This window comes from Triticum dicoccoides, chromosome 7B, assembly GCF_002162155.2.
Source record: "Triticum dicoccoides isolate Atlit2015 ecotype Zavitan chromosome 7B, WEW_v2.0, whole genome shotgun sequence".
In the NCBI taxonomy this organism is placed as follows: Eukaryota; Viridiplantae; Streptophyta; class Magnoliopsida; order Poales; family Poaceae; genus Triticum; species Triticum dicoccoides.
Window position 1 is genome coordinate 453,360,166 of NC_041393.1, and position 72,089 is coordinate 453,432,254.

Here is a 72,089-nt window from a genome sequence, read left to right on the forward strand (position 1 = left end):
CGGATGTGTCTTTTTTTTTTGTAGTGCGGCGCTGAGAGGTAGCGCTCAACGGCGGCGTCCCATGGTGCTGAGGGGGTCGCGTGCACGGGCATGGGCATGGTTGGTGCAACCAAACGCACGAGGACCGACACCATGGTGGGTGGAGCGGTGCGCACGGGCACGGGCGCTGGCGCTGGCATGTACACAAGCTCGCGCGGGTCCGCGGAGACCTTGCTAATGCCCGCGGCTTCCAGCTCTGCGATAGTGCTCAGCAACCATCCCGTCAATGCTACGGGGATGGTCGCTGGCGCGGGCGCGGGGATGGGAGCTGGGACTGGAGTGGGGGCAGCAACCGCTGCGGCCAGCTCGTTCAGGGCCATGTCCATGAGGACCCATTCCTCCTTATTCTCTATCTCCTCCGGCTCGGGGTCGACTTCATCAAACTTGAAGACTAGTGGCAGATGATCCTTCTGCACCATGGAGTTGGTGGAGATCTGCGGGAGGGAAGGGAATGGGAGGCAAACAGTAAGGCCGCCCGTATTAAGCAGCGGCTCGGGCGCCATTAATGGAGAGGAAGGCGGGAGGCCATGGAAGTCAAAGGGCTCGCTTCCCAGTGAGCCTGCGTAGTATACAACTCGCGCGCTTCCCGCTGAGCCTGCACATTAGAGGACAACTTGCACTCCTTTTGGTCATCCTGTGCACCGGTCTGCGCTCGCACACCTCCCGTTCAGTCAAGCAGTTGTCCGCATGGCACCTCCTATAGCCATGAAAACCAAGGCACGAGGTGTCACGTGAATGGTTAACATAACGCACATGATTCGAATTATAGAGTGGCAGCTATTTGTTTAAAAATGCCTTTGTTGGTTGTTATTCGAGTGCGCCTTCTCTCAAATTGGACACAAAAAATACCACAGCATCTCAGGTGCCATTCCATGATAGCGTGCCATGTTTCATGAATTTCAGACGAGTTTTGGATTTGCTAGAATTTAAAAATAAAGTATATCAACATTTTTCCGGCAATCAACAGTGCACTGGTGTTTGAAATTCATTCCCATTTCTTGCATGGGACTTAAGCATGCACCCAAAAACAAAGATTTGATTTTTTTTCACCAATTTATATGCATTGGAGCATGTGCATGTAGTTCAAATTTGAATTGTGCACATAAAATGCCTTGAAAACCCAGTTAATGTATAAAAATGTCCAAACGAACCCCGAAAAATTCCAAAATTTAACACAACACTCCTATTGTTCTATGTTGACACTAGAAAAATTTTGAAAGCAATAAGAGGTAGCGGATATCGTTTCGTCCCCAAAGGTGGCACGGTCCCTACCGAAACCATCAGGCTTGTTGTGAGAAGCTCTGGTTTGTGAGAAGCTTATACCCAAACCTGCCCCAAATGGGACCAAAAATTTGCCACGGCATGTTGATGTCGCTCCATGATAGCATGCCAAGTTTCATGAATTTCAGACGAGTTTTGGATTTACTAAAATTTAAAAACCAGGTATCTCAATGTTTGCGGCCGAGTGACGGTGGCAGGGTGTTTGACATTCATTCCCATTTCTTTGCATGGGACCTAAGCATGCAACCAAGGACACAGATTTGAATTTTCAACCAATTTATATGCATTAGAGCAGGAGCCTGTAGGTCAAACTTCAATTATGCACATAAATGCATTGAAAACTCAATTAATGCATAAAAATGTCCAAACGAACCCCAAAAACTTCCAAAATTTAACACAACACTCATGTTGTTCTATGTTGACGCTACAAAAATTTTGAAAGAAATAAAAGGCAATGGATATCATTTTGTCCCCAAAGGTTGGACGTTGCCTACCGAAACCATCAGGCTTGTTGTGAGAAGCTCTGGTTTGTGAGAAGCTTATACCCAAACCTACCCCAAATGGGACAAAAAATTTACCACGGCATGTTGATGCTGCTCCATGATAGCATGCCAAGTTTCATGAATTTCAGACGAGTTTTGGATTTACTAAAATTTAAAAACCAGGTATCTCAATGTTTGTGGTCGAGTGACGGTGGCAAGGTGTTTGACATTGATTCCCATTTTCTTGCATGGGACGTAAGCATGCAACCAAGGACACGGATTTGAATTTTCAACCAATCTATATGCATTATAGCATGTGCATGTAGTTCGAATTTGAATTATGCACATAAATGCATTGAAAACTCAATTAATGCATAAAAATGTCCAAACGAACCCCGAAAAATCCCAAAAATTGACACAACACTCTTGTTGTTCTATGTTGACACGAGAAATTTTTTGAAAGCAATAAGAGTCGATGGATATCATTTCGTCCCCAAAGGTGGGACGTTCCCTACTGAAACCATCAGGCTTGTTGTGAGAAGCTCTGGTCTGTGAGAAGCATATCCCCAAACCTGCCCCAAATGGGCCAAAAAAATTACCACAGCATGTTGATGCCGCTCCATGATAGCATGCCAAGTTTCATGAATTTCAGACGAGTTTTGGATTTACTAGAATTTAAAAACCAGGTATCTCAATGTTTGCGGCCTAGTGATGGTGGCGGGGTGTTGGACATTCATTCCGATTTCTTGCATGGGACCTAAGCATGCAACCAAGGACACGGATTTTAATTTTCAACTAATTTATATGGACTAGAACATGTGCCTGTAGTTCAAATTTGAATTATGCACATGACTGCATAGAAAACTCAGTTAATGTATAAAAATGTCCAAGCGAACCCCGAAAAATCCCAAAAATTGACACAACACTCGTGTTGTTCTATCTTGACACGAGAAAAAATTTGAAAGTAAGAAGAGGCAACATATATCATTTCGTCCCCCAAGGTGGCACGTACCCTACCGAAACCATCAGGCTTGTTGTGAGAAAAGCTCTGGTTTGCGAGAAGCTTATACCCACACCTGCCCCAAATGGGACAATATTTTTACCACGGCATGTCAATGCCGTTCCATGATATCATGTCAAGTTTCATGAATTTCAGACGAGTTTTCGATTTACTAGAATTTTAAAACCATGTATCTCAATGTTAGCGGCCGAGCGACAGTGTCAAGGTGTTTGACATTCATTCTCATTTCTTGCATGTGACCTAAGCTCGCAACCAAGGACCAACATTTGATTTTGCAACCCGTTTTTATGGACTAGACCATGTGCATGCAGTTCAATTTTGAATTATGCACATAAATGCCTAGAAAACTCAATTAACATATAAAAATGTCCAAACGATCCCCAAAAAATCCAAAATTTAACACGACACTGTTGTTTTCCTATGTTGACACCAGGAAAAAATTGAAAGGAAGAAGAGGCGACGAATATCGTTTTGTCCACAAAGGTGACACGTTTCCCTAACGGAACCATGAGGCTTCTTGTGAGAATCTTTGGGTTGTGAGAAGCTTATACCATAACCTACCCCAAATGGGACAATATTTTTTACCCCAGCATGTTGACGCCATTCCATGATAGCATGCCAAGGTTCATGAATTTCAGGCGGGTTTTGGATTTACTAGAATTACCAAAGCAAGTACCTCAACATTTGCCAGAGAGCCATGGTGCCGTGGTGTATGAAATTCATCCCCATTTCTTGCATGGGAGATAAGCATAAACCCATGGACACATTATATGATTTCACTACCCATGTTGGTGCACCGGAGCATGTGCATGTAGTTTAATTTTGAATTGTGCACCTGAAATGGCTAGAAAACCAATTTAATGTATAAAATATCCAAACAAACCCTGAATAATTCCAATTTTTTTACGACACAATATAGTTGCATATTCACTGCAGATAAAAGGTCTAGCAATTCAAACACCGTCCATTGCCGTTGTGACCCCATTATGTAATTCAAATCAAGATGAAAAATCAAGTAGATCCCACACAGTTTATTATCACCAACCATGTGAGATGCAGTACAAAATATGCTGGAGCACCGTTGGTGTATAGTATGCCTATGGCTTACGTGAGAAGGTGTGTCGGCCATAGTCTACAGTCGGCGCGTCAAGCACACAAGCTCGCTCCCCAAATATCATTTCACTGTTCAATCATCACCGGTGAAAGATGGGGACGTGGACCCGCATCGTGAGGGCAACTTCGGCGGCCCACTCCGGCAAGAGTGCGGCCGCAGCCGCCATGCGCGTGCTAACAAGGTGCCTGAGCGCGGCCACAATCTGCGACCGGGTGGACAAGGCAGCCCAAACAGCTGTTGTTGCTTCTCAAGTGGAGGCAGCAACATCTGCCTCGAGGATAGCAACTGGCGAGAGCGGCACAGCAGTTGTCCATTCTGCAGCGGTGGCCTTAGCCCTAATGGAGGCCGCCCACGACCATGTCGAGGCCGCCCATGCCCAGCTCATGGCGGTCACTGCACAAATCGAACGAAGCTTCTCCGAGAACGGTCGGCAACCCACGGCCGAAGAGTTGGCAATCGCCGAGAGCGTTCGAGCAGCCGTCTGTTCCTCCGCCGCATACCTTGCAACGATGAAGCCCGTCCAAGCCCAGATCGCGACCGCCCACGCCCAGCTCGTGGCGGCCTTTTCCAAAGAGATGGCGGACGCGGATGGCGAGATGCTTGCTGAGTATGGTGCGATGGATGCCATGGAGCCCCTTCCCCAGGAGACCGTCGGGCGCGAGCTGGACATGGAGGAGGCGATGGAGATTGATGAGCACCAACCGTAGTAGTACTCTTTGTTTTGTTTAATTAAGAGCGTCGGTCTTTAATTTGTTAGAGTAATGTTTAGGCCAGCTAGCTCTGTTTAATTGCTAAACTTGCTCGATTATGAAGTGTGGGTGTGTTGTAGTCTCCTTTGTGTACCCAAATTAGGTAATGACATGGATGACCACTGTAACCAGGGAAATTGGAACCAAAAAATTTTATGTTCAAACTCATCACACACGGGTTAAGCTATCTGAATTGTTTGTGATGTTCACATATCGTACACAGTTCTGAATAAGGGACCGTGTCTGATGACACTTTGCGCGCCAGTTTTTCCGCTGAATCGATTCAAAATTTTTGGCTTCCACGAAAATATCTACCTCCCCGCCCCCTCCCTCTTACCAAAAATCACATTTCCCCTGTTTCCGCCTTCCTTTACAAGTTGAAACTTCACTCCTTGCTTGCAGCGCTGCCTCCTCGTCGGTGACCCTCCTTCACGCTGCTCGGCCTCGTCTATTCAGGCAGGTAATCCACACCCGACCCCCATCCTCCTCCTCCTTCCACATCCCACATGCCCCAACCACTGGCCCAACACCTTCCACCCAAATCACCGACCCCTCCACCAAATAAGCGCCGTCCTAAGCCATGGTGCACGCAGTATAGCCAGGAGCTCAAGGAGCATTTGGCAGCGGAGAAGCAAATCATGGCCGCAAGCGCGGATGAGGTCACGATGGCTGCCATTCGTGTCAACCCCCAGATCTTGGAGGAGCACTTTGCCATTTGCTAGCTACGCCGGTTAAGCATGCTCGGTTTACCCGTTGCGTCTGCTGCTCCTGCCTTTCCTTAACAAATTCTAGTGGATTGTGCTATCTAATTTTACCATGCAATCTACTGCTCTAGTGTATATGTTCTATATGTCGTGCAGTGTGATGGTCCCTTATTAACTGTTTGGTTAATTAGTTTCTGTCTTCAGTTAACTGTTTGGTTCAATTCTGCAAATGTGATGTTCAATTCTTCAGGCTGCAATTTTGTATTGTCTTCCATGTGAGAAATAAATTGAATTTATCTTTACAAAATACATGAGAAACGATTACAATTGCTATATTTCCAAGTTGTCACGCATGCTTGGTTTGGTTATACATTGTGCAATGTGGTGATAGGTTAACGTTTGCTTCATTTTTTGTGGTGTTTATTTAACTGTTTGGTTCAATTCTGCAATGCGATGTTCAATAATTGTGGGTGCATTCTGTTATTGTATACCATGTGAGAAGTAAATCGAATTTGGATGTACTAAATACATGAGAAACAAATACAATTGCTATATTTCCAAGTTGTTAAGCATGCTTGGTTTGGTTAACTATCTGATCTTCTATTAGGAGTATGTTACATTGCGCAATGTCGCGCTCAGTTAACGTTTGGTTCATTTGTTGTGGTGTTTAGTTAACTATTTGGTTCAATTCTGCAATGCGATGTTCAATTATTGTGGCTGCATTCTGTTATTGTATACCATGTGATGAATAAATTGAATTTGGCTATAGGAAATACATGAGAAAAAAATACAATTGTTATAGTTCCAAGTTGTTAAGCATGTTTGGTTTGGTTAACTGTCTGATCTTCTATTAGGAATATGTTATATTGTGCAATGTGGTGCTCAATTAACGTTTGGTTCATTTGTTGTGGTGTTTAGTTAACTGTTTGGTTCAATTCTGCAATGCGATGTTCAATTGTTGTGGGTGCATTCCGTTATTGTGTACCATGTGAGGAATAAATTGAATTTGGCTGTAGTAAATACATGAGAAAAAAATACAATTGCTATATTTCCAAGTTGTTAAGCATGCTTGGTTTGGTTAACTGTCTGATCTTCTATTAGGAGTATGTTATATTGTCCAATGTGGTGCTCAGTTAATGTTTGGTTCATTTGTTGTGGTGTTTAGTTAACTGCTTGGTTCAATTCTGCAATGCGATGTCCAATTGTCGTGGGTAGAATTTTGTATTGTTGTGCATGTGAGGAATAAATCGAATTTGGCTGCACTTAATACATGAGAAACATATACAAGTGCTATATTTCCTAGTTCTTAATCATGCTTGGTTTGGATAAATGGGTTTTCCATGTGGCTTGAATTAATCTGAAGAATCTGCAATGTGCTTATTTTTCATCAACAAATTTTACTCATAGCGTGCGAACCCTTGCTTAACCTGATGGCTAACTACCTTATATGTGTTGCGGGGAAACAATGGGAAGCACTGAGGTTTACAATCGAGGTTAGCACGTGCATGATCCGTTGTCTAATAGCACATTATTGTGCAATTGCAGGAACCATTCTAATAATTAGGTTTTTAACAATTTGGTCTTGCACATGTAGGTCCTGCTGTCATAGGTTTTGACCCACTATTCGACCCTTTTTGCATATGGGGAAATGAGTTGTCCATGAATATCAGTCAAGTCAAGAAACTTAGAAAGGTTGTTAGGATAAAGAAATTAGCAACAAAAAAATAAGATATTTGTCTGCACAATGAAGAAGACATCAGTTCACTACAAGATGGTACTAACTATTACACCTTGCCTTTTTTATTCCTTTGCCCCATTTCCAATATAGAGAAGATATTTATGCATATCCTTGTTTTTCATGCCTTTCCAAAGCAGTTCACTTATGATTACCTCTCAAACAACCTCTATGGTCAGGAGGCGAGGAAGGTTTTCATACAACACCCACGGTTCAATATTGAAGTGTTCCTGAAGAGGATGAAGGATGGACGGTCAATCATCCAGAGGCACTGGCCTAAAGTTGCAAAGACCTTCAACATGAATGAAGGCTCAATATTCGCCTTCCACTTCAGCAGTTTTCCAGATGAGATGCATCTGTCTATGTACCTGATACGTCTCCAACGTATCTATAATTTTTTATTGTTCCATGCTATTATATTATCTGTTCTGGATGTTTAATGGGCTTTAATATGCTGTTTTACATTATTTTTGGGACTAACCTATTAACCGGAGGCCCAATGCCATTTTTTATTTTGCCTATTTTAGTGTTTTACAGAAAAGGAATACCAATCAGAGTCCAAACGGAATGAAACCTTAACGAGGATCTTTCTTGGACCAAAGCAATCCAAAAGACTTGGAGTTGAAGTTTGGGACTCTACGAGGAGGCCATGAGGCAGGAGGGGCGCTCAGGGGGTAGGTGAGGGAGTCCTGGATTAGGGGGTCCTCGGACAGACGGACTATATACTTTGGCCGGACTGTTGGACTATGAAGATACAAGATTGAAGACTTTGTCCCATGTCCGAGTAGGACTCTCCTTTGCGTGGAAGGCAAGCTTGGCAATCCGGAGATGTAGATCTCCTTCTTTGTAACCGACTCTGTGTAACCCTAGCCCCCTTCGGTGTCTATATAAACTGGAGGGTTTAGTCTGTAGGACAACAACAATCATAATCATAGGCTAGCTTCTAGGGTTTAGCCTCTACGATCTCGTGGTAGATCAACTCTTGTAATACTCATATCATCAAGATCAATCAAGCAGGAAGTAGGGTATTACATCCATTGAGAGGGACCGAACCTGGGTAAACATCGTGTCCCCCGCCTCATGTTACCATTAGCCTTAGACGCACAGTTCGGGACCCCCTACCCGAGATCCACCGGTTTTGACACCGACATTGGTGCTTTCATTGAGAGTTCCATTGTGCCGTCACGATAAGGTTTGATGGCTCGCCTTGTTGTCAAGGACAACATCACCTCTGGGGGAGCCCTGGCTGTAGGCCAGACTCTCTGGCTGGGCGGCTTTGTCATGATCGCCCGCTCGGCCGCCGCGCCGACGATGACTTCTCAGGTCATCAAGAACCACCTCCACGTCAGCTTAGAATTAACCGAGCAAATGGATCCAATGGAGCTATCTCAGAATGAGCTCTTGGATCGCATCGCCGCCCTGGGAGTCGCTACAGACTATGATCGAATCGGGCTTAAACCCGACCAAAGGGAGATTAACTCTCCGCCGGTCACCCATCAGATAGCGGTGGTGGAGGAACAATGTAGCGATTCTTCCTCTACTTTGAGGATGAACTATGTCCGGATTCCCGAGCTCTCCAAGCCGGATACTGATGTCTACTACACAACCTTCTTCTTGTAGACGTTGTTGGGCCTGCAAGTGCACAGGTTTGTAGGACAGTAGCAAATTTCCCTCAAGTGGATGACCTAACGTTTATCAATCCGTAGGAGGCGTAGGATGAAGATGGTCTCTCTCAAACAACCCTACAACCAAAATAACAAAGAGTCTCTTGTGTCCCCAACACACCCAATACAATGGAAAATTGTATAGGTGCACTAGTTCGGCGAAGAGATGGTGATACAAGTGCAAAATAGATGGTAGATAAAGGTATTTGTAATCTGAAATAATAAAAGCAGCAAGGTAACAAGTGGTAGAAGTGAGCGTAAACGGTATTGCAATGATAGGAAACAAGGCCTAGGGTTCATACTTTCACTAGTGCAAGTTCTCTCAACAATAATAACATAGATAGATCAAATAACAAGCCCTCAACATGCAACAAAGAGTCACTCCGAAGCCACTAATAGCGGAGAACAAACGTAGAGATTATGGTAGGGTACGAAACCACCTCAAAGTTATTCTTTTGGATCAATCTATAAAAGAGTTCGTACTAGAATAACACCTTAAGATACAAATCAACCAAAACCCTAATGTCACCTAGATACTCCATTGTAACCTCAAGTATCCGTGGGCATAATTATACGATATGCATCACACAATCTCAGATTCATCCAACCAACATAAAAGTACTTCAAAGAGTGCCCCAAAGTTTCTATCGGAGAGTCAAGAACGTGTGCCAACCCCTATGCATAGGTTCCCAATGTCACGAAACCCGCAAGTTGATCACCAAAACATACATCAAGTGGCACATGATATCCCGTTGTCACCATAGATAATCACGACAAGACATACATCAAGTGTTCTCATAAAAGACTCAATCCAATAAGATAACTTCAAAGGGGAAACTCAATTCATGACACGAGAGTAGAGGGGGAGAAATATCATAAGATCCAACTACAATAGCAAAGCTCGGGATACATCAAGATCGTGCCATAGAGGGAACACGAGAGAGAACACAAGAGAGAGAGAGAGAGAGAGAGAGAGAGATCAAACACATAGCTACTGGTACATACCCTCAGCCCCGAGGGTGAACTACTCCCTCCTCGTCATGGATAGCGCCGGGATGATGAAGATGGCCTCCGGTGATGGGATCCCCCTCCGGCAGGGTGCCGGAACAGGGTCCCGATTGATTTTTGGTGGCTACAGAGGCTTGCGGTGGCAGAACTCCCGATCTATCTTATGTTTTGGAAGTTTTAGGGTATATTGGTATATATAGGAGGAAGAAATATGTCAGGGGAGCCACGAGGGCCCCATGAGGGTGGAGGGCGCGCCCAGGGGGGTGGGCACTCCACCCTACCTCGTGCCTTCCTCGTTTCTTTCTTGACGTGGACTCCAAGTCTCCCGGGTTGCTTTCCTTCCAAAAAAACTTCTCCAGTTGATTTTGTTCCGTTTTGACTCCGTCTAATATTCCTTTTCCTCGAAACACTGAAATAGGCATAAAACAGCAAATCTGGGTTGGGCCTCCGATTAATAGGTTAGTCCCAAAAATAATATAAAAGTGGATAATAAAGCCCAATATTGCCTAAAACAGTAGATAAGGTAGCATGGAGCAATCAAAAATTATAGATACGTTGGAGACGTATCAAGCATCCCCAAGCATAATTCCTGCTCGTCCTCGAGTAGGTAAATGATAAAAAAGAATTTTTGATGCGAAGTGATACTTTGGCATAATTTCAATATAAATCTTTTTAATTGTGGCATGAATATTCAGATCCGAAAGATTCAAGACAAAAGTTCATATTGACACAAAAATAATAATACTTCAAGCATACTAATCAAAGGAATCATGTCTTCTCAAAATAACATGGCAAAAGATAGTTCATCCCTACAAAATCATATAGTTAGGCTATGCTTCATTTTCTTCACACAAAGATGTTCCCAACTTCTATACCCCCGATGACAAGCCAAGAAATTGTTTCATACTTAAATAATCTCAAACTTTTTCAACCTTCGCGCAATACATGAGTGTGAGCCATGGATATAGCACTATGGGTGGAATAGAATATGATGATGGGGATTGTGTGGAGAAGACAAAAAAGGAGAAAGTCTCACATTGACGAGGCTAATCAACAGGCTATGGATATGCCCATCAATTGATGTCAACATGAGGAGTAGGGATTGCCATGCAACAGATGCACTAGAGCTATGAATGCTCAACAAAAGAAAACTAGTGGGTGTGCATCCAACTCGCTTGCTCATGAAGACCTAGGGCATTTGAGGAAGCCCATCGTAGGAATATACAAGCCAAGTTCAATAATGAAAAATTCCCACTAGTATGAAGAGGATAACTTTATGAGACTCACTACATGAGGAACAAGGTGCTACTTTGAAGCACAATATATGAGACTCACTACGTGAAGAACAAGGTGCCACTTTGAAGCACAAGTGTGGAAAAAGAGATAGTAGCATTGCCCTTTTTATTTTTTTTATTTTTTATTTTCTTTTTTTTGGGCCTTTTTTTGGCCTTTCTTTTTTTTGGGCAATGCTCTAATAATGATGATCATCACACTTTCATTTATTACAACACATGAATTACAACTCGAAACTAGAACAAGATATGACTCTATATGAATGCCTCTGGCGGTGTACCGGGATGGTGCAATGAATCAAGAGTGACATGTATGAAAAGTAATGCATGGTGGTTTTGACACAAATACGATGTTAACTACATGATCATGCAATGGCAATATGACAAAAGTAATGTATGTCATGATGATGACGGTGGAAGTTGCATGGCAATATATCTCGGAATGGCTATGGAAATGCCATGATAGGTAGGTATGGTGGCTGTTTTGAGGAAGATATAAGGAGGTTTATGTGTGATAGAGCGTATCGTATCACGGGGTTTGGATGCACCGGCGAAGTTTGCACCAACTCTCAAGGTGAGAAAGGGCAATGCACGGTACCGAAGAGGCTAGCAAAGGCGGAAAGGTGAGAATGTGTATAATCCATGGACTCAACATTAGTCAAAAGAACTCATATACTTATTGCAAAAAAATTAGAAGTCATCAAAAATCAAGTACTGCGCGCATGCTCCTAGGGGGATAGATTGGTAGGAAAAGACCATCGCTCGTCCCCGACCGCCACTCATAAGGATGCACAAGCCAGGTACACTTCAGTTTCAAATTTGTTACACAACTTTAACCATACGTGCATGCTACGGGACTTGCTAACTTCAACACAAGCATTCTTTGAATTCATAATCACCCAACTAGCATGACTTTAATATCACTACCTCCATATCTCAAAACAATTATCAAGTATCAAACTTTTCTTACCATTCAACACACTCATAAGAAAGTTTCACATATCTTGAATACCAAGTATATTAACATTAAGCAAATTACCATACTATTTAAGACTCTCAAAATAATATAAGTGAAGCATGAGAGTTCATCTATTTCTTAAAAATAAAACTACCACCATGCTCTAAAAGATATAAGTGAAGCACTAGAGCAAATGACAAATTACTCCGAAAGATATAAGTGAAGATAAATGAGTAGTCGAATAATTATGCAACTATGCGAAGAATCTCTCTCATTTAATAATTTCAGATCTTGATACTTTGTTCAAACAGCAAGCAAAGCTAAAGAAAACTACATTGCAAGGATAGCACAACTCATGTGAAGAAGCAAAAACTTAGGCTCAACAGATACTAACCGATAGTTGTTGAAGAAGAAAGGTAGGATGCCTACCGGGGCATCCTCAAGCTTGAACTTTTGTGTCTCCTTAATTCCTCTCATATCATGGTTTCTCTCTTTATCAAAAGCTTCATTCACAACAAACTCAACAAGAACTCGTGAGATAGGTTAGTATAAACCAATGCAAAACCTTATCATTTTCTACTGTAACAAATCACTAAAATTATTATTCAACATTGAATACTAAATGCATCTGCATATTTAATACTCCTATCCTCAAATAGAATCATTAAACAAACAAACATATGCAAACAATGCAAACATAACAGCAATCTGCCAAAACAGTACAGTCTGTAAACAAGGCAAGAGTATCAATACTTCCCTAACTCCAAAAATTATGAACTAAAATTCCCACTGTAGGAACTTTATCAGATCTCAATATGCAAAAATATTCAACATTATACCACTCTCTGAATTTTCTAGGGAATTTTTGCAACAGCGGTAAACTTTCTGTTTTCAAACAGCAACATGTATACTAGCAAAATAAGCATGACAAAGGCTATCCTTGGCTTCTTTATTGAAACTAAAGATGCAAAACATTATTATAACTAACATCAAGCAAAAACTAACAAAAGGAAATGACGCTCCAAGCAAAACACATATCATGTGGTGAATAAAAATATAGCTCCAAGTAAAGTTACCGATAGACGGAGACGAAAGAGGGGATGCCTTCCGAGGCATCCCCAAGCTTAGGCTCTTGGTTATCCTTGAATATCTTTGGGTGCCATGGGAATCCCCAAGCTTAGGCTCTTGCCACTCCTTATTCCGTAGTCCATCGAATCTTTACCCAAAACTTGAAAACTCCACAACACAAAACTCAATAGAAAACTCGTGAGCTCCGTTAGCGAAAGAAAACAAAAGACCACTTCAAGGTATTGTAATGAACTCATTATAAATTCATATTAGTGTAATATCTACTGTACTCCAACTTATCTATGGTTCATATCCTCCGATACTACTCATAGATTCATCAAAATAAGCAAACAACACATAGAAAACAGAATCTGTCAAAAACAGAACAGTCTGTAGTAATCTGTATCAAACGTATACTTCTGAACCCCAAAATCCCTACCAAATTAGGAAGTCCTAAGAAAATTGTGTACCGATCCATAGCAAAAAGAATCAGAACATAAGAACGTTTCTGTGAATTAACAAAACTAATCTATCGGGTGCAAAAGTTTCTGATTTTCAGCAGGATCAATACAACTATCACCGTAAGCCATCCTAAAGGTCTTACTTGGCACTTTATTGAAACAAAAGCTATAAAACATGATCACTACAGTAGCATAATCATGTGAACACACAAAAACAGTAAGGATAAGTATTGGGTTGTCTCCCAACAAGCACTTTTCTTTAATGCCTTTTAGCTAGGCATGATGATGACAATGATGCTCACATAAAAGATAAGAATTGAAACATAACGGCAGCATCATGAAGCATATGACTAGCACATTTAAGTCTAACCCACTTCCTATGCATAGGGATTTTGTGAGCAAACAACTTATGGGAACAATAATCAACAAGCATAGGAAGGTAAAACAAGCATAGCTTCAAAAATTTAAGCACATAGAGAGGAAACTTGACGTTATTGCAATTCCTACAAGCATATGTTCCTCCCTCATAATAATTTGCAGTAGCATCATGAATCAATTCAACAATATAACCAGCACCTAAAGCATTCTTTTCATGATCTACTTGCATAGAAAATTCACTACTCTCCGCATAAGCAAAATTCTTCTCATCAATAGTAGTGGGAGCAAACTCAACAAAATAACTATCATATGATTGAAAGTTAAGATCAAGATGACAAGTTTCATGGTTATCATTATTCTTTAAAGCATACGTGTCATCACAATAATCATCATAGATAGGAGGCATGCTTTCATCATAGTAAATTTGCTCATCAAAGCTTGGGGGACAAAAAATATCAATTTCATCAAACATAGCTTCCCCAAGCTTGTGGCTTTGCATATCATTAGCATCATGGATATTCAAGGAATTCATACTAACAACATTGCAATCATGCTCATCATTCACATATTTTATGCCAAGAATTCTATGTAATTCTTATTCTAGCACTTGAGCACAATTTTCCTTTCCATCATTCTCACGAAAGATATTGAAAAGACGTAACGTATGAGACAAACTTAACTCCATTTTTTTGTAATTTTATTTTATAAACTAAACTAGTGATAAAACAAGAAACAAAAAGATTCAATTGCAAGATCTAAAGATATGTCTTCAAGCACTCACCTCCCCGGCAACGGCGCCAAAAACTGCTTGATGTCTACTACACAACCTTCTTCTTGTAGACGTTGTTGGGCCTGCAAGTGCACAGGTTTGTAGGACAGTAGCAAATTTCCCTCAAGTGGATGAACTAAGGTTTATCAATCCGTAGGAGGCGTAGGATGAAGATGGTCTCTCTCAAACAACCCTGCAACCAAATAACAAAGAGTCTCTTGTGTCCCCAACACACCCAATACAATGGCAAATTGTATAGGTGCACTAGTTCGGCGAAGAGATGGTGATACAAGTGCAAAATAGATGGTAGATAAAGGTATTTGTAATCTGAAATAATAAAAACAGCAAGGTAACAAGTGGTAAAAGTGAGCGTAAACGGTATTGCAATGATAGGAAACAAGGCCTAGGGTTCATACTTTCACTAGTGCAAGTTCTCTCAACAATAATAACATAGATAGATCAAATAACAAGCCCTCAACATGCAACAAAGAGTCACTCCGAAGCTACTAATAGCAGAGAACAAACGTAGAGATTATGGTAGGGTACGAAACCACCTCAAAGTTATTCTTTCGGATCAATCTATAAAAGAGTTCATACTAGAATAACACCTTAAGATACAAATCAGCCAAAACCCTAATGTCACCTAGATACTCCATTATCACCTCAAGTATCCGTGGGCATGATTATACGATATGCATCACACAATCTCAGATTCATCCAACCAACATAAAAGTACTTCAAAGAGTGCCCCAAAGTTTCTATCGGAGAGTCAAGAACGTGTGCCAACCCCTATGCATAGGTTCCCAATGTCACGAAACCCACAAGTTGATCACCAAAACATACATCAAGTGGCACATGATATCCCATTGTCACCACAGATAATCACTGCAAGACATACATCAAGTGTTCTCATAAAAGACTCAATCCGATAAGATAACTTCAAAGGGAAACTCAATTCATCACACGAGAGTAGAGGGGGAGAAACATCATAAGATCCAACTACAATAGCAAAGCTCGGGATACATCAAGATCGTGCCATAGAGGGAACACGAGAGAGAACACGAGAGAGAGAGAGAGAGAGATCAAACACATAGCTACTGGTACATACCCTCAGCCCCGAGGGTGAACTACTCCCTCCTCGTCATGGATAGTGCCGAGATGATGAAGATGGCCTTCGGTGATGGGATCCCCCTCCGGCAGGGTGCCGGAACAGGGTCCCGATTGGTTTTTGGTGGCTACAGAGGCTTGCGGCGGCGGAACTCCAGATCTATCTTCTGTTCTGGAAGTTTTAGGGTATATTGGTATATATAGGAGGAAGAAATACGTCAGGGGAGCCATGAGGGCCCCACGAGGGTGGAGGGAGCGCCCCCCTACCTCGTGCCTTCCTCGTTTCTTTCTTGACGTGGACTCCAAGTCTCCCGGGTTACTTTCCTTCCAAAAATAACTTCTCCAGTTGATTTTGTTCCATTTTGACTCCGTCTGATATTCCTTTTCCTCGAAACACTGAAATAGGCATAAAATAGCAAATCTGGGCTAGGCCTCCAGTTAATAGGTTAGTCCCAAAAATAATATAAAAGTGGATAATAAAGCCCAATATTGCCTAAAATAGTAGATAAGGTAGCATGGATCAATCAAAAATTATAGATACGTTGGAGACGTATCAGATACCCGTCTATGGGAGGACATGGCCCAGGCTCTGAACCTAGAATTGGACGGTGGGCCAGGAAAATTAGGCAGCATCCGGGAGTCCGAGCCGCCAAGCTCGGAAGCTCCTCTGCCCCTGGGTCTCAGATTTGGTCAGGGTTTGGACTTAAATCTACCCACCCACCCAGACACAAGTGATCTTTCCCACATTAGACAAGAGCCCCAAGAGACAGTACATCACTTCTGGGCCAGATTCCTCCTTGTAATGAGCAAGGTTAAGGACTATCGGGAGGAAGATGCAATCTCTTTCTTTTGCAAAAATTCCACGGACAAGGGAATTCTCAACGCCATAAGTTGTCGTGACATAGCACACTTTGCTGACTTGGCGGCCATAGTACAGAAGTACTGTGCGATGGAAAGCACATGGAAAACCCAAACAAAATTATGGGATCCTCCAGCCCTCACTAAACCCCATGTCCGAACAAAAAGGGTGCACTCTCGCAAGTCACCCGATACAACTACAAAGAAACCAAAGCCCACTAAAGGGCGTGGAACCGTATTGGAGGGATGGCTCAATGAGCCATGCAAAATTCATAGTACGCCAGATACCATACCAACACACAGCCTCAGAGCATGTTGGATACTCTGGCAGGTGGCCAAGAGCGGCGAGGATCTCCTCATCAACAATGCCGCAGAGCACCATCCCGCGGAGAATAACAATACAGTACTGACAGTCCTCAAGACTTTCGCCTCAAACAATAGGCGTAAGCGAGCACTCCGCAGCCTCGCCGAAGTCTACCACGTTGCAGCAATAAATCCATGGAACGACACGGCCATAACCTTCAATGCCAGTGATGAACCTCAATTCCGAATAGTCCGAGCACCAGCCGCTTTGGTCCTTAGTCCAATTGTGGACGGCTTCCGGCTTACTAAAGTACTCATGGACGGTGGCAGCGGATTAAACCTCATCTATGAGGAAACTCTCAATAAAATGGAGATAGACAAGAGCCGCATTGAGCAAAGCAGCACGACCTTCAAAGGAATCATCCCTAGTCGGGAGGCACGATGTGCGGGAAAATCACACTGGATGTGGTATTCGGCATGCTGGAGAATTATAGGTCCGAAAAAATCACATTCCAAGTGGCCCCGTTCAGTAGTGGATACCACGCCCTTTTAGGGTGGGATGCATTCACGAGCTTCCAAGCTATACCCCATTACGGGTACATGAAGCTCAAGATGCCCGAGCCCAAAGGAATCATCACTCTAGCTAGTGATCCGGGCATAGCACTCCGCGTCGAAACTAAAACCGCCGCACTAGCCCTGGAGGCAATATCCGAAGCTCTCACGGTCGAAGAATTAACTGTGCTGCGCTCCATAGTGGACAGGGACGACATGATACTCGAAAAACGACCCAAGTCCACCTCTTTTAAACCAGCAGACGAAATAGTCAAATTCCAGGTCCACCCAACGAACCCTACAAAAACAGCATCCATTGGGGCACAACTGAACCCCACAATAGACACCGCACTACTAGAGTTCTTGCGCGAGAATTGGGACATCTTCGCTTGGCATCCTTCAGACATGCCAGGTATCCCACGCAGGCTGGCCGAGCATAGCCTAAACATACTAAAGGGATACAAGCCGGTCAAGCAGACTCTTCGGCGCTTTTCAGAACCCAAGCGACAAGCCATGGGAGAAGAGCTAGCCAAGCTACTCGAGGCCGAATTCATCAGAAAAATAAAACATCCGGACTGGCTAGCAAACCTAGTGATGGTATCAAAGAAGGACAAATCATGGCGCCTATGTGTCGATTTCAAGGACCTCAATAAGGCCTGCCCTAAGAATCCCTTCCCCCTCCCCAGCATCGATCAAATCATCGATGCTACTGCAGGACACGACTCATTGTGATCCCTCGACGCATACTCCGGATACCATCAAATCAAGATGGCGGAGTCCGATCAAGCCGCAATGGCACTCATCACTCCATACGGCCCCTTCTGTTTTAACACCAGGCCTTTCAGGATCAAAAACGCCGGTGCAACCTATCAATGCATGATTCAGACATGCCTGGAAACACAAATCGGCAAAACAGTGGAGGCATACGTAGACGATGTGGTCATCAAAACCAGACACGTCGAATCTTTAATAGACGACTTGAGGCTTACGTTCGACAATCTCTGAACATATGACATCAAGCTCAATCCGGAAAAATGCGTTTTTGGTGTACCTGCCAGAAAGCTCTTGGGCTTCATTGTTTTCAATAGAGGAATTGAAGCAAATCCGGCTAAAATCTGAGCTCTGTCATAGTTGGCTACCCCAACGGACCCCAAGCAAATCCAGAAATTAACTGGATGCGTGGCTGCTCTAAGCTGCTTTATCTCCCGATTAGGAGAAAAGGCACTACCTCTCTATCGCCTTCTTTGACGAACCAAACACTTCGAGTGCACGGATGCGGCTACGGCCGGCCTGGAAGAAATAAAGGCCCTCCTGGCCAGCAATCCAATCCTGGTCGTGCCAAATATCGGCGAACCTATGTTGTTATATATAGCTGCAACACATCAGGTTGTAAGCGCAGTGCTCGTCATCGAACGAGAGACGGACGGACACAAATTCCCGCTTCAAAAGTCGGTATACTACGTATCCACTGTCCTCACTCCATGCAAGTCACGGTACCCACATTATCAAAAGATAGCATACGCGGTCTTCATGGCATCCCAGAAACTACGACACTACTTTCAAGAGTGTTCAATCACGGTGGCCTCCGAAGTACCACTCAACGATATAATCAATAACCGCGATGCCATGGGCCGGATTGCTAAGTGGGCTATCGAGCTCCTCCCATTCGACATCACATACAAACCACGGTGAGCCATTAAGTCGCAAGTACTGGCTGACTTCGTCGCCGAATGGATAGAAGACGAACTCCCTAAAGAGTACGGCGCGTACTCCAATTGGATCATGCACTGGCTGGTCTGGGGGCAGGGGTTGTCCTGGCATCCCCCACTGGAGATACAGTCCAATACGTACTCCAAATATTATACACAGATTCCAATAATGCAGCCGAATACAAGGCTCTGTTGTATGGTCTTCGGATGGCAGTCTCCATGGGCATTCAACGCCTAGAAGTGCGTGGGGATTCAAACCTTGCAATATCCCAAATAAATGGAGACTTCGACGCCAAGGACCCAAAAATGGCGGCCTACCACAATGTCGTCCTCAAAATGTCAGCTCGAATTCCACAATGTGGTCCAAGAAAACAATCAAGCGGCGGATATCCTCGCCCATATAGGCGCTAAGCGCGACCCCGTCCCACCTAATATCTTCTTGGAAAGGCTGTTCAAGCCATCCGTGGTGTGGGAAGGAGAGTCCGGCAATACCAGTCCGGATCCGGACACAACCCTAGATCCCGAACACTCTGACGTAATCGGAGGCTCCGCCACCGAAGTAACACCTTCGGCCCACGTGATTATGGTTGTCATCGCCCCGTGGACAGAACCCTTCTTAGCCTACCTAAATAGGCAAGAACTCCCTGAGGACCAAAATGAGGCGTGTTGCATTGTGTGGCGCTCTAAAGCCTACAAGGTCCACGAGGGAGAGCTTTATAAGAAAAGTGTGACCGAAGTGCTCCAAAGGTGCATCTCCGAAGAGGAAGGACGGCAATTACTGGCTGAAATTCATGCTGGACTCGGCGGCCATCACGCCACAGCTCGGGCCCTTGTAAGAAAGGCCTTCCGTATAGGTTTCTATTGGCCGACAGCCCGAGCAGACGCACAGGACCTCGTCCAACATTGTGTCGGTTGCCAGCTTTTTGCAAATCATAGCCACATGCCACCTACCGCTCTCCAAACAATCCCCATAACTTGGCCCTTTGTGGTCTGGGGGCTCGATATGGTTGGACCCCTTAAAGGAGGAAGCCATAAGAAGAAATACATGTTGGTCATGGTGGATAAATTCACCAAATGGACAGAAGCCAAACCAGTTAAAACGGTCGAGTCCGGACCAGTGATAGACTTCATATCTGGGGTCGTACACCGTTACAGCGTCCCCCGCAGCAGCATCACCGATAATGGCTCAAACTTCATAGCCGACGAGGTGAAAACATGGTGCGGCAAAATGGGTACTAAACTCGATAATGCCTCCGTCTATCACCCCCAAACAAATGGTCAAGTCGAACGAGCAAATGGTCTTATTATGAGCGGCATTAAACCTAGACTAGTGCGATCCTTGAAGGAATCAGATATGCACTAGGTCGAAGAACTCGACTCTGTACTATGGGGGCCGCGGACCACGCCAAATCGCACCACCGGATACACACCATTTTTTATGGTGTACGGCGCAGAGGTAGTGTTACCCTGCGATATCATTCATGACTCACCTCGAGTGTGCATGTACGAAGAGAGAGAAGCCGAGCTGGAGCGGCAGGACAGTTCAGATGCCCTGGAGGAGCGTGACGTCGCAAAGGCCCGTTCCGCATTCTATCAGCAGCAGGCTCGAAGGTATCAAAGCAGGGAAGTACGGGCCAAGACTTATAACATTGGCAAACTCGTTCTACGCCTACTGGAGAAGAAAAAGGACAAGATCAAGCCCAAGTGGGAGGGTCCCTTCATCATTGATAAAGTTCTCACCGGAGGAGAGTACCGTCTACGTGATGCATCAGATAATCGACTTGAGCCGAACCCATGGAACGCGGCCAGACTCCAAAGATTCTACGCCTAGTGCCGAACTCTGTGTTCGTCTCCTTACCTCCGCCTTTCTTTTATAAGTTATATCCTCTCTATTTTTCTTTTTTTATAGCCTTAAAAGCTTCAAGTATGCTTTGACCGCACACTCCTGCCGCGCTATGCACGCTCAACATACCTGGGGGCTTCTTATACAGAAGCTTAATATAATTATCTTCTGGGCTTTATGCCCACCACATATGCGTCATTCCTCTATATGTACCTTTTTTCACCATTATATGCATCGATATGACTTAAGTTTTGGCCAAGCTGGGTTGCCTAGCTCTTGTGTTTATGCCCTACATTCTCGTTAATTCGGGTAGGGCATAAGGGGAGCACCTCTGCGATTGTTACTGCCGGGTCAGCCGGATGTGTACCTCAGACTGGGTGAAGCTGAAAGCTAGCCTTCTTAAGGGAATATTCGATTGGTGAACAAAAGATGTTTCTCATTTATGGCAATACATACCCCCAATGCTCATACCTACGTCGTTTTTCGCAGTTCGTACATGCACATTAATGCATGCGTACCCAGGGAAAGGAACCCTTAACGGAACTATTCTCCCTGGAAGATGCTTCTTACTATCCATGTAATATAACATATCTAGTTGGGTACTTGTCTGTTCAAGCACTTATGACCCCTATGCCTGGTTTCCACGCGTGCCCCGGTTCTTACATAACTGAGCGGGCATTCGGATACACTCTGGACTGTCAGGTCCAGAGGTTGAAGCGAAAAGGTCCGCCAAGACAAATGATTTACAATTCGGCTAGGGACAAAATATGTCCTTTGAAGTACAAAGTCACTTAGACTGACTAAATTCTTCTTCTATACCATCCAACAGGTTGTCTAGCCTACAATCCCATTGGGAATACCTCGCGGCTAATGCTACCTAGTCATATACCAGACTAACGGGGATCTCTTTCCCATCTTACCCTACAGGTCCGACCTCGACCATGTGGTTCGGGACAGCTTTGGTGTATCGTGTCTTCACCATGGCCCAGGCCTCCCTTGCACCTTGTCAGTAGGCCGATATCTTCCATAATCAGAAGCGCCACCGCGCTCCCTTGAGCATCTCCACGAGCTCTCCCATGCCTCCGGGCAGGGATGCGGACGGCCACAAGGCCTGGGCAATACCCTGCATCACCTGCCGAATTTGTCCGTGCAGTTTGAGAGCTCTTGCAGAAGATTGCCTGCAGATCCGGGCATCTCCTCTTCGGGACGAACTGTCAGCATACCTACAGACATAATTCTGTTAGCCCGCTTCTTTGCCAAACTTTATAAAAGTTCGTTTGAGCACTTACTAAAAATGCCGCGTCGAAGCCTCTTATTCTCCTTCACGGAGTGAGCAAGCTGGGCCCGAACATCTTTTAATTCAACGTCCAGTCGGGTCTTTGCATCCTAGAGATCATTTTTCTCCCGTATAACCTTTGTAAGCACGCGCTCGCCAGCCTTTAGTTGTCGTTCAGCATATTGCTCATCCCCCGGTACGATCTCCGGATTACCTCCGGGATTGTCTGCAGAATCTATTGTTAGATTTGCATTAATGCCGAATACTAACTGGTACACGTCATTACACTCGTGCCGATCAAGACAAGTATTACCAGATGGGGCCTTCTTGGACTCCTCCATTCCGGCAACTGCGGCCCGCAACTGGGCTTTGCACTCCTCCAGCTCTTTAGACAGCTTGGTATTCTTCTTTGTAAGAACTTATGCATACAATGATCCTTAAATCAGTTGTGCCAACTGTTTCAAGTCTCAGGGGCTACTGATATACATACTTATCAAATTTTCTTACCCGTATATCCTTTACATACTGATTCGTGGCTCTGGCGAGGCCATCTTGAGCAGCTCGGATGTACGCGTCCCCTGAGTTGAAGGCATTGAATGCCTCTTCAGAGAAATTAGGGTCGCGTAGTGTGGCCCGTCGGCGCCTATGATTCATGGCGCTCTCCACTTCGGAGTTTGTAGTGGATAATCTATTTGCATCCTCTATAGGAGGATTTTCCAGCGTTATCCCTGCGTTGACCTCCGCCCTTGGGTCCGGCCTCGGAGTCCAGCTGGTGGAGGCAGGGCCGGCAGGCTCTCCGGATATAGTCTGGCAAGCGCTTTTTCTGCCAGGAAACCATGGACATTGTTATATTTTAAAGACGATAATTATGTAGCAGGTTTTTAATCATACCTCTGCAACGGCGTCTCGGTCCTGACCGCCTTCCTTTTAAGCCTACCCGGCTTCGGTGCCCCTTGTTGACCAGTCACCGCGGGTTCGGCGCGGCGTCCCGATGGCCTTCCCTGTAAAACGCAATACATGTGCGGTGAGTAAGGCGCAAAGAAGGGATCCTTCTTGGAAGTTGGGACTCCGGTTTTACTTACATGTGATATAGGGAGTAGGCCAGGATAATCAGCTATGATGGCCACCAAGGCACCATCACAACTTAACTGATAAAATGTCCTATCGACGAGCTCCACAAATATGTCCGGATCTTCTTCAAGTCCGGGGTTGAGGGCTCGGTCGGGGTCCTCTGGCTGTGGAGACGGGCTGTGAACCTCCCTCATAGCTTTTCGTAGTTCCTGCTATGAATTGGCGAGGTAAATATTTGTGCTAAGGAATGCGGGAAAAACTAGAATAAAAGATAGCAGCTCACCCAGCTTGGGGGGTTGTACATGGAGAATCCATCCCGTGGCTTAATACGGATGAACTCCTCTTTTCTCCTTTGTACAAATCGGACAGTATTTTCGCCAGAGCGGTGGCTGAGTCCAGACCTTTACGGCCACAGCATGTGGCATCGTCTTCTCCATTGAAGTGCCACATGCGTTTCCCCCGATATTGAAGTGGCTGCACTCCCCGCAATATACATATTGACATAACCTCAATTATTGTCAGTCCTGATTTGGCCAGCGTCTTTACCCTGTCCATCAGGAAAAGGACCTCTCTTTTATCTTCCCCCTGGGGGCTCCGGGAGCGCCAGCTGTGGCGTTTCTTCAACGGGGCATTTACAAACTCAGGAAGGCCCATCCGAATAGGGTCCGGAAGGGGGACGTCCTCCATATAGAACCACTCCAAAGGCTAGTCTTCGGATGTCTTCTTCGGAGTACCGGACAGGTATCCAGTCCCGACGATGCGCCATATTTCGGCTCCGGCCACTTGATATACCGACCCCTCCTGAGTGCAGGGTACAAGGTAGAATAGCCTCTTCCATAGCTCGAAATGAGCTTCGCAGCCCAGAAATAGCTCGCATAAGGCAACGTAGCCTGCAATGTGTAAAATGGAGGCGAGGGTGAAGTTATGTATCTGGAGGCCATAGAACTCCAGGAGCCCGCGGAGGAACGGATGGATTGGAAATCCAAGTCCCCTCAGCAAGTAAGGGACAAGGCATACCCGCTCCCCCTTGGACGGGTTGGGCAAACTCTCCGCTTGCTCCCCGCCATTGTAAGTGGCTAGTCTGGCTCGGACGGGGACCATGTATGCAGGCGGGAGAAACCCCTGGGTCTGCAACTCTACCAATCGGCTATGGGGAACGAAACACTTCTCCCAGTCGCATGTCTTAGTGCTACGGGAGCAACAGGAGGAGCCGCGATGGCCGGCCATGATGGGATGGATTTTTCCGGGGGCGCTCTGATGGATACTCGCTAGGAGGAGATGGTGTGATTTGGATCTGAGGATCCCCATCTCTTTAAATAGACGATTTAATTACATGGTCAGGGTGGCAAATGTAATAATGCCCTGACTTCTCGCATTCACTCGACACGTGGAGACAGACATTATTAAAGCACAGAAGCCGAGGAGTGCAACATTAATGGGAAGCTGGACACTGCTCGTTACAACAGGTACTCTGGAGAATTTGGAGAAGAACCCGCCTTGCAATGTCGAAGACAATCTGCGCGCCGGACTCGTCGTCATTGAAGCCTGGTTGAGGGGCTACTGAGGAAGTCCTGGATTAGGGGGTCCTAGGACAGCCGGACTATATACTTTGGCCGGACTGTTGGACTATGAAGATACAAGATTGAAGACTTCGTCCCGTGTCCGGGTGGGACTCTCCTTTGCGTGGAAGGCAAGCTTGGCAATTTGGATATGTAGATCTCCTTCTCTGTAACCGACTCTGTGTAACCCTAGCCCCCTCCGGTGTCTATATAAACCAGAGGGTTTAGTCTGTAAGACAACGACAATCATAATCATAGGCTAGCTTCTAGGGTTTAGCCTCTACGATCTCGTGGTAGATCAACTCTTGTAATACTCATATCATCAAGATCAATCAAGCAGGAAGTAGGGTATTACCTCCATCGAGAGGGCCCGAACCTGGGTAAACATCGTGTCCCCCGCCTCCTGTTACCATTAGCCTTAGACGCATAGTTCGGGACCCCCTACCCGAGATCCGCCGGTTTTGACACTGACAGTAGGCGCACCCCCCACCCTCGTGGGCCCCTTGTAGCTCCACCGACGTACATCTTTCGCCTATATATACTCTTATACCCTAGAAACATCAGGGGCAGCCACGAAACCACTTTTCCACTACTGCAACCTTTTGTACCCGTGAGATCCCATCTTGGGGCCTTCCCCGGTGATCTACCTGAGGGGGGATCGATCATGGAGGGTTTCTACATCAACACCATTGCCTCTCTGATGAAGCGTGAGTAGTTTACCATAGACCTTCGGGTCCATAGTTATTAGCTAGATGGATTTTTCTCTCTCTTTGATTCTCAATACCAAGTTCTCCTCAATGTTCTTGGAGATCTATTCTATGTAATATTCTTTTGCGGTGTGTTTGCCGAGATCTGATGAATTGTGGATTTATGAACAAGATTATCTATGGATATTATTTGGTTCTTCTCTAAATTCTTATATGCATGATTTGATATCTTTGCAAGTCTCTTCGAATTATCAGTTTAGTTTGTCCTACTAGATTGATCTTTCTTGCAATGGGAGAAGTGCTTAGCTTTGGTTCAATCTTGTGGTGTCCTTTGCCAGTCACAGTAGGGGCAACAAGGCACATATTGTATTGTTTCCATCGAGGATAAAAAGATGGGGTTTATATCATATTTCTTGAGTTTATCACTCTACATCATGTCATCTTGCTTAATGTGTTACTCCATTTTTATGAACTTAATACTCTAGATGCATGCTGGATACCGGTCGATGTGTGGAGTAATAGTAGTAGATGCAGAATTGTTTCGGTCTACTTGACATGGACGTGATGCCTATGTTCATGATCATTGCCTTAGATGTCTTAATAATTATGCGCTATTCTATCAATTGCTCGGCGGTAATTTGTTCACCACCGTAATCCATGCTATCTTGAGAGAAGCCACTAGTGAAACCTATGGCCCCCGGGTCTCTTTCTTATTATATTACATCTCTTTTATTTACATTGCATCTCGTTTACTATTTTGCAATCTTTACTTTCCAATCTATACAACAAAAATACCAAAAATATTTACTTTATTATCTCCATCAGATCTCACTTTTGCGAGTGACCGTAAAGGGATTGACAACCCCTTTATCGCGTTGGTTGCAAGGTTCTTGATTGTTTGTGCAGGTACTAGGTGACTTGTGTGTCGCCTCCTACTGGATTGATACCTTGGTTCTCAAAACTTAGGGAAATACTTAAGCTACTTTGCTGCATCACCCTTTCTTCTTCAAGGAAAACCAACACAAGCTCAATAGGTAGCAAGAAGGATTTCTGGCGCCGTTGTCGGGGAGAGCTAGGCCAAGTCAAGACAAGATTTGATATCCCGTCAACTTGCCAATTTCTGGCACCGTTGCCTGGGAGATCTATGCCAAGTCAAGACATACCAAGTACCCATCATAAACTCTTCTCCCTCGCATTACATTGCCTTTTCTTCGCCCTCTTTTTGTTCGTCTCTTTTCGCTTGCTTCTTGTGTGTTTGCGTGACTTGCCTTCATGGCTAGTCCTCCTATCATTGTTAGTACTCCCGATAATGAAGTTCTCAACTTTAAACAAAGGGAGGGAGAAAATCTAAAAGATGCTTGGTATAGAATTTGCAATGCTCAAAATAGATCTACTAGGAAGCAATCTACTTTCGTTCTTAATTTTTATGTAGTCATTACTCCTTGGAATATACATGTTCTTGACACCATTACAGGAGGGAATTTTTTGGGAAGCCACACTTTTGATTCTTATAATGCCATGATAGATTTATTAGGCCCACCACCTCTTTTGGTAAGTGGAACTATTTTAACCTTGGAACATGTGATGCAAAGGCTTGATATTATTGAAAATAGAATTGCTACTATTGAGTCAATAGAAAATTTGGATAAAAATATCCACAACCAAATTACCCAATATGGATCTAAGGTAGGAGTTACTCTGAAAAATCTTAGGAAAAAGGAACCCATAGTTAATGAAAGGATAGATCAAGATTCTACTAGAATTGATAAACTCGAAGATATTATTACCAACTTGGGTTCCGCTTTTTATGCCGTTAAAAATCCCTCACATCCTCCTCCTACCAAAGTTGCCAAGTTTATCTACGTTCCTAAGAATAAGGGTGAATCTTCTAGTAAGGAAAATGAAGACCTCAAATCAAAAAGTGTTCACCCCAATTTTTTGATATCATTAAGGAACCATTTGCCACAAATGAATTTCTTGATTTCTTGCCTAGGAGATTGATCATTAACAAAACCAAAGAACCTACTAAGGGTCATGTGTGTTCAATTAAAGAATTGCATACCGAAGATGGCAATACCTAGATATATTCTTGTTTTTATGCCTAGCTAGGGGCATTAAACGATGGCGCTTGTTGGGAGGCAAACCAATTTTATTTTTGTTCTTTGCATTTTGCTCCTGTTTAGTAATAAATAATTCATCTAGCTTCTGGTTATATGTGGTTTTATGTTTTAATTAGTGTTTCTTCCAAGTAGAACCTTTGGGAAGACTTGGGTGAAGTCTTTGCGATCTTGCTGTAAAAAACAGAAACTTTTGCGCTCACGAGAATAGCTATCATTTTTTACTGGAGAGTGATTTTAAGTTGATTATTTTTTAATATGATTAATAGACAAATTATTCACGTCCACTAATTTATTGCAGAATTTTAGAGTTACAGAAGTATTTGAAATTTACAGATTGCTACAGACTGTTCTGTTTTTGACAGATTCTGTTTTTCGTGTGTTGTTTGCTTATTTTGATGAATCTATGAGTAGTATCGGGGGGTATGAACCATAGATAAGTTGGGATACAGTAGGTTTAACACCAATATAAATAAAAAATGAGTTCATTACAGTACCTTAAAGTGGTGGTTTATTTTCTTATACTAACGGAGCTCATGAGATTTTCCGTTGAAGTTTTGTGTTGTGAAGTTTTCAAGTTTTTGGGTGAAGATTTGATGGATTTGGGAATAAGGAGTGGCAAGAGCCTAAGCTTTGGGATGCCCAAGGCACCCCAAGATAATTCAAGGAAAACCAAAAGCCTAAGCTTGGGGATGCCCCAGAAGGCATCCCCTCTTTCGTCTTCGTCTGTCGGTAACTTTACTTGAGGCTATATTTTTATTCACCACATGATATGTATTTTGCTTGGAGCCTCTTGTATCATTTGAGTCTTTGCTTTTTAGTTTACCACAATCATCCTTGTTGTACACACATTTTGGGAGAGATATGCATGAATCGGAATTTATTAGAATACTCTATGTGCTTCACTTATATCTTTTGAGCTAGACAATTTTGCTCTAGTGCTTCACTTATATCTTTTTAGAGCACGGTGGTGGTTTTATTTTATAGAAATTATTGATCTCTCATGCTTCACTTATATTATTTTGAGAGTCTTTTAGAACAGCATGGTAATTTTCTTTGGTTATTAGTCCTAATATGATGGGCATCCAAGATGGGTATAATAAAAACTTCCATATAAAGTGCATTGAATAATGAGAAGTTTCATTCTTTATGATTGTTTTGAGATATGAAGATGGTGATATTAGAGTCATGCTAGTTGAGTAGTTGTGAATTTTAGAGATACTTGTGTTAAAGTTTGTGATTCCCGTAGCATGCACGTATGGTGAACCGTTATGTGATGAAGTTGGAGCATGATTTATTTGTTGATTGTCTTCCTTATGAGTGGCGGTCGGGGACGAGCGATGGTCTTTTCCTACCAACCTATACCCCTAGGAGCACGCGCGTAATACTTCGTTTTGATAACTAATAAAAATTTTCAGTAAGTATGTGAGTTCTTTATGACTAATGTTAAGTCCACGGATTATACGCACTCTCACCCTTCCACCATTCCTAGCCTCTCTAGTACCGCGCAACTTTCGCCGGTACCATACACCCACCATATACCTTCCTCAAAAAAGCCACCATACCTACCTATTATGGCATTTCCATAACCATTCCGAGATATATTGCCATGCAACTTTCCACCTTTCCGTTTATTATGACACGCTCCATCATTGTCATATTGCTAGCATGATCATGTAGTTGGCATCGTATTTGTGGCAAAGCCACCGTTCATAATTTTTCATACATGTCACTATTGAATCATTACACATCCCAGTACACCACCGGAGGCATTCACATAGAGTCATATTTTGTTCTAAGTATCGAGTTGTAATTCTTGAGTTGTAAGTAAATAAAAGTGTGATGATCTTCATTATTAGAGCATTATCCCAATGAGGAAAGGATGATGGAGACTATGATTCCCCCACAAGTCGGGATGAGACTCCGTACTAAATAAAAAAAGAGGCCACAAAAAAAGAGAAAAGGCCCAAATAAAAAATGAGAGAAAAAGAGAGAAGGGACAATGCTACTATCCTTTTACCACACTTGTGCTTCAAAGTAGCAACATGATCTTCATGATGAGAGTCTCCTATGTTGTCACTTTCATATACTAGTGGGAATTTTTCATTATAAAACTTGGCTTGTATATTCCAATGATGGGCTTCCTCAAAAGTGCCCTAGGTCTTTATGAGCAAGCAAGTTGGATGCACACCCACTTAGTTTTCTTGTTGAGCTTTCATACACTTATAGCTCTAGTGAATCCATTGCATGGAAATCCCTACTCACTCACATTGATATCTATTGATGGGCATCTCCATAGCCCATTGATAGGCCTAGTTGATGTGAGACTATCTTCTCCTCTTTTTTTCTCCACAACCACCATTCTATTCCACATATAGTGCTATGTCCATGGCTCACGCTCATGTATTGCGTGAAGATTGGAAAAGTTTGAGAACATCAAAAGTATGAAACAATTGCTTGGCTTGTCATCGGGGTTTTGCATGATTAAATACTTTGTGTGATGAAGATAGAGCATAACCAGACTATATGATTTTGTAGGGATAACTTTCTTTGGCCATGTTATTTTGAGAAGACATGATTGCTTTGTTAGTATGCTTGAAGTATTATTATTTTTATGTCAATATTAAACTTTTGTCTTGAATCTTTCGGATTTGAACATTCATGCCACAATAAAGAAAATTACTGTTAGGACCCCGACTCAATGCCACATCGATCTAGCATGTAACACCTCATATCACTTTGCAGCCTCACGCACGGTATTTCCACGGGTGTCGCCTTACCTTTGCCCGGGACCATTTGCGCCTTTTGGCACACGTATATGATAGTGTCGCTAGCATCCATACGATAAGGAGCCCGGGCTAACATGGCTAGTCGTAAACCCAAAGTGGCACAAACTTACAGGGACAGGCATCCATGACCCAGCATTGAACGTGTCGGTCATCAGCGAGTGAATCCAGGCTGTAGCACTGGGCTAGCAGGACTCCGGTGAACCGGGCTGTAGCGGGCTAACAGGACTCCGGTATTCATCGCGTGACATTTCCCCAAGGAGACAGACACAGGAACAAAGAAGGACACATGCCGGCCAGCCTAAGTGTTCCGGAGCAGTAGCAAGCTACCATGGCTCAGTGGAAGCACTAGGAGACATTTCCCGGTAAGAGAGGCTACTAAGGATAAACAACTAGATAGTCAGATCCCACACATACCAAGCATTTCAATAACATACACACAATATGCTCGATATGTGCAAATACAACATGGCATCACAACATGACTCTACAACTCAAGTATTTATTCAATAGGCTCCAAGGAGCGAGATATTACAAACATGGGTCTCTCGACCCAGCATTCAGAGCATACCAGTCAAAGCACAAGCAGAAGCTTAAGATGTCTGAGTACAGACAACTATAAATGAAAAAGGTTGAGAAGCCTGACTATCTACCAGATCCTGTCGAGGGCACAAGATCGTAGCTAAGGTAACAAGCTAAACGTCGAAGTCCAAGCGGAACTACTAGCGAGACTGAAGTCTCTCTGCAAAAACATAAAATAGGCAAACGTGAGTACAAATGTACCCAGCAAGACTTACATCATAACTAGCTACATATGCATCATTATCAACAAAGGGATGGTGGGGTTTAACTGCAGCAAGCCAGCTTTGACTCATGGCTATCCTGAACTACGACTGCAATGTAACTCTTTTGAGGTGGCGCACACGAGTCCACATATTCACCATATCAATACACCACTATGGATCCGCTCCCATCTCCCTACGAGAACGCCATCCATAGCACTCACGCTTATCTTGCGCATTTTAGAGTATCCACTTTCACTTGTCTATGAACTGTATAGGCAACCCAGAAGTCCTTTTCCGCGGACATGGCTATTCGAATAGATCATATTAACCCTGCAGGGGTGTACTTCTTCACACACACGCTCTCGCCACTTACCGCCATGTACACCTCGTGTATCTCGGCAACCTTCAAGCGGAAGCCTGGCGAGGGAGTCGGCCACGACCTGACTAACCACACAAGTCTCTCGTATAGGTTTATCGCCTATTCGGGTTCCGTCCGCAAGGAGATCCGGCCGGGGTGTCGCTCACGGCCCCAAACGATGTGAGCAGGGTTCCCAAGCCCACCATCTGGGTGCGACTTGGTACACCGTGCCACTGTGCCTAGTCTGTCCCAAGCCCACCTGTACCGGGTGCCACTTGGTAGACTACTAACACTACCTACAAACACCAGAAACTAGTTGCAACTCCTGGACAGATATCAGGTTGATTAATAAGTCGAGAGAGCTTGGAGCGCCCGGAGCCCAATGTGAGGTAGTAACTGTTCATGGATCACAAACACAGAACTCAGTTCCTGAGGACGGCTGCAATGAGACAACCCACCATGTACTCCTACATGGCCTCTCACCGCTACCTTTACCAAATCGTGTTCACACACTTAGCTCTCAACAGTAGGACATGTTCACCACATTCCAATTCATCCTCGATGAATCAGACCTGACTCAACTCTAAGCAGTAGCAGGCATGACAAACAAGCATGAATGAGTAGGCACATCAGGGCTCAAACAACTCCTACTCATGCTAGTGGGTTTCATCTATTTACTGTGGCAATGACAGGTCATGCAAAGGAAAGGGGTTCAACTACCGCAGCATGTAACAGTTGATTCGTTGTTGTCCTAATGCAGTAGAAGAGAGCAGGAGCGAGAGAGTGGGATTGTATCAGAATGAACAAGGGGGTTTTGCTTGCCTGGCACTTCTGAAGATGATATAGCTCTTCATCGGTGTCATCGAGCTCATCGTCGAAACCACGTTTATCGAGAGGGGACAATTATCGGCAACGGAGAAGGAAGCACAATCAATGCAATGCACAATATGATGCATGATCATGACATGGTAAAATGAGTGTGTTGGGCTAATGCAACTAAAACTAGGTGGGTTTGAGTCATTTTGAACCAATGGTTCAACCCCAAACTCATCTTATGAATTTATATAGTGCTTATCATGTTTTGCACTAAACAGCAAGGTTAATTTGTTTAAACATGCATGAAACTAGCACAGATGGATAGATTGGATTTTTCTGATCATTTTTCATATATAAATTATTTCATTCTAAGCTACGGTTGATTTTCTATGATTTTTAGAAGTTTAGGACATTTTCTGGAATTTCCTGAATAAACTTAAATCCAGAAAATGCTTTATTGCGTCAGGGTGACGTCACTGTGATGTCAGCAGTCAACAGGGTTGACCCAGGTCAAACCTGACCAGTGGGACCCACTGTTCAGTTACTTAGTTAGTTAACTGAGTTAATTAGAGTTAAGCTAATCCTAACTAAATGTCAGCAGGGATGGGCCCACATGTCAGTGGCTTAATTAATTAACTAAATTAATTAGTGTTAACTAATCTAACACCTAAGTAAACAGTGCCTAGCCCACACGTCAGAGAGACAGAGCGGGTCAAAGTGCGGTCAAACCCGGGTCAAACTCGCCGGAGTTGACCCGCGGATCGTCGCCGGCGACGCCAGCGACAGCGGAGGGCGTCGGAAATGCTCCTCAGACGACCAAATCAGCGGCTGAGGGGCTCTACGCGTTGCTGGTGCTCTTACGCATCCAACTGGACCGGAGTTAGCGGTAGGGGTGGCCGGAGTCGAGCGCGGCATCGACCTCGGCGGCGGCCGGAGTCCGGACGAGACGCGAGCGAGAGCTAGGGGGCACGGGAAGGCAAGTTGGGGCGTGCTACGGGCTCGTGGGGAGGCACTGAGTGAAGTGGTGTGATCTACTGCGAGCTTCAGCAGCCGTAGCCACGGCGGCGACATGGCCGGCAGCGAAGAGCTCTCGGGCTCGTTGCGAACGGCGGCTAGAGAGGGAGGTAGAGCACGGGGAGAGGGGGGAACGATGGCGGAGCTCACAGCGGTTGCAGAGGTGGCCTCGGCATGCTCGGGGAAGCACCGGAGCGAGCGGGGCAGCGAGAGGGATCTCCGGCGACCCGAGAAGGAAGAAAGAGTCGGGGACATCGTCATGGAGCTCCTGGCGGCGCCTGGCTTGGTGCAGAGGATGCGGGGGTCGAGGCAGAGCTCGTGGCATATCCGGAAGGGCGTGGGGAGGTCGGTGGTAGCGGCGAACGATGACGGTGGCGGCGGCTCCGTTCGGTGGTTGCGCGCAGGAGAGGCAGAGGAGGGGGAGAGAGAGCAACGAGTGAGGGAGAGGGACAGGGGCTTCGAGGTGTCTCCGTGGCGCTCTCAGAAGAGTCGGGGCATCGCGGTGGAAGCAGGATCTGGCGCGCGCGCGGCGACCACACTCCCTGCCTACTGGCGCGGGGAGGAAGACGACAGAGGGGTTGCGGTGGTGGGCTGGGCCAGTTGGCTGGGCCGGCCAGCTGCGGTGCTGGGCCGCACAGGTAGGTGGGCTGCACAGGTGAGGCCAGGTAAGCTCTCCCTCTCTTCTGTTTTCTAATTTGTTTTTGTTTTCTAATTATTTGCCTCTGTTTTGAGCTTAGGAAAAATACCAAGGCATTTCCTAAAATCCTGAAAATATTCATGGACACTTGCTGAATTATTTCAGTGGCCCAAAAATAGTTCCAACATTATTTGAACATTTAAATTATTTATAGTATTTAAATGCCCAAAGTCAAATACAATAAGATTCAATTCAAAAATCCAGAATGGCCTAGAAATATGTGCATCATTTTTGGCAGAGGTTTTCACCTTTAACAAAAATCATGAACTTTTCTAAAGGGCATTTGGGTTCATTGAAAATTATTTCAGGTTGAACCTATTTGAATTCCTTTTGATGCTAGGGTTTGAACATCCCCATTTCAAATTTCCATGAAAGTTAAACATGATGCAAGCAAGATGCAAACACTAGGCAGCACCAGAAGCTAGGGATGTGACAACTACATTGATAAATATGCTAGGTAGCATTCCACATCAAAAATTCTGCTTTTATCATTTACCTACTCGAGGACGAGCAGGAATTAAGCTTGGGGATGTTTGATACGTCTCCAATGTATCTATAATTTTTTATTGTCCCATGCTATTATATTATCTGTTTTGGATGTTTAATGGGCTTTCATATGCTCTTTTATCTTATTTTTGGGACTAACCTATTAACCGGAGGCCCAGTGCCAGTTTCTGTTTTGTGCCTATTTTAGTGTTTTAGAGAAAAGGAATACCAAACGGAGTCCAAATGGAATGAAACCTTCGCGAGGATCTTTATTGGACCAAAAGCAATCCAGAAGACTTGGAGTTGAAGTCTGGGACTCTACGTGGAGGCCACGAGGCAGGAGGGCACGCCCAGGGGGGTAGGCGCGCCCCCACCCTCGTGGGCCCCTCGTAGCTCCACCGGCGTACTTATTTCGCCTATATATACTCGTATACCCTAGAAACATCAGGGGCAGCCACGAAACCACTTTTCCACCGCCGTAACCTTCTGTACTCGTGAGATCCCATCTTGGGGCCTTTTTTGGCAATCTGCCAGAGGGGGAATCGATCACGGAGGGCTTCTACATCAACACCATTGCCTCTTCAATGAAACGTTAGTAGTTTACCACAGACCTTCGGGTCCATAGTTATTAGCTAGATGGCTTCTTCTCTCTCTTTGATTCTCAATACCATGTTCTCCTCGATGTTCTTGGAGATCTATTCGATGTAATATTCTTTTGCGGTGTGTCTATCGAGATCCGATGAATTGTGGATTTATGAACAAGATTATCTATGAATATTATTTGGTTCTTCTCTGAATTCTTATATGCATGATTTGATATCTTTGCAAGTCTCTTCGAATTATCGATTTAGTTTGGCCTACTAGATTGATCTTTCTTGCAATGGGAGAAGTGCTTAGCTTTGGGTTCAATCTTGCGGTGTCCTTTCCCAGTGACAGTAGGGGCAGCAAGGGGTTTATATGTCATCTTGCTTAATGCGTTACTCCGTTATTATGAACTTAATACTCTAGATGCATGCTGGATAGCAGTCGATGTGTGGAGTTATAGTAGTAGATGCAGAATCGTTTCGGTCTACTTGACACGGACGTGATGCCTATGTTCCTGATCATTGCCTTAGATGTCTTCATAATTATGTGCTATTCCATCAATTGCTCGGCAGTAATTTGTTTCACCCACCGTAATCCATGCTATCTTGAGAGAAGCCACTAGTGAAACCTATGGCCCCCGGGTCTCTTTCTTATTATATTACATCTCTTTTATTTACATCGCATCTCGTTTACTATTTTGCAATCTTTACTTTCCAATCTATACAACAAAAATACCAAAAATATTTACTTTATTATCTCTATCAGATCTCACTTTTGCAAGTGACCGTGAAGGGATTGACAACCCTTTATCACGTTGGTTGCAAGGTTCTTGATTGTTTGTGCAGGTACTAGGTGACTTGTGTGTCATCTCCTACTTGATTGATACCTTGGTTCTCAAACAGAGGGAAATACTTATGCTACTTTGCTGCATCACCCTTTCCTCTTAAGGGAAAACCAACACATGATCAAGAGGTAGCAGTACCGTCTATGATGCTAATTTCGAAAGGTTCTAGATGTTGCATGTGAAACTTGGTGCTAGTGCAGTTGTGTAATGGGGTAGCTGAGTGCTGGAGATATATATCATGTTGTACTTTGATGTATTTCAATTATGAAATCCTGCTTCCTTAATATGGAAATGAAATATATTATGTGCTTAATATGAATGTCAATTAGATTAATAAATGGATTATTAATAATAAGGCAATTATCCTGCTAATGGCGAATTAGCCTGCTAATTGGATTTTGCTATTGCAAACAGTTATTGAGAAAATACCGTGGGCGATGACCTCAGGCAATGCACGTAGTTTCTAGGAATAAATCATGTTGGACCAATGAACAGTCACACACGACATTCTCTTGAAAACTGTTTGCGTTAGGCCACCTTGCGGAAACGTTTACCACATAAAAACTGTGTGTGATGGACAACTTTTGCCACACAGTTTCTTCTACGCACCGTGTGTGATGCATTCAATAACGCAAACGATAAAATTGTTAATATTGTGTGCAATGGCAACGCTATCACAAATGATTTAACGGGGAAAATTGTGTATGATATACCTGCGAACAGAAATGTTTTCCTTGGACCGACTGTGTGGGATGTATATACAAACGGAAACGTTTAGCGGGGACTGACTGTGTGGGATGTACCTACGACCGGAAATGATTTCTCCTGTATAATTGTATTTTTTTAGCACTACTGTACGTATAACCGTATTTGATCGCTCGCTGGTCACACATGACCTCATTTTGTCGAAGGTGTGTGCCAGGAGGGCATATCCCCGACTGCTTCTGGGTCATGTGGGAAGGACCCCCTATTGCAGTCACTCACTAGGTGACGGTTCAGAACGCTGTCGCGGAAAGGGGTTAAAACCGTTTGTATAGCACCTGTTGTACCAGTGCCACCTCGATCTCGAAGATGTCTCCGGATCCTAGAATCTTGAAACTGTCCGGGACCGGGTACTTAGAGCGGGTTCCGGACAGTGTTCGGTGAAATTGATACAACTTCAAGTAGAATGAAGGAATAAAAGAACTCGTCTCAAAAGCCGATGATGTGAAGATTCCAGAAGACAATCCCTGACGTTGGAGGCAAGTTCGGGGGCTACTGAGGGAGTCATGGACTAAGGGGTCCTCAGGGCGACGGCCCATTGTACGTGGGCTGGACTGTTGGAGCCACATATTGACAGGAGATCTATGAAGCCGTGGTGTGCCCCCCGAGTCAAGAAGGCGCAGGATCTCTTTAAACCCTTGTTGTAATCTATCTTCGGGAACCCTAACCCCACCGGTGTCTATATAAACCAAGGGTTTTTAGCCTTTGGGGGGAGATCTACATTCATCACCTCATAGCCTTAGGGTTTAGTTCATGCTAATATCGAGGTAGATCTAATCTGTAAACCATGTTAAACATTCAATACAATCAAGCAGGACATAGGTTTTTACCTCTTCGAGAGGGCCCGAACCTGGGTAAACACAGTGTTTGTCGTCCCTTGTTAACCCATTGATCCTAGATCTACAACTCGGGATCCCCTACCCCGAGGTCTGCCGGTTTTGACACCGACGATGGTGGAATGTTCATAGGACCTTAGAAACACAAGAAGGTTAATTTGTACGGGGATACTAACTCGCACGCATGTGGATGAAACAATTCTAATTACGGTGGAAGACAAACATACTGAAACAATAAGGATTCCATGCAAAGACAGTGCCACGAGTGGTGGCAGCAAACACAAGATGCTCGTATTAAATTGCATCAGAGTACTCATCCGTGTACAAAAATTGATTTTTGAGCAATATCCATCGAGGCATGGAAGTAAGGACGGCAACAAGCTTGTCGAAGATAGCAACAACATGATAGTTCGTGTAATCCCAAGAGAGGTTGGTAACTCGACAAATTGCTATCTTCTGTAGAAGACAGTCACCATGATCGTATTTGAACATATGTAGATCATTTGTGTGCTCAACCGCAGGGCACTCTGAGATTTTTGTAAGTGGAACTCGGTGACGAGTGTACACATTCACAAGTTCCCACTTGCAATTGTACCCAATATAAACAACCCAATCTCCATTTGCACCTGCCCAAGCCTTACCCTTAAGCGATGGCATCTTAACATCACACGTATAATTATCAAGCGGCATCAACTTGCACAAGGCAAGGCTTCCATCGTCCCCGCGCCAGCGAGCAGGGTGATGGCGAAGAAGATAGGGGAGATCAAACCGCTCCTGAACCCTTGGGTTCTTTGTAATTATGTTACTTGTTGAGTCGAGAATGCTCTTGAACGAACCTGCCATGCTAGCTGAGGGGAAGATGTCACACCGATCAATGAGTTCCTCCACCATGTCATCTTTCAGATCGGGGCAAGAATAACGGGGTCGTTTTCGTCCTTTCCCTCCATGGAGAAGACGATCGAACAATGGCAGAAGGAAGGGTGAAGGCAAATGGAGGGAGGAAGAGCATGTGGCAGCAGTTCCAAATCAAGAGGGAAAGGCAGAGAGGCGGTGGACAGTTGCCACGGTACAGGAAGAGGCACCCTAGCCTACATAGACGCCCGTTCGGAAATTGTACAGAAGGACTCGCCGTTGTCTCACTGACATGTTGGAACGGGGCCACATGTCAATGAAACATGGTGTGTAATTTCTCGTGCAAAATGCGATCTGGCCATGTTGGCCCATGGTGCCGCATTATTTCTCTACTTTATTGTTTTAATGGTGTGTCGTTCGGTTTTGAAGCACAACTAATTGGTACTGTATGTAGAGAAATATAAACTACTCTACCACTGCTCCACCTCTAGTACTAGTATCAAAAAAGATATATAGGCTGGAGCTTCAGCGCTTGCTTGCTAAGTGCTGCCCACTTGCTTCTCACACTATCACCCTCTCTCCAGATCTCAAGAGACGGCGATGGCCCCTCTCTCTCCCTCCTCATCGGTGGTCACAGATCCGCTAGGATCCCGTCCATTGGGGAAGAAAAGGACGTGCAGCATTGACGCACTTGTCGCCGGCGAGCGAGGTCACACATTGACGATAAGGCCGTCCTCTCATACCTAGCGCCCGCGCGGGATGGGCTCCGTCCCCAAGCTCGCTGCCGTAGTGTGTGCGGAGGACGACGACCACGAGGGAAGCCACTTCCCGCCGACCCTCAGGTATGCTACCTCTTTTCGAACCATACCCTTGTTCTATTACTCCATCTGCCACGTCGCTCCATGTGGATATTTTTCCACTCCACCATCTCCCCAATCTGCTATCCTCTGCTCTGCTGGTCACGCAGACGAAAACCTTAAATTGCACTATTAAAGGAAACCCTACTTCATGCAGACTAATCCATGCCTGGGTTGAATAAGGAAAGGAAAGGAGAAAGTAATGTCGAAGAGAATAGGTATCGAACCCGCATCTAGGTTGAAAAGGGGAAAATCAGTAGCTAAGGAACGAGTCTCGTGTCTCTTCGTTGAAAAAGGGTAGAAAGGCATGGCAACACAACAGAAAATAACCAGGTCGATCAGTTTGTTGTCCTCACATATGAAAAAGGTGGCTAAAGAGAACAAAAATGGGACGTAATCCACATATGCTGCCTGGATATTTGTTGCTCTGGGAAACCATCCCTCCCTCACCACTCTATGCGTCTGTGGAGGTACATCGCACCGGTGCGCCCACTGTCTGAATGGGCCTCCCATGCTCTTATTGCCACTTTTTTGTTGTTAGTATAACTCCACCGGTAAAGTCAAGCAATGCTACTGCTAAGGTGATGCCACATTTAACTAATGCCGCACTCAGTCTAATGCCATTGATAAATCTAAGCAATGTCATTTAATGTCACTGGATTATTTCAGGGTAGCTGTTGATTGTGGATGTATTAAAGATTTTTCAGCTAAGGCATTCTAATGCTGTTGCACAGCCAGTATACCAATGTTGAAACTTGTTACTACCTTTAGATTTTTGCACTGATGATGCTTATAGATTACATACCTCACTTTCATGAGATAAGTCAAAAAAAATTCTAAAGTGTCACCAAAATGCCAAGGCACTGATGTCATTTTATTTCGGTTAAACTGCATAAAAAATTATGAAGAGAAGAGGAAAGGTCAAGAGTGGGAACCTCCTGCTCCGGTTGTTTTCTTGATTCGTTTGATCAAGTTTTTATGTTTGATCGATTATCAAGATTGAGATAGAATTTTTTAGGTCCCCTCGAGTTCGAAATGATATTTACCTTGAAGGTACATGGTTTGCAAAAAAAATATACTTTCATTAGTTAATAATGCTAGTTACCATCAGACTTTTGTATTTGGTTTAATGTTGTTGCACATCTAGTATACCAATGTTGAAACTTGTTACCTTTACATTTTGTATAGTTAACGCTTATAGAAATCTTCTAGTGCTAGCTTATAGAAATTTGTTCAGTAAAACCATTGTACTATACCCCATAATAAAAAAAACTACTCTACTGTTGCACTAGCCACTGGATTAGTTTATATTTCTACTATTTGAATGGTGTTGCATTAGCATATGGACATATATAAGGTGTGGCAAGCTTTCCCAGATATGTGCTCAAGAAAACTACTACTTGTTTTTCTAAATACTAGACATTTGGGTACTTTAAATTGAACTAGGAAAACATCTTATATTAAGGAACAGAGGGTGTAGAGTTCACTCAAAGTATGACGGTAAGTCTAGTCACACCTTTGTTAAAATTAATGTTCATTATGTTATCGGAGGAGGTCTGCATGTTTGTCTCTAATGCCTGTCGATTACATACCTGACATCATGATGTAATGGTAAGTCATTTCTTTTTGTAGAGTGTCACTGAATTGTCAAGGCAGTGATGGCATTTTATTTTAGTTGAACTGCACAAAATATGCTTAGAAGAAGAGGAAAGGTCAGGAATGGTTCAATCTTTCAGAAAATACTATGTATGCCTACCTGACATCAGCCACTGTTGCCTTATTTATTCCTTCAAACAGGTGGTTAGAAATAGTCTTGCTATATTTTCCCATTAAGAAATTGGAATGCATATGTTTGTGAGTCTATGCTTTAAATAGTGCCACTTTTATAGTAATCACACTTTCAATATCTTTGCAAACAGGGATGCTCGATTTAGTGGAACTGCACAATAAGTCCAAATGGTTCAACATTATGAGCATGTTTTTGTCGGATTTCGGGTTCCGGCAAACCCTCGAGGTTCGAACTCTGGGGTGCACGCGGAAATCACACCTCCTGCCTACCCACATCTCGTCGCCTCGCAAGGATCTAAACTACACGAAGAACAACACAAGGGACACGAGATTTATACTGGTTCAGGCCACCATTGTGGTGTAATACCCTACTCCAGTTTGTGGTGTGGTGGATTGCCGCAGGGGCTGATGGTGAATAGTACAAGGAAGAACAGCCTCGCGAGGGGTTGTTCTTGGCTGGTGCGATGAACTGCTTGGGTTAGTTCGGTCGCCTTTCTCTCTCCCTTGTCTACCCAAAATCTCTCCCCCCCCCCCTGCTCTGCGGTGGCTAGCTCTATTTATAGAGGGAGGCCCTGGGCCTCTTCCCAAATATTGAGCGGGAAGGGCGCCAACAATTGGCCAGTTTGAAGGGGAACATCTAGTACACTTATCCTGACTAAAGTCGGTCCTCGCCTGCCAAAGACCCTGACGGTGACGCCGGCTCGGGCTCCATGATGACCTCCATCCTGCCGTCCTGCTGGTCTTGGTCTTGTTGCACCGAAATGGTTGCCTTTGCTTGATGCTCTTGCCTGTGCTTGCCCCCTTTGCACCAAAGAGGAAACAAGGACTCTGCGCAGGCCGGCGCCCGCCTGGACTCGGTCGTCATGGCTTGCGTCATGGGCACCTCGTGAGGTACCCCGCCTTGATCTCTTCGCCTCCTCGCGAGCCAGCTTGACGAGGTTGTGCCTGAGGAAGCCTCCTGTCGTCCGTCCCGCGAGGCTTGGCCCCTCGCGAGGGTCTTGAGCATGTGTTGATGAATATGTGCCATACTGGGCCACTCCCTGGGCCACGCCGCAGGCCGCAGGCAGGCAAGTCCGGTTACCCCCGTTCCCAGAACGCTGACAGTAGCCCCTGGGCCCAAGGCGTGCCCAGACTTGGCTTAGCAGAGAAGCGAAGGGGTAAGTGTGAAGCGCCACGGGCCCCATCAGCCTGTGGCCTTGGGCGCTGCGTGGCGGTTGATTGGACGTGGGCATCCTGGCTCCCCCACGACGCCTCGGTAACTGCACGATTTGACAAGTCCCTACACGCAAAACGGTCATGATTACCTGTGATCATGGTGGCCGGCGGTTGGCCTCCCTCGGCTATATGTATGGGACGGCGTGAGCCCTTCCAGTTCATCCCATCTTGCTACTCCCCTTCTCCTTCTTGGCTGCTCGCCATCCCCATGGCCCCGCCGAAGAGGTTCTCGGCCGTGGAGAAAGGAAAGGCTCGCCAGGAAGGGCTCGGCTCTCCTCCGGCCAAGCGTGGCTGGGGCCACCCTCGCAAGCACCCTATGGCCCCTACTGCGGCCTCCCGTGGCCGCGGAAATAGCCCTCTGTGCGGCGGTGGGCGTTCGGCTGCCAACGAGAGGTACGCTGGGGCTGCACGACCCCCAAGGCCGCGCTTTCGCTCGGCGGAGGTGATGCAGGAGTTCGTCGTGTGGTCGGCGGACCCGACCGGCACCTGGCTCCAGCTCCCCCGCTTCTTTATAGGTGAACTTCCGGCTGGTGCCCCGGGCGGCCTTTGGCTTCAGGTAGTTGGTTGGTGCAGCAAGGCCTCCTGGGCTACTCTGGAGGTCTCCACCACCGGGGAGGCGGCCATGACCCGCGACTGGCAAATGTTTGCCCGCGCGCGCGGCCTGAGCCAACGATGCACTCTACACTTTAAGTTCGACGGCGATGCCACCCTCTACGTGAGGGTGTTCGAGGGAAGATGGCCGCCACGCCGGATGCTGCCCCGAAGATGATGTCCGCGGCCGCACGCCCAGCCCCGGCATTGGTCGGGATGAAGGTGGCGGGAGGTGCGCGGGCAGCGGTGCCCGAGGCCCGCCAAGCTCTGGTGACTCCCCCTCGGATGGCAGCTCCTCCAGTGGCGGTCGCAACCAGCCCCCTCGTCGTCGCGCTCGCCTGGGAGAGGGCAGCGGGTCGGCTCGACACCGCGCTCCGGTGAAGCGGGAGGCGGAATCCAGCTGAGCTCCGGAGGCAGTACGAGCCTTTGCCGAGAGTTGGCGTCGGGCAAGTCGTGCCCCCTTTTGCTTTCCTTTTTCTCCTGCGCAAAAAGAATGTAATCCGGTGCCCCATGGGGCGTGTTGAACTGTCGCTGTTTAATTGGTGCACTGTTTCTACTGTTTCTGCACTATGTTTTTGTTCTGCGTGTTTATGCGTGGAAATCACTTATCTTGGGGGGAAAGCTCGTTGCGGTCCTCCCCTCCCGAGGCTAGGGCCTCTTCGTGCACCTTGTGTCCTGCAGGGTTTAGTCGGTAGGGGTAGTCTCCTGCCTTGGTAGCGAGGACAACCAACCCAAGCCCCGTGATCGTGTCGCGATGCCCGTGGGGCACGGAATAGGAGGGGTGCTCCTGCAGCGGACTCGGACAGGGAAGTTCCAAACCACCGGGCAGAAAAACACTCGCGAGGGTGCCCATGTTCCTCCCTCATGAGACTTCGCGCGAGAGAAAACGAAACAAGCAAGTGAAATGGACGAAGGGTCGCGAGCTCGAAAGTAACAGCCTCAGAAAAACTTCAAATAGAAACAAACAAGCCAACTGCGGAAAGCAAATGAAAGAAGCCGCGTTCGGCACCTAGTCTAGTCTTCGACGTCTTCTCACCAGCGCGGAGCTAAGTGCTGCCACTGGGCGTGGGCGGGAGCCCCAAGGCCCGAGGGCGTCTCTCCGGAGACTCCGGGGCGTGTACAGCCCCACTCATTATTACGTGAGAGTGTCACGGGCGGCGAGCTTCACAGGCGTTTGCCTTCTTCATAAGCACCGGGCCTTTTCCAAAACGCGGCTACTTCACAGGCATTCGCCTTCTTCACAGGCACCGGGCCTTTTCCAAAACGCGGCTACTTCACAGGCATTCGCCTTCTTCACAGGCACCGGGCCTTTTCCAAAACGCGGCTACTTCACAGGCATTCGCCTTCTTCACAGGCACCGGGCCTTTTTCAGGGGTAAAATCTTCGGAGATGTTGGATGTTCCACGTGTTCTGGAGGGGCACCCCCTCCTGGGTCTCCAAGCGTGCGGAGCCGGGCCTGGAAACATGAACAACCTTAAACAGGCCCTCCCACATGGGAGAGAGCTTGTGCAGTCCCTCCCTGGAGAGAACTCGCCTGAGCACGAGATCCCCTACCTCAAGAGTCCTGGGGCGGATGTTGCGGCAGTGGTATCGCCGCAGTGCTTGTTGGTACCTTGCTGCTCGCAGTGCGGCTTCTCGGCGATGCTCCTCCCCCAGCACGAGATCCGCCCCCCACATGGCGTCCTACTGCACTTTGTCGAACGCCAGGACCCGTGCGGAACGACGTCTGACCTCGTGAGGGAGAACGGCTTTAGCTCCATAAACCAGAAAGAACGGGGTCTCGCCAGTCAGCTTGGTTGTGGTCGTGCGGATAGACCACAACACAGACTGGAGCTCGTCGTACCAGCCCCTGCCGCAGGCCTCCAGCTTCTTCATGAAGGTCCTGGTTTTGAGGCCCCTCAGGACCTCTGCGTTGGCTTGCTCGGCCTGACCGTTGCTCCGCGGGTGCGCCACCGAAGCGTAGCATATCTGCGTTCCAAGGTTAGCACAGTATGTTTTGAAGAGGTTACTGGTGAACTGCGAACCGTTGTCGGTGATGATGCGGTTCGGCACACCAAATCGGCTCACGAGGCCCTTGATGAACTTGACCGCGGAGCCTGCGGGGATGGTGCGGACAGCTTCCACCTCGGCCCACTTGGTGAACTTGTCCACGGCGACGTAGAGGTAGCGGTAGCCTCCTGGCACCCGAGGGAACGGACCCAGGATATCCAGTCCCCAGACTACGAATGGCCATGAGAGGGGTATAGTCTGCAGACCTCCCGCCGGCTGATGGATCTGCTTGGCATGGAACTGATAGGCCTCGCAAGCTTTCACCAGTTCCACAGCGTCATTGAGTGTCGTGGTCCAATAGAACCCGCTGTAGAACGCCTTGCCAACGAGAGTCCGTGACGACGAGTGATGCCCACAGTCTCCACCGTGTATGTCTGCCAGTAGCTCTTTCCCTTGCTCCCTGGAAATGCAACGTAAGGACACATCATTCGGTCGTCTCCGGTAGAGTTCTCCATCCTTGAGGCAGTATGTCGTGGACTGCCGTGCCACACGCTCCGCTTCCTCCTCCTTTTCCGGCAAGGTGCCTCGTGTCAGGTAGCTCCTGAGCTCTATGATCCAGCACCCTTCCTGAGGCTCCAGCGCCAGGAGCAGGCGCGCTCCTGAGGTCAGGCCGCAGACCGGGGCTCCTGAGGCAGGTGGCTGGGGGAGCTCCTCCCGAGGCTGCTCTGCGCTTGACAGTGATGGCGTCGTCGAGGGCTTGAAGAGCCGCTCCTCGAAGACGCCAGGCTCCTGAGGTAGCCGCTTGGATGCCCTTTTGGCGATGTCATCAGCCTCTTGATTGATGCCGCGAGGCACATGCTACAACTCCAGCCCCCAGAACTGCTTCTCCATCCTGCGGACTTCCGCGAGGTAGGCTTCCCTGTGCTCGTCCTTCGGCTCGTATACTTTGTTAGAGAAGTTGACGAGGAGCTGCGAATCACCCTTGATGGTGAGGCGCTTCACCCCCAGGGCGACTGCGGCTTTCAGGCCTGCTATCAGGCCTTCGTATTCTGCTATGTTGTTGGAGACCTTTTCTCCGTGCTGGAAACAGAGTTGCACGGCGTAGTAGAGCTTGTCTTGAGTGGGAGATACGAGCACCGCACCAGCCCCCGCGCCGTGTCGGGAGAACGCCCCGTCAAAGTACATGACCCAACCGTCCGGTGCCTCGCTTCTTAGGGAGAGTGATCGATCCTCGCCAGCCTCAAGGCCTAGTGCTTCTGCCCACTCTGCCATGAAGTCCGCAAGCGCGGCCCCCTTGATGACTCTGGTTGTGCTAAATTCTATCTGAAACACTTGCAGCTCGATGTTCCACTCAGCGACTCTTCCAGCTGAGTTGGGGCTCCTGAGCACCCTTTCCAAGGGATATGCTGAGACGACCTTGATGGGATGGCCTTGGAAATAGTGTCGCAGCTTGCGCGAGCCTACCAATAGCGTGAGGAGGAGTTTCTGAGGCATGGGGTACCACGCCCTCGCGTCCCGCAACACCGTGCTGACGAAGTACACAGGGTGCTCAACGAGGTGGGGAGTGCTGGCGCTGCTAGCGCCCTCCGGAGGCTGGGCACCTCCCGAGACAATGGAGCCCCCAGTGGCTGGTCGCTCAGAGGAGGAGCCTCTTCTGTCCTGGGTGTGCTTCCCTGCAGCGGCTGGTCCTTCTCGGCTGCAGTCGCGGTCTTTGTGAGGCCCTCTTGGTCCTGATTTGCTTTGACCCGGACGGTTGCTGCGGCCTTGGTCCTACGCTCCTCCCTAACAGCCACCAGGGCTGCGCTGGCAGAGTAGGGGGTGGCCGCAAGGTAGAGCACCACCTCTTGAGGACGCGGAGCCACCATCACCGGAGGGCTGGTTAAGTACCTTTTGAGATCCTAGAACGCCTTGTCGGCCTCTTCAGTCCATCCAAAGGGGCCCTTCTTCTTCATCAGCTTGAAGAAGGGCAGCACTCGTTCCCCTAGCTTGGAGATGAAATGCCCTAGTGCGGTCACGCGCCCGGTGAGCTTCTGCATCTCTCTGAGGGTCTTCGGCGGGCTCATGTCCTCGACTGCTTTTATCTTTTCTGGGTTGGCCTCGCTACCCCGGTGGGATACGAGGAAGCCCAGGAGCTTGCCCGAGGGGACTCCAAACACACACTTCTCTGGGTTGAGCCGCAGGTCCACTTCGTTAAGGCTCGTGAAGGTTTCCTCCAAGTCGTGTATCAGGGTTTTTGCCTCCCGAGACTTCACCACAATGTCATCAACGTAAGCCTCAGCATTCCTCCCGAGCTGCCGACCCAAGGCGATGTGCATCAGCCGCTGAAAGGTCGCACCTACATTGCGCAGCCCGAACGGCATGCATGTATAGCAGTACACTCCACACGGGGTCAGGAAAGTCGTCTTTTCTACATCTTCTACTGCCATCTTGATCTGGTGATAGCCGGAGAAGGCATCCAGGAAGCACAACAAGTCGCACTCAGTGGTGGAGTCGACGATCTGGTCGATGCGAGGGAGTGGGAATGGATCCTGCGGGCAGGCCTTGTTGAAGTTGGTGAAGTCGACACACATGCGTTCCTTTCCCCCCTTCTTTGGCACGACAACTGGGTTAGCCAACCAATCTGGGTAGCGGACCTCGCAAATGACCCCTGCCGTCTCCAACTTGCGGGTCTCTTGGATGATGAAAGCTTGCTTCTCCGTGGACTGCCGCCTCGCCTTCTGCTTCACGGGACGCATGTTGGGGCACACGTTGAGGCGATGCTCAATTACGCCCCTCGGGACCCCTGCTAGCTGATCAGGTTCCCACGCGAATACCTGCTTGTTCGCGCGTAGGAACTTCACCAAGGCCTCCTCCTACTCGGGCTCGAGGTTGGCGCCTATGGTGAAGGTGGCGCTAGTAGATCCGTCCTCGTCGACCAGTACCTGCTTGGATTCCGCCTTGTCTTGGGTGAATAGCTGCTTCTTCTTGGCCGGTGCTGCCCCCTTGGGCTCAGGGGCGTCTGAGCCAGCGGGGTGCGCCACCGCCGCGGCCTTGAAGGTAAGCTTGAGCGCTTGCAACACATCCCCGGTGTCTCCAGGCACGGTGAGGACGCCGCTACTCCCGAGCATCTTCATGAGGTTGTACGCTGGGTGAGTTGCGGCCATGAACCGGGCTAGTGCCGGGTAGCCGAGGATGGCGTTGTATGGGAGGCCGATGGGGGCGATGTCGAAGTCAATTAGCTCCGTGCGGAAGTTGTCGTAGGTGCCGAAGGTCACCGGAAGGCGGATCTGCCCCAGGGAGCCGGTGGAGCCGCCTCCGATGCCCAAGAAGGGCTTGCTGGGCTGCAGCCGCTCCGGCGGTACGTGGAGGAGGCTGAAGGCCTCCATCGAGAGCACGCTGAGGCCAGCACCACCATCGATGAGGGTCCTGGTGACGGCCACCTGACAGATGGTGGGGTTGCACAGCATTGGGAGCGCGCCCGAGCAGGCTGAGTTGGAGGGGTGATAATCTGAGCTGAAGGCCAGATCGGCTTTAGGCGCCGCCCAGCCTGGAGGAGACCCATGCAGCGCGGAAGCAGCGGCGATCTAGCGGACGAATGACTTGATGTGGCGGAATGAAGGTGGTTCCTGCGACCACCTAGGAGAGCTGCGACGACCGGGTGCGCCGGTGCTGCATACTAGGCGAGGAAGAGGCCGCGCAGCCCCCCCCCCCAAGAGGCCACGGAAGCCGTCAGCAGGTGAAGCAGCCACATGCGCGGGACGTCGGTGAGGGCCATGAGAAACCAGTTAGCCATGACCCTGTCGTCGCCCCCGGCCTCGAGGACGGCCTCCTCGTATGCTAGCAGGAAAGCCAGCGGATCGGCCGTGCCGTTGTAGCGCGGTGGCATCTCCGGCTTGAACTTGTTCGGCCATCGCACCTGTCGTAGGGCGGGGGACAAGGCTCGGAGCCCCCTGGCCCCCCTGTTGGCGTTGGCGACCGGAGCGGGCGGCGCGTTGCCCATCATGAGGGCGAACCGCGGTGTTGGCAGAGAGCGGGTCGGTGGAAGGGAAAGCTCCGGCGCACCCCTACCTGGCGCGCCAAATGTCGGATTTCGGGTTTCGGCAGACCCTCGAGGTTCGAACTCTGGGGTGCACGCGGAAATCACACCTCCTGCCTACCCATGTCTCGCCGCCTCGCAAGGATCTAAACTACACGAAGAACAACACAAGGGACATGAGATTTATACTGGTTCAGGCCACCATTGTGGTGTAATACCCTACTCCAGTTTGTGGTGTGGTGGATTGCCTCAGGGGCTGATGGTGAATAGTACAAGGAAGAACAGCCTCACGAGGGGCTGCTCTTGGCTAGTGCGATGAACTGCTTGGGTGAGTTCGGTCGCCTTTCTCTCTCCCTTGTCTACCCAAAATCTCCCCCCCCCCCTGCTCTGCGGTGGCTAGCTCTATTTATAGAGGGAGGCCCTGGGCCTCTTCCCAAATATTGAGCGGGAAGGGCGCCAACAATTGGCAATTTTGAAGGGGAACATCTAGTACACTTATCCTGACTAAAGTCGGTCCTCGCCTGCCAAAGACCCTGACGGTGACGCCGGCTCGGGCTCCACGATGACCTCCATCCTGCCGTCCTGCTGGTCTTGGTCTTGTTGCACCGAAATGGTTGCCTTTGCTTGATGCTCTTGCCTGTGCTTGCCCCCTTTGCACCAAAGAGGAAACAAGGACTCTGCGCAGGCCGGCGCCCGCCTGGCGCCCGCCTGGCCTCGGTCCTCTTGGCCTGCATCATGGGCACCTCGTGAGGTACCCCGCCTTGATCTCTCCGCCTCCTCGCGAGCTAGCCTGACGAGGTTGTGCCTGAGGAAGCCTCCTATCGTCCGCCCCGCGAGGCTTGGCCCCTCGCGAGGGTCTTGAGCATGTGTTGATGAAGATGGGCCGTACTGGGCCACTCCTTGGGCCACGCCGTAGGCCGCAGGCAGGCAAGTCTGGGTACCCCCGTTCCCAGAATGCTGACAGTTCTTCCAAACCGTTATATCCGATTGGTGGCACTATGATTTGTTCATTACGAAAGTACATGGTTTGCTACTATCTTGCTACTCTTTTTGAACTATCATTAGATAGTAATATTAGTGGTTTGCATGTGAATTTATTAGCAGGGTGGACCTACATTGGAGGTGCAGGACATGATTCAATGATTGGATGCTCAATTTTGGTTGTATCAATTTCACCTCTTCCATCACTACGAACATGGATATCCTTGGTCTGATGAAGAATAGGCGCTATATTTCTTCTTTGTACCAGCAAATCAATTCCGTACGAAATTGTCCAGGGAAAAACATGGCAGTATCAAATTGAGTACAAAACATGACAGATGCTAAGCGGAAACGACTAGCAGAGATGTGTTTAAACTGAAAATACAAGGTGGGGTATATGTTTACTAGCTGCTTGATATTTGTGCAAATAGTGTCTGCCCATTGCTATTTGGCAAACAAACAAAGTGGCCTCAATTTTGGTGGAACTGAACAAGGGAATAGTATAGTCACTGCATGCAGTGCCATTTGAAAATAGACATAGAAAGATTGGATAGTCACTTCATGGACTGCACAAAAGTAGTATTGTACTATTTATTGGCCAACACTAGGTGCTTCATTACTTTGGTCTGATTATACAATGGGCATCATTTTTCCTAAGTTAAAGTTTGTATTTCAAAAATAGTCTCACCGTGTGATCGAGAGAAGACCAATTCATATTGTAGTGGATGTTCCTCCGTCATCTGTGGTTCATTCTCATGGTTCCAGCTGTTGCTGAAACCACTTACGTTTGCAAGAGGAAATGTAGACTTCACAAACAAATTTGTCTTTCACTCTATACTAAATGTTGTCCCAGAGAAGCATCCATGTTAGTATCAAGAACAGATATTTTTTCTAGATCTTTGCTTTAGGAGCTACATATTTGTATAGGATCTGTGAATCATTGAGATGCATTAACATGTTGATCTTATGTATGGGAATTGTATTAGTTGGTTGTGAATTTGGGCTACTAACGTGAACATATTACAATGCCAGGCTTGTGAGTCTCGTGTGAACATTTCGAACGGATCGACTCTTACTACTGTGCACAGCATGATCCTTATTTCTGTGTGCTCAGTGTTTACAAGTTACTAGCAGTTCCTTATTTCTGTTCACTCAGTGTTTACAAGTTACTGATCGATCACTAGCTAGCCTACTAATACGCTCCTGGCAGTTTCAGTTGCGACACAAGATCTGAAGGTGGCAAGTTTTTTGAATAAAAATGCCTACCTCTGAAGAAACTAACATGATGTTCTGAAGAAAACTCCATGCGAATCTGAAGAAACTGCTAGCAAAAACGTTTGCAAATGCCTTATCTCCCAGCGAACGTTCATCAGGTATTGTGATCCTATACACCTACACTATCCGACCGACTCAATCCTACGCGAATAACCAATGAATCATGCATGTACCTCATCAGGATGAATCTAGTGCACTCGTTTGACCATCATGCCGATGTGTGACCCAACACGGATGGGACACACCACTGACGGGACGGGACGGCACAGTCATAATTTCAATTTTTCTAATTTTCCACGGCATTGAATTTTGATGACCGTGATGATCGTCACGTTTCCGTGACACACTGGTTCACCTACCTTCCGCCTATAATTACTGGTTCCCGGCGTTCTCCGGTGGCACCATCACCCAACTCGCCCTATACTCATAAGCCCCCACCGGCCCGATGTTGCTTGCCACTTGCCCTCGCTCTCGCCACGTCTGTCATGCCCCCGGCCATCCGCAATAGGCGATGCCGGAGGCGGTCACCGCCGGAACTAGTGTTTGGTTTTTCACCTGAAGGCCGACGGAGGGAGGAGGCATTCTATCGGTTTTTAGATGGCAATGAAGAGTATGAGGACTTGTTAGAGCGTGATCGCCTGGCGGAGGAGCAGCGTATCGCCGATTTGTGCCGCCAGTAGGGCATGGAGCACCAGCGCAAAGATGCTCTGAGTCGCAAGCAGAGCGCCCGCAAGTGGGCCGACTACATGGAGGCCGACGCCCGGCAAATAGACCTGGAGGTTGTCGGGCACACACGCGTTCACGACGCCAAATTTTACTACCAGTTCGTCAACTGGATTTCCCGTTTAGAAGTCGAAGCTTTGTTGGACCACGCCGGCATGGAAAGGGCCAACGCGAGCGAGCAACGCACCCTATCACACCTCTTGCAAGTCTGAGGTGAGGAGGAGGACGTCGGTGCCGGCGTTTATTGTGTACCGCAGATAGTGGCCAAAATCGTATAGTTAGCTAAGAGTAAGTTAGTAGTTGTACACTAGAGTATTAGTTGGAGTAGATAGTTAACTTGGCTATGATGGGTGTCAACGTGGAAGTTTAGTACTCTATATCTGGATCAGACCTGTTACTTTGCTCTGAATGTTGAACTTTCTGTTTGAACGCCTGGAATGGGTTGTTATTTTTTTAAATGGATGTATTTGTCTGCCACGGGTTTAGAGGTTGACTTGTGGGCCTACTAGATTGACGCGTACACAATCAGGAGATGATTGTACATGGAGAGGATGACAGTAGGGACCCACCAAGGTCATGGCAATACGCAAGCAAGTGCCTCCTTATTTCAAGCAAAAAATGGTTCCTCCTAATGAATTTCTGACATCTGAGTCCCATGCAATTGTCAACGTAGTCAATAAACGAGAGAATTGCACAACGAGTGGCTGACACTAGGGACCCAGCAGCTCGCCCAGTTCTATTTGTTTTTGAGATGGAGCAGGGTGTCAACTAGGTTGTGCGGGGCACTCCGGCCTGTCCAGCCAACCTTTTATTTTATGTTTACCAAAAGACCAGTACAGTAGCTTTCTGAAAATGGCTAGCCCGGTTTTTTTGTTCTTTTGCAGAATACCCAACCGAGGCCTACTTGCTTTCGTCAGCCCTACTGGGCTGTAAATCTTTCAAGACGAGGAGTGTTTCATTAGGCTTGCCCAGAAATTGGGCTATCAGTAATGAGAAATGGGTTGTACATTTTTAAAACACAACAAACCAACAATTAGTTTCAATTTTTTTTTCATTGCTACATTTTAAATTCCATTGATTTTTATGCGTGGACAATTATTTGGATTTTATATTGATATAAATTTACTTTTCAAATTAATTTGAACGTGGCTCGGAATTTCGGGATTAAAAACAGTTCGGACCACACCGAAATATGCAAAATTTCATAAAAAATTTTAACTGTGGCCGCAATATGGGCTGTGATGCTAACAAAAAGAATATGGGCTTCAAAATAATCCTTAAGAATTAGCAAATGGGTTGTAAATTATTAGAAATAATGGCAGATGGGTTGTATGTTGTTTTCCACATATTTAAGGTTGACTTGTGCGCCTACTATAGGTTGACGCGTACGCTTTCCTAAAAAAGGTTGACATGTAAGCAAGGTTGTGCCAACTTAGTCAACACAAGATAGCAATGACCGTTGGATGTCCATCCAACGGCTGTCGTGCTTCTTCAATCTCTGATCTTCCTGCTCCACCTACCCAAGCCAGCACCGGCAGGACTGCCTGCTCCCTCCTCCCATGACCGGCTATGCTATCGTGCAAGCCTCACCGGCCGACCCTACTGCCACCGCTAGCCAGGCCATCCCTCTACCCACCCGCACCTCCTGTTATTTTCCGGTAGCGCCAGCCTCACCCCGCAGCCGAACCAGTCATAGCCCTCGTACTCCCCTCAGCATGGGCATCCACTACTGTGGCTTCGCCGGCTCCGGGTTGTTCCCTTCCTAGGCCTCTCCGTCATGCACCGCGTTGATGCTCTCGGCGCAGCGTGGTCAACGTGGTCAACAAACGACAGCCATCGAAAGAGGGATGTAAGTGAAGATCCTGACAGTAGGGACCCACGTGGTCCATGGCCGCACGCAAGCAAGTGCCACCTTATTACGCAAAAAAATGAATCCCCCCTGACAGTTGGGACCCACCAGCTATATCTTTGCATGCAAGAAAGTGCCTCCTTATTAAGTGAAAAATAATGATTGCTCCCATTGACAACTGGGGGCCATCCCTACTCAATTGACGCGTATGCAGGGTTTGTCAACTTAATCAACAAATGATTCTAACAGCAGTGACCGTTGGATGTTAATCCAAACATCCAACAGTTGTTCTGCTTCTTCAACCTTTGATTTTCTTGATGTAGCCACCTAAACCAGCGCCGGCGGTACCGCGTGCTCCGGCCTCCCGTGGCCAGCTGTACTGCTGCCCAGGCCTCACTGCCCCCTCCTACTCCAACTGCTGGCCATGCCATCCCTCTACTCACCCACAACCCCTATTATTCTGCGGCGACGCCAGCCTCACACTGCAGCCGAAGCAGTCAACCCTCGTACTCCCCTCTGCGTGGGCATCCACTGCCGCGTCTTCCCCGGCTCCGCGTCGTTCCCTTCCTAGGCCTCGCCGTCTTCCATCGCCTTGCTGCTCTCGGCGCGGTGTGGTCAACGTGGTCAACAAATGACAGCCATCGGAAGACGACTATACGCGGTGACGCTGAGAGTTGGACCCACCAGCTACATCTCCGGACGCAAGGAAGTGCCTCCATATTACGCACAAAAAATTGATTCCTCTCGCTGACAGCTGGGACCCACGAGCTATATCTTCACACACAAAGAAGTGCCTCCTTATCCTCCCTGACTGCTGCGACCCACCCGGTCGAAACGTACGTAGCGTTGTTTGGCTGGTCGCCAACATGTACGTACATACTGGCCGATCGGTGTCTCTGCAACGATGACCCGTGGCGGAGCAAGCAGCGACACGTGTGGTAGTAGAGCCCCCGACGTAGCAGTTCAGGCAGTCTAGTGTAAACCATGTACAGGTACGTACAATCAGATGCCAAAAATACGGCCAAGTACGTACATACGGGCGGGGTCTCGAACGCCTACTCGCGCATACGTACGGCCAGGGCTCGTGTACATGGAGAGGCAGCGGACAGCAGAAATGGTGTCTTGTTCATCGATAGGCAACCGGCTGGATTGGAACAGAGAAACTGCGTCGCGTTCATTGGGAGGCAACGAAATGTGTCGTGTTCATCCGGAGCCAACCGGCTTGGACAGAACAGCCGAAACGAGGCCTGGCGTACCGTAGAACGGAGGAAACGGACTTGTGTTCGAGCTCCTATGGTCGAAACGGGGTGTTGTTGATTGGGAGGGGTGCGGCGTACCGCAAAACGGAGGAAACGGGCTTGTGTTGGAGCGCCTACGGTCGAGACGGGGTCCTGGTCATCGGGAGGGGTGTGGCGTACCGCAAAACGTGACTCAACGGGATACTGTTCATCCACCATCTACTACCTCGCTCCAGCCTCCACGGGCTACTCTTCATCCACTGTCGACTTTTTCCAGCCTCCACCTGCTACTGTTCATCCACCGCGTCTTTCTCCTGCCTCCAACAGCTACTGTTCATCCGCTCAGAACTAAAAATGTCACCTAAAAGTTCGTGTGTGCCACCCTCCCTGGCGAAAGTTCGCCGGTTATCAGCGTAAAAAGAAAAAAAACTGCAAGCTGGCTTGTTTAATCACCACCTGGCCTTGTGAAACATTCGTTGCTAGTGGAGCGCCTAAAATGTTCGTGTGTGTCACCCTCCCTGGCGAACGTTCGCCGGTTATCAGCGTCAAAAAGAAAAAAAACCGCAAGCTGCTTGTTTAATAACCACCTGGCCTTGTTAAACATTCGTTGCTAGTGGAGCGTTGCACAGATTTGACCTTTGGGAGTCTAGTCCGACGGATCTGGCCTTTGGAAAGTCTAGTCCGGCCATACATGTCTATCCACTCATGCAGCTGGATCAACCGATAGGCTCAAATCCTCTTTGCCGCATATATATCTGACCACGCTGACGCGACAAGAGAGCTCTTTTCTTGTCGTCTTATCAACACATCCCACGTAGACGTCGCATCGTCATGCATGAAAAGTGCCTAACGGCCGGATTTATGCCTACTAAATCGAATCGAAGAAATCAATATCAGATGCCCACCACCATGCATCCGTACGACGGAGATCATGCGTTAGTTAAGCCAGCTGAACCAACAGGGGTTTCTTTTTCTTTTTTTGCTGGGGGAACCAACAGGGGGTTCGCTATGCCCATGTTGCCAGCTGGTTATTCGACCGAAAATCTCCGCTCCAAACTACTCCCTCCGTCCGAAAATACTTGTATCAAAATAAATATAAGGCCTAGTTTTTATTTATTTTTAAGAAGCTACAAGGCTTTTTTTTTATATATATAAAAGAGAGCTCCCTCTCCAATCTCGTTTAACAGAAATCACAGTGTCTTGCGATTACAAACTAAGCAAGGAAAACAAAAGAAACCCCAAAAGCATGCTACGATGCACACGACCACTGAGAAACAAAGGACCCATCCCTCCCTCCCTCCCTCCCTCCCTTCCATGGGAGGCGGCTCCTCTACCGTGCCCCTGAGCACGGCACGTCTGCCGTGCCTTCTTCGACGCTCGCGGATGCATTGATATGAAATTTAGTAACAACTAATCAGCTCAGCCAACTGTTAGATGTACACACGCCTGAACTAATTAACTATGCTCTTGTCTTGAAAAAAATTATGCTCAGCCAACAGTTAACTACAATCTGTTTGTAAATATAAGACAGAGATTTCAATGCAGACTACATACAAATGTATATAAACATATTTTAAAGTATAGATTCACTCATTTTGCTTCGTATATAGTCTCCCCTGGACGCCGAGGGCGTCCTTGGGGTGATCTCGTAGTTCCTACGGGGTGGAGACAATGGGGTCGGTCCATAATTTTCCTTTGGAATATTTAAAAAGACTTATAGTATTTAGGAACTGAGGGAGTATAATTAATACATGACCAATACTATAAAATGAAAATGATCTAGGCATGCACTGGGCCCTTAGCGAGGATCGCCACGCTGGATCCCTCCGTGGTCAAGAACCGTTCTAAATCCCTTTTCGGCCTCCATCATCTTCACCAACGCCCTCATCGAGCAAGGGATTCCTACATCATGTGATGTTTAACTGTAGTTAAGTACGACCAATGAACATGCAATTTTTGTAGGGTTGCAAGCGGACGGCGTCCGCATGTCTATGACCGTCCACGAAGAAAAAATGCACTAATCTTTGTTCCTTTAATAACCGCGTCAGATTAGTTTTGTTATGTTCTTGGACCGTCGCGGACTTGTGGACATCGTCTGCTTACATCTCTACCATGGATGGACGTACCACTGTAGTTGGGCACGGTAGAGATGCAAGCAGACGGTACGGTGTCTGCATGTCCGCGATGGTCCATGAACAGAAAGTAAACAAACTAACATGGTTATTAAAATAATAAATATTAGTGCATTTTTTTCCTTCGTGGGCGGTCCCTGGACGAAGAGATCTAATGGGCGATCCTCACTCTGATGGCCCAATGTACGGCTGGGCTGATTAGTTTTGGCTAGTTTCTAGCCCATTCCAATGCGCCCGCGAGCGTCCGAAGAAGGCACGGCAGCCGTGCCGTGCTCAAAGGCACGGTAGAGGATCCGGCTCCCCTTTCATGATCGCAGAGGATCTGCCTCCAACACATCCAACAGAGGCGGTCCAAGCCATAGAGGGGTACACCCACACACCCTGTAACCCAGACTGGGAGGCAGACCACCCCCAACAAACTGATATTAGGCTTTTAATACAGCAAAACACTGAAAGATAAAACAGGTCTAAGGACTTGAGCGAAGTAGGAAACATGCAGGAAACCAGTCTTCAGCAGTTGGGAACACGTCGGTGGGGGCTTTAGTTCAGCCTTTGAGTCTGCCAGCTCCAGATCTCCACACATGCATCGCCCTGAAGACCTCTCCTGCTACCTGCTCAGCCTACCTTACGTCCGCTGTCATTTGTCTTATTTTTTTCTTGGTTTGTCTACAAAACATTCCATTCGTGGAGCCATTTTAGAATCAGGTTTACCGGAACACAGTGGTGAATGACCCTGTCTTTATCAAAAACCAACTTATTTCTTAATTTCCACATGGTTCAAAAGACAGGAGATACCAACTGTCATCAGATCCCTATCACTTTTGTCAAATTTCGTAATCCAGGAACCAAATAAGTCTTTCACATTGTCAAGGATATTAAACAGATTGAAAGCACATTCATAACATTCCATAAAAGTCTAGCAACCCGACAGTGAAAAAACAAATGATTAATATTTTCCTCTCCGCCACAGAAGAACATTTGCTATACCAAGACCACCCCCCAGGGGCGGAGACAGGGGGGTGCGAGCAGGGGTCAGACACCCCCCATCGCCTCGCCCCCCCTGTGATTTTTCGTAGGTACTAGCGTATCAGTCCAAAGGCCCAGCACTTATATGAATGGCCCGACGTTCCAGTCCAAAGGCCCAATACTACAGAATCGGTAAGTTGTACGCACCACGAAAATAGGAATTCCTAATGTGCAGCCGTTCAGATTTAGTAGCTTCGTCCAGATTGACGGTTTCCTTTCGTTCGTGGCTTCGTGCATCCTTTTTCGCCGCCTCACGGCTCTGCCTGCTCCTCTCGTTCAAATTGAAAACCACTCCGACGATCGAATCCGCGGCAGGTCAGCTGCTTCACGGATCAATCTTGGAATCATACATTCATACCTCCACTTCAAGGTACGCCATCATACAACCGCAAGCTACTAATTTATCAGATTGTTTTTTTACCTTTCTTTTCTAGTTTGTAGTCTGGGAGTCGGTGGCTGCTAGATGGCCTAGTTTGTTATATTTCCTGTCACTTTGGATCTTTGTTTGCTTGGAGATTTACCTCGCCTGAGCTGGATGATGTTCTCTATTCGTGTTTGGTCAATATATGAAATCAGACGGGAAACCCCTCTTTTGCTCAAAGAACAAGTTATCAGATCGATTACACATTAGAGATTATAGGACCATTTTTCTTAGTGAATTGGTATCATTGCTACAAGTCAAAGGTTCGATTCACTAATTAGATGCAATAAGATTTCAAATTGTACATCCAATTTCACCTTTCGTTTAGTGTTTGCACGTCTTCTCTATTTCTGAGAGCCCTTATCTGTTGGGTTTCGTAGTAATTTCAAAAATTTTCCTACGCGCACACAGGATCATGTGATGCATAGCAACGAGAGGAGAGTGTTGTCTACGTACCCAACGCAGACCGACTGCGGAAGCAATGACACGACGTAGAGGAAGTAGTCGTACGTCTTCACGATCCAACCGATCAAGCACCGAAACTACGGCACCTCCGAGTTCGAGCACACGTTCAGCTCGATGACGATCCCCGGACTCCGATTCAGCAAAGTGTCGGGGAAGAGTTTCGTCAGCACGACGGCGTGGTGACGATCTTGATGAACTACAGCAGCAGGGCTTCGCCTAAACTCCGCTACAGTATTATCGAGGAATATGGTGGCAGGGGGCACCGCACACGGCTAAGGAATCGATCACGTGGATCAACTTGTGTCAACTTGTGTGTTTAGAGGTGCCCCTGCCTCCGTATATAAAGGAGGAGAGGAGGGGAGGCTGGCCGGCCAAAGAGGGAGGCGCAGGAGAGTCCTACTCCCTCTGGGAGTAGGATTCCTCCCCCCAATCCTAGTCCAACTAGGATTCCTCGGAGGGGAAGGGAGAGAGGGGGGCCGGCCACCTTCTCCTAGTCCTAATAGGACTAGGGGAGGGGAAAGAGGCGCAGCCACCTTGGGCTGCCCCTTTCTCCTTTCCACTAAGGCCCATGATGGCCCATATGGCTCCCGGGGGGTTCCGGTAACCTCCCGGTAACCCGGTAAAATCCCGATTTCACCCGTAACACTTCCGATGTCCAAACATAGGCTTCCAATATATCAATCTTTACGTCTCGACCATTTCGAGACTCCTCGTCATGTCCGTGATCACATCCGGGACTCCGAACAACCTTCGGTACATCAAAATGCATAAACTCATAATATAACTGTCATCGTAACCTTAAGCGTGCGGACCCTACGGGTTCGAGAACAATGTAGACATGACCGAGACATGTCTCTGGTCAATAACCAATAGCGGGACCTGGATGCCCATATTGGCTCCTACATATTCTATGAAGATCTTTATCGGTCAGACCGCATAACAACATACGTTGTTCCCTTTGTCATCGGTATGTTACTTGCCCGAGATTCGATCGTCGGTATCCAATACCTAGTTCAATCTCGTTAACGGCAAGTCTCTTTACTCGTTCCGTAATACATCATCTCTAACATATTAGTTGTAATGCTTGCAAGGCTTATGTGATGTGTATTACCGAGAGGGCCCAGAGATACCTCTCCGACAATCGGAGTGACAAATCCTAATCTCGAAATACGCCAACCCAACATCGACCATTGGAGACACCTGTAGTACTCCTTTATAATCACCCATTTACGTTGTGACGTTTGGTAGTACCCAAAGTGTTCCTCCGGTAAACGGGAGTTGCATAATCTCATAGTCGTAGGAACATGTATAAGTCATGAAGAAAGCAATAGCAACATACTAAACGATCAGGTGCTAAGCTAATGGAATGGGTCATGTCAATCAGATCATTCTACTAATGATGTGACCTCGTTAATCAAATAACAACTCATTGTTCATGGTTAGGAAACATAACCATCTTTGATTAACGAGCTAGTCAAGTAGAGGCATACTAGTGACACTCTGTTTGTCTATGTATTCACACATGTATTATGTTTCCGGAAAATACAATTCTAGCATGAATAATAAACATTTATCATGATTATAAGGAAATAAATAATAACTTTATTATTGCCTCTAGGGCATATTTCCTTCATATCATCCATATAAGCTTCCACATTCCGACTGATTTGGGTGAGTAGACACTTCTGAATCATTCGCATAAAAGTGGCTCCGGCATTCTTGAGGCCGAATGGCATGGTGATATAGCAGAAGCACCCGAATGGAGTGATGAAAGCTGTTTTTACCTCATCGGGCCCGTACAGACGGATCTGGTGGTACCCGGAGTAAGCATCTAAAAAAGACAACCTCTCGCATCCCGCGGTCGAGTCAACAATTTGATCTATGCGAGGGAGAGGAAAGTGATCTTTCGGGCAGGCCCGGTTGATGTGCTTGAAATCAATGCACATTCGGAGCGACTTGTCCTTCTTAGGAACCATGACGACATTAGCGAGCCACTCGGAGTGGTATATCTCTCGGATAAATCCTGCCGCCAACAGTCGAGCCACTTCTTCACCGATGGCCTTTCTCTTCTGGACGGCGGACCGCCGAAGATGCTCTTTGACTGGTTTTGCAGACGAGTCGACTCTTAGGCGATGCTCAGCCAGTCCCCTGGGAACACCTGGCATGTCAGCGGGCTTCCATGCAAAAATGTCCCAGTTCTCACGGAGGAACTGGATGAGCGCTTCTTCCTATTTTGGGTCGAGTGTTATGGAGATGCGGGTCGTGTTGGGTTTCGTAGTAATTTCAAAAATTTTCCTACGCGCACACAGGATCATGTGATGCATAGCAACGAGAGGAGAGTGTTGTCTACGTACCCAGCGCAGACCGACTGCGGAAGCAATGACACGACGTAGAGGAAGTAGTCGTACGTCTTCACGATCCAACCGATCAAGCACCGAAACTACGGCACCTCCGAGTTCGAGCACACGTTCAGCTCGATGACGATCCCCGGACTCCGATCCAGCAAAGTGTCGGGGAAGAGTTTCGTCAGCACGACGGCGTGGTGACGATCTTGATGAACTACAGCAGCAGGGCTTCGCCTAAACTCCGCTACAGTATTATCGAGGAATATGGTGGCAGGGGGCACCGCACACGGCTAAGGAATCGATCACGTGGATCAACTTGTGTCAACTTGTGTGTTTAGAGGTGCCCCTGCCTCCGTATATAAAGGAGGAGAGGAGGGGAGGCTGGCCGGCCAAAGAGGGAGGCGCAGGAGAGTCCTACTCCCTCTGGGAGTAGGATTCCTCCCCCCAATCCTAGTCCAACTAGGATTCCTCGGAGGGGAAGGGAGAGAGGGGGGCCGGCCACCTTCTCCTAGTCCTAATAGGACTAGGGGAGGGGAAAGAGGCGCAGCCACCTTGGGCTGCCCCTTTCTCCTTTCCACTAAGGCCCATGATGGCTCATATGGCTCCCGGGGGGTTCCGGTAACCTCCCGGTAACCCGGTAAAATCCCGATTTCACCTGGAACACTTCCGATGTCCAAACATAGGCTTCCAATATATCAATCTTTACGTATCGACCATTTCGAGACTCCTCGTCATGTCCATGATCACATCCGGGACTCCGAACAACCTTCGGTACATCAAAATGCATAAACTCATAATATAACTGTCATCGTAACCTTAAGCGTGCGGACCCTACGGGTTCGAGAACAATGTAGACATGACCGAGACATGTCTCTGGTCAATAACCAATAGCGGGACCTGGATGCCCATATTGGCTCCTACATATTCTACGAAGATCTTTATCGGTCAGACCGCATAACAACATACGTTGTTCCCTTTGTCATCGGTATGTTACTTGCCCGAGATTCGATCGTCGGTATCCAATACCTAGTTCAATCTCGTTAACGGCAAGTCTCTTTACTCGTTCCGTAATACATCATCTCACAACTAACATATTAGTTGTAATGCTTGCAAGGCTTATGTGATCTGTATTACCGAGAGGGCCCAGAGATACCTCTCCGACAATCGGAGTGACAAATCCTAATCTCGAAATACGCCAACCCAACATCGACCATTGGAGACACCTGTAGTACTCCTTTATAATCACCCATTTACGTTGTGACGTTTGGTAGTACCCAAAGTGTTCCTCCGGTAAACGGGAGTTGCATAATCTCATAGTCGTAGGAACATGTATAAGTCATGAAGAAAGCAATAGCAACATACTAAACGATCAGGTGCTAAGCTAATGGAATGGGTCATGTCAATCAGATCATTCTACTAATGATGTGACCTCGTTAATCAAATAACAACCCATTGTTCATGGTTAGGAAACATAACCATCTTTGATTAACGAGCTAGTCAAGTAGAGGCATACTAGTGACACTCTGTTTGTCTATGTATTCACACATGTATTATGTTTCCGGAAAATACAATTCTAGCATGAATAATAAACATTTATCATGATTATAAGGAAATAAATAATAACTTTATTATTGCCTCTAGGGCATATTTCCTTCAGTCTCCCACTTGCACTAGAGTCAATAATCTAGATTACACTGTAATGAATCTAACACCCATGGAGCTTTGGTGCTGATCATGTTTTGCTCGTGGAAGAGGCTTAGTCAACGGGTCTGCAATATTCAGATCCGTATGTATCTTGCAAATCTCTATGTCTCCCACCTGGACTAGATCCCGGATGGAGTTGAAGCGTCTCTTGATGTGTTTGGTCCTTTTGTGAAATTTGGATTCCTTTGCCAAGGCAATTGCACCAGTATTGTCACAAAAGATTTTCATTGGACCCGATGCACTAGGTATGACACCTAGATCGGATATGAACTCCTTCATCCAGACTCCTTCATTTGCTGCTTCCGAAGCAGCTATGTATTCCGCTTCACATGTAGATCCCGCTACGATGCTTTGTTTAGAACTGCACCAACTGACAGCTCCACCGTTTAATGTAAACACGTATCCGGTTTGCGATTTAGAATCGTCCGGATCAGTGTCAAAGCTTGCATCAACGTAACCTTTTACGATGAGCTCTTTGTCATTTCCATATACGAGAAACATATCCTTAGTCCTTTTCAGGTATTTCAGGATGTTCTTGACCGCTGTCCAGTGATCCATTCCTGGATTACTTTGGTACCTCCCTGCTAAACTTATAGCAAGGCACACATCAGGTCTGGTACACAGCATTGCATACATGATAGAGCCTATGGCTGATGCATAGGGAACATCTTTCATATTCTCTCTATCTTCTGCAGTGGTCGGGCATTGAGTCTTACTCAATTTCACACCTTGTAACACAGGCAAGAACCCTTTCTTTGCTTGATCCATTTTGAATTTCTTCAAAATTTTGTCAAGGTATGTGCTTTGTGAAAGTCCAATTAAGCGTCTTGATCTGTCTCTATAGATCTTAATGCCTAATATGTAAGCAGCTTCACCGAGGTCTTTCATTGAAAAACTTTTATTCAAGTATCCCTTTATGCTATCGAGAAATTCTATATCATTTCCAATCAGTAATATGTCATCCACATATAATATCAGAAATGCTACAGAGCTCCCACTCACTTTCTTGTAAATACAGGCTTCTCCAAAAGTCTGTATAAAACCAAATGCTTTGATCACACTATCAAAACGTTTATTCCAACTCCGAGAGGCTTGCACCAGTCCATAAATGGATCGCTGGAGCTTGCACACTTTGTTAGCTCCCTTTGGATCGACAAAACCTTCTGGTTGCATCATATACAACTCTTCTTCCAGGAATCCATTCAGGAATGCAGTTTTGACATCCATTTGCCAAATTTCATAATCATAAAATGCGGCAATTGCTAACATGATTCGGACGGACTTAAGCATCGCTACGGGTGAGAAGGTCTCATCGTAGTCAATTCCTTGAACTTGCCGAAAACCTTTTGCGACAAGTCGAGCTTTGTAGACAGTAACATTACCATCAGCGTCAGTCTTCTTCTTAAAGATCCATTTATTCTCAATCGCTTGCCGATCATCGGGCAAGTCAACCAAAATCCATACTTTGTTCTCATACATGGATCCCATCTCAGATTTCATGGCTTCTAGCCACTTTGCGGAATCTGGGCTCACCATCGCTTCTTCATAGTTCGTAGGTTCATCATGATCTAGTAGCATGACCTCCAGAACAGGATTACCGTACCACTCTGGTGCGGATCTTACTCTGGTTGATCTACGAAGTTCAGTAGTATCTTGATCTGAAGTTTCATGATCATTATCATTGGCTTCCTCACTAACTGGTGTAGGTGTCACTGAAACAGTTTTCTGTGATGAACTACTTTCCAGTAAGGGAGCAGGTACAGTTACCTCGTCAAGTTCTACTTTCCTCCCACTCACTTCTTTCGAGAGAAACTCCTTCTCTAGAAATGATCCATTCTTAGCAACAAATGTTTTGCCTTCGGATCTGTGATAGAAGGTGTACCCAACAGTTTCCTTTGGGTAAGAATACACATTTCTCCGATTTGGGTTCGAGCTTATCAGGTTGAAGTTTTTTCACATAAGCATCGCAGCCCCAAACTTTAAGAAACGACAACTTTGGTTTCTTGCCAAACCATAGTTCATAAGGCGTCGTCTCAACGGATTTTGATGGTGCCCTATTTAACGTGAATGCGGCCGTCTCTAAAGCATATCCCCAAAATGATAGCGGTAAATCTGTAAGAGACATCATAGATCGCACCATATCTAGTAAAGTACGATTACGACGTTCGGACACACCATTACGCTGTGGTGTTCTGGGGGGCGTGAGTTGCGAAACTATTCCACAGTTTTTCAAATGTACACCAAACTCGTAACTCAAATATTCTCCTCCACGATCAGATCGTAGAAACTTTATTTTCTTGTTACGATGATTTTCAACTTCACTCTAAAATTCTTTGAACTTTTCAAATGTTTCAGACTTATGCTTCATTAAGTAGATATATCCATATCTGCTCAAATCATCTGTGAAGGTGAGAAAATAACGATATCCGCCACGAGCCTCAATATTCATCGGACCACATACATCGGTATGTATGATTTCCAACAAATCTGTTGCTCTCTCCATAGTACCGGAGAACGGTGTTTTAGTCATCTTGCCCATGAGGCACGGTTCGCAAGTACCAAGTGATTCATAATCAAGTGGTTCCAAAAGTCCATTAGTATGGAGTTTCTTCATGCGTTTTACACCGATATGACCTAAACGACAGTGCCACAAATAAGTTGCACTTTCATTATCAACTCTGTATCTTTTGGTTTCAACATTATGAATATATGTATTACTACTATCGAGATTTAGTAAGAATAGACCACTCTTCAAGGGTGCATGACCATAAAAGATATTACTCATATAAATAGAACAACCATTATTCTCTGATTTAAATGAATAACCGTCTCGCATTAAACAAGATCCAGATATAATGTTCATGCTCAACGCTGGCACCAAATAACAATTATTTAGGTCTAATATTAATCCCGAAGGTAGATGTAGAGGTAGCGTGCCGACCGCGATCACATCGACTTTGGAACCGTTTCCCACGCGCATCGTCACCTCGTCCTTTGCCAGTGCCCGCTTATTCTGTAGTCCCTGTTTCGAGTTGCAAATATTAGCAACAGAACCAGTATCAAATACCCAGGTGCTACTGCGAGCATTGGTAAGGTACACATCAATAACATGTATATCACATATACCTTTGTTCACCTTGCCATCCTTCTTATCCGCCAAATACTTGGGGCAGTTCCGTTTCCAGTGACCAGTCTGCTTGCAGTAGAAGCACTCAGTTTCAGGCTTAGGTCTAGACTTGGGTTTCTTCTCTTGAGCAGCAACTTGCTTGCCGTTCTTTTTGAAGTTCCCCTTTTTCTTCCCTTTGCCCTTTTTCTTGAAACTAGTGGTCTTGTTAACCATCAACACTTGATGCTCCTTCTTGATTTCTACCTCCGCAGCTTTTAGCATTGCGAAGAGCTCGGGAATAGTCTTGTTCATCCCTTGCATATTATAGTTCATCACGAAGCTCTTGTAGCTTGGTGGCAGTGATTGGAGAATTCTGTCAATGACGCAATCATCTGGAAGATTAACTCCCAATTGAATCAAGTGATTATTATACCCAGACATTTTGAGTATATGCTCACTGACAGAACTGTTCTCTTCCATCTTGTAGCTATAGAACTTATTGGAGACTTCATATCTCTCAATCCGGGCATTTGCTTGAAATATTAACTTCAACTCCTGGAACATCTCATATGCTCCATGACGTTCAAAACGTCGTTGAAGTCCCGATTCTAAGCCGTAAAGCATGGCACACTGAACTATCGAGTAGTCATCAGCTTTGCTCTGCCAGACGTTCATAACATCTGGCGTTGCTCCAGCAGCAGGCCTGGCACCCAGCGGTGCTTCCAGGACGTAATTCTTCTGTGCAGCAATGAGGATAATCCTCAAGTTACGGACCCAGTCCGTGTAATTGCTACCATCATCTTTCAACTTTGCTTTCTCAAGGAACGCATTAAAATTTAACGGAACAACAGCACGAGCCATCTATCTACAATCAACATAAACAAGCAAGATACTATCAGGGACTAAGTTCATGATAAATTTTAAGTTCAATTAATCATATTATTAAAGAACTCCCACTTAGATAGACATCCCTCTAATCCTCTAAGTGATCACATGATCCAAATCAACTAAACCATGTCCGATCATCACGTGAGATGGAGTAGTTTCATCGATGAACATCATTATGTTGATCATATCTACTATATGATTCACGCTCGACCTTTCGGTCTCCGTGTTCCGAGGCCATATCTGCATATGCTAGGCTCGTCAAGTTTAACCTGAGTATTCTGCGTGCGCAACTGTTTTGCACCCGTTGTATTTGAACGTAGAGCCTATCACACCCGATCATCACGTGGTGTCTCAGCACGAAGAACTTTTGCAACGGTGCATACTCAGGGAGAACACTTCTTGATAATTTAGTGAGAGATCATCTTATAATGCTACCGTCAATCAAAGCAAGATAAGATGCATAAAAAGATAAACATCACATGCAATCAATATAAGTGATATGATATGGCCATCATTATCTTGTGCTTGTGATCTCCATCTCCGAAGCACCGTCATGATCACCATCGTCACCGGCGCGACACCTTGATTTCCATCGTAGCATCGTTGTCGTCTCGCCAATCTTATGCTTCCACGACTATCACTACCGTTTAGTAATAAAGTAAAGCATTACATCGCGATTGCATTGCATACAATAAAGCGACAACCATATGGCTCCTGCCAGTTGCCGATAACTTGGTTACAAAACATGATCATCTCATACAATAAAATTCAGCATCATGCCTTGACCATATCACATCACAACATGCCCTGCAAAAACAAGTTAGACGTCCTCTACTTTGTTGTTGCATGTTTTACGTGGCTGCTACGGGCTTAAGTAAGAACCAATCTCACCTACGCATCAAAACCACAACGATAGTTTGTCAAATAGACTCCGTTTTAACCTTCGCAAGGACCGGGCGTAGCCATACTTGGTTCAACTAAAGTTGGAGAGGCAGTCGCCCGCAAGCCATCTCTGTGCAAAGCAAGTCGAGGGAACCGGTCTCGCGTAAGCGTACGCGTAAGGTTGGTCCGGGTTGTCTCGTCCAACAATACCGCTGAACCAAAATATGACATGCTGGTAGGCAGTATGACTTGTATCGTCCACAACTCACTTGTGTTCTACTCGTGCATATAACATCAACATCATTAACCTAGGCTCTGATACCACTGTTGGGTTTCGTAGTAATTTCAAAAAATTTCCTACGCGCACACAGGATCATGTGATGCATAGCAACGAGAGGAGAGTGTTGTCTACGTACCCAACGCAGACCGACTGCGGAAGCAATGACACGACGTAGAGGAAGTAGTCGTACGTCTTCACGATCCAACCGATCAAGCACCGAAACTACGGCACCTCCGAGTTCGAGCACACGTTCAGCTCGATGACGATCCCCGGACTCCGATCCAGCAAAGTGTCGGGGAAGAGTTTCGTCAGCACGACGGCGTGGTGACGATCTTGATGAACTACCGCAGCAGGGCTTCGCCTAAACTCCGCTACAGTATTATCGAGGAATATGGTGGCAGGGGGCACCGCACACGGCTAAGGAATCGATCACGTGGATCAACTTGTGTCAACTTGTGTGTTTAGAGGTGCCCCTGCCTCCGTATATAAAGGAGGAGAGGAGGGGAGGCTGGCCGGCCAAAGAGGGAGGCGCAGGAGAGTCCTACTCCCTCTGGGAGTAGGATTCCTCCCCCCAATCCTAGTCCAACTAGGATTCCTCGGAGGGGAAGGGAGAGAGGGGGGCCGGCCACCTTCTCCTAGTCCTAATAGGACTAGGGGAGGGGAAAGAGGCGCAGCCACCTTGGGCTGCCCCTTTCTCCTTTCCACTAAGGCCCATGATGGCCCATATGGCTCCCGGGGGGTTCCGGTAACCTCCCGGTAACCCGGTAAAATCCCGATTTCACCCGGAACACTTCCGATGTCCAAATATAGGCTTCCAATATATCAATCTTTACGTCTCGACCATTTCGAGACTCCTCGTCATGTCCGTGATCACATCCGGGACTCCGAACAACCTTCGGTACATCAAAATGCATAAACTCATAATATAACTGTCATTGTAACCTTAAGCGTGCGGACCCTACGGGTTCGAGAACAATGTAGACATGACCGAGACATGTCTCTCGTCAATAACCAATAGCGGGACCTGGATGCCCATATTGGCTCCTACATATTCTACGAAGATCTTTATCGGTCAGACCGCATAACAACATACGTTGTTCCCTTTGTCATCGGTATGTTACTTGCCCGAGATTCGATCGTCGGTATCCAATACCTAGTTCAATCTCGTTAACGGCAAGTCTCTTTACTCGTTCCGTAATACATCATCTCACAACTAACATATTAGTTGTAATGCTTGCAAGGCTTATGTGATGTGTATTACCGAGAGGGCCCAGAGATACCTCTCCGACAATCGGAGTGACAAATCCTAATCTCGAAATACGCCAACACAACATCGACCATTGGAGACACCTGTAGTACTCCTTTATAATCACCCATTTACGTTGTGACGTTTGGTAGTACCCAAAGTGTTCCTCCGGTAAACGGGAGTTGCATAATCTCATAGTCGTAGGAACATGTATAAGTCATGAAGAAAGCAATAGCAACATACTAAACGATCAGGTGCTAAGCTAATGGAATGGGTCATGTCAATCAGATCATTCTACTAATGATGTGACCTCGTTAATCAAATAACAACTCATTGTTCATGGTTAGGAAACATAACCATCTTTGATTAACGAGCTAGTCAAGTAGAGGCATACTAGTGACACTCTGTTTGTCTATGTATTCACACATGTATTATGTTTCCGGAAAATACAATTCTAGCATGAATAATAAACATTTATCATGATTATAAGGAAATAAATAATAACTTTATTATTGCCTCTAGGGCATATTTCCTTCATTATCAACCATACACGATAGCATCACCGACTCCAATATACGAGTGTTTATTTTTCATCCGATTGGATAATCAACATGTTCGACCATGGTTCTTGTAAAGCAAAATTTGAACTAAAAGAAATGTATATATTTCTTTACATTACAGAAATATATGGCAGGACATTCATATAAGTGCCATATTTTCAGACTATATTCTTGTGACGCGTCTCTTGAGCGATCATTATTTTTCTCGCCCCCCTCATGTTCAAATCCTGGCTCCGCCCCTGCCACCCCCTACATATCAAGCTATCTTTAGTAAGAATGCTATTTTTTAGAGCGAGCCACATAAAAACTTTGACCCATGGAGGCATTTTGATCTTCCACAAGAATTTGTGTGGATATTAATTTGTATCCAGATTGAATCAACAACCTATAGCAAGATTTGACTGAACATATCCCATTGCTAGTCAAAGACCATCTAAGAGCAACTCTAGCAGACCCCGCAAAAGACGTGAAACCGTAAAATTCCGGCGAGTAGGCGGGTTCGGCCCAATTTTCCGGTCAGAACATAGCTCGCCCGGCCCGTAAAAAAAATTTGCCGCAGCCCACAAACCGCACGTCCCGACCACTATATCTACGGTTCCACGGCGCGTTTCCAGTCGAAACCCTATCCCCCGCCGCCGCCGAGCCACGCAATCCCCCCCCCTTCTCCACATTTCTCGCCGCCGGCGACCACCTTCCCGCCTCCAGCTGCCATGTGGGGCCGCATGTGGAGCTCCAGACGCGGCTCCGGCAACAGATCTGGCGGCGGAAGCGACCCCGAGTGCGAGGAGCCCAAGGAGCTCGGCCGCCGCGGCGTCGTCGGGCCGGAGGATTACGTCGCCGACGTCGACGCGGTTGCGGCCGCCATTGCCGAGCGGAGCGTGCGCGAGGAGGCGGAGCGCCGGCGCCACGCCGAGGAGCTCGAAGACCTCCAGTGGCGGCAGGCGGTCGCGGCCAACCGCGCCACCAAGGAGAAGGACGATGAGTGGCGGCGCATCCGCGAGGAGCAGAGGGCGAAGTACATCGACCTCTGCAGCTCCGGTGAGGAGGATTGAGCTCCTCCACGGCGCCGTCCATGGCTGCGAGCTCGCCACCGTTAGATCCCCAGCCCCCTAGTACTAATACTGATGTAGTATGTAGTATGAACTGGTGTTTGCAGTGCTTGATCATGTAGTATGTAGTATGAACTTCCCGCGAAACTATATTTTCAAATTATGCAGTTTCATCTACAGTTTCTGTTCGGCTGCGCTAGTTTTCGACCCGGAAACGAGATCTTTGTGAAACTGCAAACGTGTTTTGCGGGTCAAGATTTTGCGGGGTCTGCTAGAGTTGCTCTAATCACATCTTTTTGCTCATTCAAGCTCACATTCTCACAAGCATTTTTACTATGTTCCGAGAGCTCCAAGGATTCTCCATGCAAGGTTCTTCTGAACCTGACATTGTGTAATCCTTGCTCAAGAGTTGTTGCCACAGATTTGTTTTTGTCAAAACAAATGTGTACAACCTGGGGAACCATTTTTGTAATGAATTAGGACCAATCCACCAATCTTCTCAATATCTAAATTTTTTCCATCTCCCACCACAAACTTGCACAAAGAAAAGAAAAATCCCACAAGGCTTTGTTTGGATGTCCAAGTTTACTATTTGATGATAAAACTTTTGTAAAGGAAGTATTTAGTTGATGGTTACACAGTTATAATCATATGGAAGTGCTTTCAAAAGAATATTTTTTGATAAAGAGCAAGTTTATAAACTCAAAATGTAGGATCAAGAATGCTTTTATAGAGACGGTCAAATAATACATTCTGTGTCATACAAACTACATGGTATTGTCAAAGTATGAATATTGACGGTCAAACTAAACGGCCGT